The sequence below is a fragment of the Cupressus sempervirens genome, chromosome 9, assembly GCF_028749045.1.
Source record: "Cupressus sempervirens isolate cs-2001-9-10 chromosome 9, ASM2874904v1, whole genome shotgun sequence".
NCBI classification, from domain to species: Eukaryota; Viridiplantae; Streptophyta; class Pinopsida; order Cupressales; family Cupressaceae; genus Cupressus; species Cupressus sempervirens.
Window position 1 is genome coordinate 735130456 of NC_143126.1, and position 72089 is coordinate 735202544.

Consider the following 72089-nt stretch of genomic DNA (forward strand, 5'->3'; position numbering starts at 1 on the left):
AGAACCCATCATGTAATATCTTCTTCATCGTACTATTTAATACAAGTAAAGAAAATGTACAAGAAAATGTAAAGCATACATATGTTGAGGCTGCCCTCTTTTTCATTAGACATTTAACTTAAAATGAACAAAAAAGTCAAATTTTAGACAATAGTATATTTTATCATTTTCAAAATAAAAGAACACTCATATAATAAAAAGAATCAAAGAAATTATTTGTTTTTTGTAATTGAATTTAAAATTACAATAAATAATAAGTCATTGAATGGTAAAAAAGAAATCAAGTTCCTAACATATTTTATAATTGTAATTGCACAAATATTTTAATTTTATAAATTAGATTGTATTTATAAATTATAAGTACAATACAAAGATTAGATTTCCAAATTAAGAAGAAAACAAATTAAAAGTATAATTTAATTTAAAAAAATACAAAGATTAATTAAATAGTGGCTAGTAGCAATAGTGATTATGGAAATAAAAAATTAAATAAATAAAAATAATCAAAGGAAAATTTTATCTGATAATTTCATCACAAGTTTATAATTAAAGATTTGAGATCGAAAAATTCACATAAAAGGAAGCCTATCTTTGTAGAAAATTAATCAATTAATGCATCTACTGCATGCAACACACATGCATGCCACTTGTTGAGGGGTTTGTGCAACTCAGACATATTTTGGGGTTATGACACACATTACTCATTTTTAAAAACATGGTACAAAATGGTGCCAAGAGCAAAGATTTGTTGAAAAACCTAAGCGATAAATGATAAATTTGACATTTTCTACTGACAACTACCTCTATTTTAGGGTAGACGTATGCTTCAGCCTACACTTAGGAATTGAGAGAAACTCCAAAATGTTAATGTTTTAGCATTAGTAGAAGTAAATAATGTTTATCTGATATACTAATCTGTGTTTATGTTTAACAGATTTTTTTTTGGAAATAAAAGCAGCCAAAACAAGGGGGTTGGCCCATTACAAACAAGATGGGTGACTATAAGTAGATAACCATCAGAACATAACTAACCCCTAATTCTTTTAAAAAAAAAAAAATAAGTTTATACTATAATTATAAAATTAACTACATGCTTCAAACAAAATGCCTATTAACAAGCTAAAGTCACTTAACATAAACAAAGGTGTAACAACCATAAAACTGAAAAAGTTTGTAAACCAACAGATTAACAACATGCAAAAAATAAAAGAAGGGGGGAACCCTTATGATTTATTGACCTCCTTCTTCCCCAGAAAGACATTCACCAAGTCTTCTGCCAGGAAGTCAAAAAAGTAGCTCGGAGTCCTCCTTGGGTAGGTCCCCTTCGACATCCTTCAACAGGAATAGAGTGGTAGCCGCTGCATGAGTGACTTTAACCATAAACTTTGTTAACAATCCCATTCTTTCCTTTACTGTCTGAATTCTCTCCTGTAGCTCATTACCAGCCTTATCCAAATCACCCAGGTGTCTATCCCTACCAACCTGAGTATCCTACACAATAAGGGTGTTAGTGTCCTTTATGGAACCTGTCCTAGCAGGGGAGGAGATCATAACGGGTGAAGGCATCCTATCGATCATTTCAAGGAATTGATATTTTTTTAGGTCCACACACCTGAGCACAACCATTGCCAAGACATGTGACACCTCCTTATTCTCCTTGCCATTACCTAAGTTTGACTTGGAGGAATTAGAAATCTCCTCTTCAACCCCCTCCATACCTCCCACTCCAAAGTTAATAGTTTTCTCCTTTATTCTTCTTTTGTGGCAGCTCGAATCTTCAGAATCTGACTCCTCCTCTTGCAAGGCTCCCTCCTTTAACTTCCTATTAGCCTGAGACTTAGCTAACCTCCCCAACCTCCTCCTTCCCCCTCTCACCTCATCCTCCAACTCTATCTACATTTTCTCCTTACCTTTTTCTTTTTTCCCCCTAGGGGAGGGATTTACTGGGGATCCACTTGGAGAGGGCTGAGGGGTAGGGGCTCTACGACCTGTAATCTTAAGGGGGACCATTTGGGGCCTAGGGTTCAGGTGAATAGGAATATCAACTTCCACAATCCTAGAGGGGACCCAGGAAAGGTGAAATTGGTATAACCTAAAAATTAAACCCTGCTGTAAAATTGTAAAATTAACCCCCCTTCTCATTTTATCTTTCACATCAACAACAATATCCTCAAGATCATGTAGCAAGAAGAAGGGAAGTGAAAGAAAATCTCGGTGTTGGAAATGATTAAGAAGAGGAAAATGGTAGTAGTAGCAAACTCCATACCTTCCTTCTAGGGTAAGATATTTCATCAGAATCAGACAAACCTCGTTCCATAGGTCAAGCAATTTCTCCCTCATGAAACCTCCTCTATGCCAAATCCATTCCTCACCCACCACAAAGAAATGTTGTAGACTTATTTCATCAGTCACCCATGTCACTTTCTACCATTTTCTTCCCCTCATCGCTAAGCCCGTTTCCATAGCAATCACCTCCTTTGAAATGTGAAATGACATACCATTAATTCTCACTTTGTAGTTCTCCCATGAGTTAACAAACTACGTAGAATAATTCTCATCATGACCATTGAGAGCCTCCATGAATGAGACAAAATTTCCATCCTTTAGTAAGTACTAGACCAAGGGCTTCCTCACACTATCATTGATCATAGCCGGTTCAATGCCCATCAGGTCACCTCCCATCTTTGTAATTTTTTTATCCCCTCTCTTTCTATCCAAAGCCCAGTCCCTAAAAAACACTTCACTCTTAGAAAGATAAACCCATAAATAGAGATGATAATTGCAATTAATAGTAATAATTGATCCTACCAAATTGGTGAGAAAGATCACATGTCGGCCGCCATGATCTTTCTCCCAATCATTTCCATCATTCCCAACATGCCACAAATCTTTAAAAAATAATTCCTTTTTCTGCATGGCATACGATGATCCATAAAGGGAAATGGATAAAAAATCCCCCATTTCAAACTTCCAATTTTTGAGCCATGAGTTATTATTATTGCTTGTACCCAAGCCTTTTCTCCTTACCACATAAGCATCAAATACATTTTGTCTCCACCAGCTCAACAACACTATAAAAACTAACTAGCTAGGATTCATCATTTTTTATTTCTTTATTCACTAACTCCCTCACCAAATTTGTTAGAGCATTCAAATTCCTCCAACCTCTTAGCACTTCTAGCTTTAAGCCAATCATCGCCATAACATCACTCACACTATTTCCCTCCCAAAAAATGTGATTCAAATCAAATCTATCGAGGGTGGCTAATAGGTACTTGATATCATTAATAACACTTTTGATAGCCCATCCCTCCTGCATATTGCCTTTAACAATTTCAATAATGTCTTTAGAATCACCTTCAACTTGCACATCTCGCCATCCCACACTTAAGACTAACTTTATACCCTAGTACAGAGCCATCACTTCTGCTACATTATTTGAAACTTTCCCTAACGGACCAGCATAAGCCAACAACATCTTTCCCTTACAGTCCCTAACAATCCATCCCCCCACTGATCCCTACTTTCTGGCAACATCATCGAAATTAAGTTTGACCCAGTTAGTAGGTGGGGTTTTCCATCCAGTTCTCTTTCTAGCAATAAGATTAGAGTTGTCAATCTCCATAATCCCATCCATCAATGACCAACACTTCAAAATTCTAACCTTTAGGGTAGAAGGGGGGAATGCTAGTTTTCTCCAATTTCTGCATCTATTGTTTTCAACTATCAATTTGAAGACCATATAAACCATGATCTTCACCTCCCTCTCATCAATTCTGAACACCCTATTATTTCACTCCTTTCAAATACCCCAACACACCTAGGGTGGAATAATCTTCTAAAAATTGATAAGCAGGGGGTGGGTGAAGGGGCCCTTCCAGTTTACAAAATGCCCCATATCCTCATTGAACATCCAATTCACCTCCAACATTTGAGGAATTTTCCCCCACACCTTAAATGCAAAGTTGCAATGTAGGAATAGGTGGTTGATGCTCTCTTCCTCCCTCTTACACATAAAACATCGATTAGGTATTTCAAACGCCTTCTTCCTCAAGTTGTCAATAGTGAGAATTTTCCCATGGATAGTGGTCCACCAGAAAATGTTGATTTTTGGGATTAAATGGTTAAATGAAATATTTCCCTAGTCATTAGGTTCAAGAGATTTATTGAACATTATCTTGTAGGAAGATTTAACTAAAAATTCCCCAGCCAAGGTGGCCCTCCAAATGAACTCATTAGTCCTATCTCTTCCTGGGATCCTATACTCTTCCAGCAAAGAATTTAACTCATCAATTAGGTCCCTTCCTATCAAATTCTTATGTTGCAACCTCATCTTCTTCTATTTTCTTGCTGGGCCAATATAATCCGCTACCATACTACCCCCCATGTCTTGGAGATTATATTAGAGAGACCCAAACTTTATTTTTGACAAAGTTTTATCTATAAGCCATGGATCCTCCTATAAATTGATCTAGTTACCATTCACCACAAGCCACCTTAATCCCTCCTTTAGAAGGGTTCTATTTCTCATGATGTTACCCCAAATTTTAGAGTCCATAGGAAGATCATTTCTCTAGGTACAGTGAGAGAAATTAAGATTACCAAGGTACTTAGCTCTCATAATATTACACCAATTAGAATCTCCCTTCATCAGATTCCATCCCATCTTTGTGAGAAGCACATTATTCAGTTTAGTCATCTTTCTATCTCCCAATCCTTCCCTATACTTCAATTTATAGACTATATCCCAACTAACCAAGTTTAATCTTATCTTCTCACTTCCCCCAAACCAAAGGAAGTTACATTGAATTTTCTCCCATTTATTAGCCATACATTGAGTAAATTTGAATGTTGATAGGAAGTACATTGGTAATCCTTGGAGAGAGGAGATCAAAAGTTATAGTTTACTAGCACTACTCAGAGTTTTGCCTTTCCATCCAATCAACATTTTCTCCATTCTTTCCAAAATGCTATTCTAGAAGTTATTACTAACCTCTTTCATAGTTAAAGGAAGACCCAAATAAGTATTTGGTAACTCAGCAACATTACAAGCTAGAATGTTAACAATATTTTCTTGTAGGTCTAGAGGGGTATTAAAGAAGAACACTTTTCTTTTGTCAAAATTGATCTTCTGTCTCACATTCATAGCATATATTTCTAACACTGACTTCCAAGCTCTTGCTTCATCCACTGAGGACTCCCCACTAAGGAAGCTATCATCCACAAATTGCTGGATCACTTCAGGAGGTAAAGTGGATGTAGGTTTAATCCCTTTGATCATCCCCCCCTCCCATAATTTCATGAACACTCTCCCCATAACTTCAACCACCATAATAAACAAGTAGGGAGAGATAGGGTTGCCCTACCTAAGACCTCTCTCCCCCCAAAAGTTTCCCTAAGATGACCCATTAACCATCACAGAATAGTTAATAGTTTCCACCATTGATTTTACCATTCTAATAACCTTTTGTCTTAGGCCAATCCTTTCCATAACTTTATACATGAAGGTCCAATTGATTCTATCATAAGCTTTAGAGATATCTAGTTTCAAGGCCATACTAGGATTGTCATTTTTCTCCAAAGAGTGCAAAATTTCATGCATCGTTATTGCTACATCCAGGATTTCTTGTCTTGGGACAAACCCATTATGGGTTTTTCCAATGAGCTTATGTAGTAGTGGCCTCAACCTATTCACCAAAATTTTAAAGAAAATCTTATAGGCGGTGTTACAAAGGATGATCGGTCTGAAGTCAAAGAGAATTTATGGGTCTTTCACAATGGGAATTAGAGCAATGAAAGTTTTATTGAGCTGTTTGAGAAGCTTCCCAGCCTAAAGAAGTCATAGGCTTCCTAAAGGAGATCTAACTTGATAATCTCCCAAAACTGCTAAAAGAACACCAATAGGAAACCATCAGGACCCAAGGATTTATAAGCTTTCATGGAAAACACAACTCTATGGACTTCCTCCTCAATCACCATCTGTATAAGTTCTTCATTCTCTTTAGCCGAGATCACCGAGGGCATAGTCTCAATCAACCATTATTGATCCTCCTCTCTGAAGTCCCTTTGTTCTTCCTTGAAAGAATTACTAAAGTAAGCCATCGCCTAGTTCCCTATCTGTTTAAGTTTTTTCAGCTTCACATTATTGTCATCTTTAATGCTATCAATAGTGTTTCTCCATCTGTGGATTGAAGCAGATCTATGAAAAAATGTAGTGTTCCTATCCCCCACTTTAAGCCATAACTCCCTTGATCTCTATTTCCAATAAATCTCCTCTCTACTCAAAGTTTCTTTCCAAAATTTCCTGTATTTCCCCTCTTCCTAGATAATGTTATCCATTGTTATGCCTTCCCCCATAGCTTTGTGGAGTTCAACTAACTTCCCTTCCACCTCCACCTTGGCCTTAAAAATTTCCCCAAAATAACTTTTTTTCTAGGGCACCACATTTCTCCTTACCTTGTCTAGTTTAACAGAGAGTCTATACATCGTTGTCCCTTCTATTCTTAGCCCCCACCACTTAGCTTCTCTAGAGCTAAAATTAGGATGGGATTTCAACATAATTTCATATCTAAAAGGTCTTGGTCTCCCCAAGGAATTTTCTTTCCAATTAAAAAGGATTGGGGTGTGATCCGAAATTGTCTTTGGTAGTACCGTAAGAGAGGAGGAAGTTAATCCTTCCCACCCTGCCGAGACCAAAAGTCTATCCAGTCTTACTTGGATTAGGTCAACCCCTTTTTTATTATTTGACCATGTAAACTTCACACCACACATCTCCATATCCAAAAGATCATTATTATTTATAAAGTCAGCTAGATCCTTCATACTATCAGTAAAATCAATCATTCCTCCAATTTTCTCTAAAGGGTATAGGGGTGAGTTGAAATCTCCCATACAAAATGTATTCTTATTTTGAGATATAAAAATAGATAGCTCCTACCATAAGCTATGTCTACCATATCTCGTATTAGGGGCATAAACATTAATAATATTCCATTTCTTATAGCCTATCCTATGCTCAGTAATAAGATAGAACTTTGAGCTACAGATTAGACTACCATTACTAGCATTTGGGTTCTAGAAAGTTGTCACACATCTTGAAGCACCTTCTACTTCACTATAACAAAATTTTGCCCCGGGCCAAACAAAACTTCCCATATTCATCAAGTTAACCATACACATTTTTACCTCTTGGACGAGCAAGATATCAATTTTCTAGTTTTCCAGCTGCTATTTGAGGGTAAATTGGTTATGAGGGCTGTTCAACCCCCTCACATTCCAAGATAGAAAAATCATTTCCTACCTTTTGCTAAGGATTCCAAAGTGGCCTGCCTGCCACTTGCTACCTTCCTAGCCAACTACTTGGCTTCATTAGTTTGTTTACCTGACTTTCCTACATCCAGCTGCAAATCCATGATCACTTTAGGTTTCCTTGAAACTGTTGTCTATCTTCTCTGTGTTTGCCACTTCTCTTCTTTATCATCCAGTTGGGCTAGATCCACCATCTTATTTGGCAACTCCTCCTCATTCCAGTGAAGTACTCTAGCAACCTCTCCTTTGACCCCATCATTTACCTCTCCCTTCTCCACAACTAGGTGATCCCACAATAATGGGTTCCACTTTTTGACCAATTTTGACACTGAAATCAATATTTTTGTAACAAACGTCATGTTCAAGTGACTATATCTCCAAAACTATAAATAATTCCGAGATGACATAAACTAGTGATTTTGAGTACTTTGTTCCTAATTTGTAACCATATTTTTTAATCTTAAAAAAAAAACTTATTTATGTCAAATTTTTTTATCTCCTCCAAAAAGTGATACATAATAAAATTCAATATTTTAAAGAGTGACAGTCTGTTTGACACACATAAATTTTTTTGAGAAATGATAATGAAGTAATTCTTTTGGCGTTAGATTTGTAACATCAATATATAGAGGATGCATTTGGTTTGATTTATTTTGGTTGAATATTGTATAGTTTATGAAGTTTTGAAGTGACATGAACCATAATTTAGACATACGTTCCATTTGACAAAGATAATTTGAAGTCAATTTATCATAAACCTTTTTTTTTTGAATAGAAATGTATCTCAATAAGCTAGTTCCTACATATTTTTCAAAAAAAATTTGACCTAATTTACTAATTTTTGCAAGGTGTCAAAGTCAGTTGATGTTCAATCGGTAATGAACCTATAATGAGTTAAATTCATATTTGAAAGTCTTAATGATTAAAATATGTATTACAATTATAGTCATTGGAAAGCTTTCTCTGAGAAACACATTTTGGCATTTTTAATTTATAGTAGGAGATCATTCTCCTGCAATTATGGAAGTCAAAAGAGCAAAAAAAAAAAAAATGAAAAAAAGGTTAATTTTTTTTCTAATTTTGCATGTTTCTGCGAACATGATGTTCGCGCGAACATTGCTAGTATGTTCATACAAACATATGTTCATGCGAACATACCCTCCAAAACTTTGCGGTTGCCGAAAAAATTTAGGCGTATGTTCGGGTGAACATGTCTGTAGTCAATGTGTTTGTGCAAACAGTCTAAAAAACTCGAAAAAGTTGCCATTTGTAAAGCTATTTGCCATCAACTTGACCAGTAGTGCATTGTCTATCTTTTCCATGAATTTCATTCACAAAATGGAAGGCATCAATTCGGTAAAAAAATTGTACATCTAAATTATTTATTTATTTCTTTCATTAGTGAAGTTGTTTAACGGATGCATTGAAGTTAAATTAAAAATTAGTAACACATTAATGGTGTTAAGAAATGTATATTCTTATTGTGTTACTAATGGTCTCCTTGCAACATGTGGCAATTGTGGGATGAAGACATGATCATAACAAACTACTAATGCTTGCTTTGCAGGACGTTGTTGAAGACCATTGTGTGTTTGTCAAAACCATGTGTGTGGATTTATTAGATTAAATAACACTTCATTTGTGCTTAAAATGAACTTTTTATTTTCTATCTAGTGTGTCTATAGAGTTTAAATCCCTAAGAGTTGCATTGGACATATCCTCTCCCCTCGCCATTCGTGGATCTTGGGTGTAAGAGAAATCCATGTAACTTCTATAGGAGGCCTACCTTTCACCAAAATACTTGATATTGGGTATGCCAGTGGACAACCTCAGAGTAGTAATAGGCCAAAAGCTAGGTCAATGTTCCAGCCACTATATAAAACTCAATTACGATGAAAGTCATGTCGACGATATTGCTGAGTGATAGCTCTCCTCCAGTACCCTTATGGTGCGTCAAACCCCAATTCTCGTGGCTGGGAGACCTTCTGAGGAAGTTTATCACTCACTTGATGAACAAAATGCCTTTACTAAAAACAATGTTTTAGTGGCCAAAATTCTTTCTATCCACTGGCTCAAGGGGTCACCAATGCCCATGAAGACATCCTACATTCTCGCGGTCCTTAGTAGAGACAACAGTCCCTTGGGAATTCATGCCCCTTGAGACGTGGATCTTGGTAGCCCCGAGAAGTGAGTACACTGTAAGGAGGAGCCTGTGGTGCCAAGGTCCTAAGTTGTCTACTCTGGATAAGCACGATTGAACTTTGTGGTGTGATTGTTCACTTTTAACAATAGCTATTCTTGTCTTAATGTGTCTTGCATGTGTGTAAAAAATAATCAAGATAAAAGACAACATTCAAATTTACACCTTGGAAACTTGCAAAACCTTGTCAAAACATCAAACATTGTCAAAACCTTGTCAAGGTTTTACCTAAGTTCAAAAAAATTTACGTATACCTCTATCATTAACATAATCATATTCTTAAATGTCATTTTTGACTTACCCTAGTGGTATATCCCCCTCATATTGCACTTTTCAAGCCCTAGCATCATTTTCACTATCAAACCCTATCAAATTGTCCATCAACCAACTTGTCTTCTTGATCACCTATCCTCATTTTGCATAGCCTAAACATCATTATCAACCCTAGGAAACCATCCCTTGCATAGTCCACTTTGCATAAACCTACCTTTACCATCCTTACCAAGTCCAAAACATAACCCTAACTTTCATTTTGCATATCATAATCTTCATCTTGCATACCTTCAAAATGACACCTTGCATTTGCACTCACATAACATCCCTAGGACTTTTGCACTTTGCATATCAAAACCCTAGGTCATTTAGCATTTCCTCACATTGAATAAAATCCCTAAATAATTAAAAATCCCAAAAACACTCATATCTTGCATACCCACATCTTAATTATCAAGTTTTGACCTGTTTTACCAATTGCACACTTCATGGGCACAGTTTATAGTTTTAGAGCACACTTGGTAATTAGGTGTTTTATTCTAGGTTCCAAAACTCTAATCTACACTTCCAAACCTTGCATTGCATCCCAAGACCTTAGGAAACACTCTAAATCACTCAAAACACTCAAAATTTGCATTTTAGGCACCCTGCAACCCTATTTTACCAACTGCAACCCTTTTTTATCAACTGCACACTTCAAGTGCATAGTTGGTAGTCTAGGTGTGCACTTGGGAGGCATAAATTTCATTTAGGTTTCCCTCCACTACATCTGCATTCTGAGGTATGCCAGCACTCACTAGGACACAACCTTTGGAGTTGTCAAATGCAATAATGGCACCTATAAGGTCTCATCAAGAACCAACCATCGAAATCCTCCAAGGTACATTTGAACACATCAATGTTAATCCCTTGTTTCATGAGATATCACCAATTCCTAAATATCTGAAAAGGACATTAAGACTTGATTTTAGGACTCACATCATTTGGAGCTACATCATTTGGAGAAGAAAGAAGGACATGAGAGCTACAAATGAAAGAGGGGATTTCTAACATTATGTTTGCTTCTTTTGATAGCCGATGCCATTTTCTTTTATGCAGCAATTTATTCTTGAAAAAATAGACTGATATTTTTCCATAAAATGAAAAGCAATTTATTTTTTAGGAGAAACATTCTAGTATTCATACCATGTTATTTGTTTGTGATTCAATGATGGGTTAAGAAGGATTTGGTGCTTTTCCACTTGTAAAGAATGCGACTCATAGATTTTAGTCATAAAATGAAGAATATTTATGCTTTGTTGTAGATGACTGCATTCTATTGATTTTTGTCAAATAGTTTAAAAGTACCAACAATGACAGACAAATCTGTACGATCATTTTTTTATCTAGTTATTGCGCGAAATTTATCTTGAGGCAAGGGATAAATTATTGTTATTATTTATTTTATAATGGGAAACAAGAAAGGAAGGAAAAACAAATATACAAGGAAAAGATATGATGAAGCAGAACAAATCAATATTCAGAAGACTGCGGCACGTTATCATCAAATTAAACAAGGTGAAGGAAATGTTGAAGAAGGCTCAATAAAAGTAGAAGTAGTGCATATGGGAAAGAGGTCAGGAACACTCCCTACAGAATCTCAAATAATGAATGTTGAAGAAGGTTCAAGATCAGTCCCTACAGAGGTTCAAATAATAGAAGTCGGAGAAGGGTCATAATCTTTCCCTATTGAATCTCAAACAATGGATGTTGGAAACAATAAATATGGTGATTTTGTATCATTGTAAAACAAAACGCATACTTTCTAAGCCCATGGAGGTCCTCCAAAAGTTATAATTAAAAACCATCCGTTAAAGAAGATCATAAACATTATTATTACGATAAGCTTTCACGAAAAACCACTTTAGAGTTAGTTCAAAAAAATTCGTTGGACAACTGAAAATTGAACTCTCGTTAAAAAAAATTATTTTCTAATTGTAGACCTTTATAAAATTAGTTTGAAAATGAAAAAAAAATACTATTCTTAGTTAGGGTATGTAATCCTTTGATTTAACAATTTAAAATTAGTAGAGAACATTCTGTTCTGGTTAAAATCCTTTTCCATTTTTCAAGTAGTTTATTAATGTTGACTTATTTACAAAAAAATTGAGCCTACACATTGATTCAGAAAAATTATTAGCTCCCTCACTTCCATCACAATGGGAGGAAACTCATAAAAAATAGATACAACACAACTTAAATGTATCCCAAGTTGATGAAGAGCAACTTCTGCTCCACCAATACTAGAAAATAGAGAAAGTACTCTGACGCCATCAGGATATAATGCTTTCAAGACTGATAAATGATATGCAACTATATCTGTTTGGAATGAATTACCCAAACAATGCAAGCGATCAGTCAGACAAGAAGTTCCATGAGTGTGATCTCTATCAAATCCTAATATAAGCTCTATCTCATGAAGCTCTAGAGGGACGAGGTCACCTGGCCCCACCCATACCAAATTCCACTCTTCACCCTTTTGAAGTATATATTTCTATGTACTATCTTGCACTTGCCCTCGTGTTTTCTGAATCATAACTCTCAGTTGATCAATAAGGATAGTGCCACATCGTCTTGAGTCTATGAAATTCAATTTTGTCCTATGATCCTGTGAAGGCCAATACTTTTTATTTGCAGAAGTGCTTCTTGAATAGTCATGGGGGGGAGAGGTTCTGCTTGAAATCGCTCTTCTATTGGAAGGTTATGCACATACCCTCTTGCTCTTCTGGAAGCTGAAAAGAACATTGAGTCCACCAACTTTGGTTCAACACTATTAAATTGTTCGGATATTGTCTTCCAAATATCCTTCGATGCAAAAGCATCATTCTCATAGTAGAAAAAAGGTGGCCCTTGCATGAACGCATTGATATCCTTTGAACTTTGGCCAATAGGTTTCCCAGGAACTCCAAAACCAATTAGTTCCTTGGGACACAAATTAAGGAATGCATCACATACTTCAAACATTGCTTGCTTGTCTTGCATACCCTTTATGTATTTTTCATACTTCAACACTTTCATTATCTATGTTACAATTTCAAACTTACACAATTTCATTATCTATGTTACAATTCTTAAATATCAACTTCTTTTCAAACTATTGAATTTCATCTTGAATTAAATGTGTTTTTAAGTGTACAATCATAAGTTCTTAATTATCAAATTTAGTTTATTAAAAAACTATATAATTTAATAATTTAAATTAATTTTACCATGGATGAATTTAATAATTTAAATTCATTTATCAATTTTTTTTCAAACTAGATTGAATTTCATAAGTGAAAATTAAACATTTGTTTTTAAAATTGTAAGATTATAAGTTCATAGTTATCATTTAGGTTAGTTTATTAAAAAACTATATATTTTAATGTTACTTTATTACATCTACGATCATGTACTCTTAAAGTTTAAATTAGTTTAAATTAATATGGTTTTTTAATATTATATTTTGTAAAAGTTCTCTAAAATAATGTATTGGCTTACCTAATTAACATATTTTTTTCTACATAAAATTAATATTTATCTTTAGTGGGTTAGTAATTGATAATTTAAGAACTATGTATCTTTCTAACTTCCTACTAAATGATAATTGATATACATGTACACATGTCTCAAGATCATGTTCTATAGCTATAACACAAAAAAATACACATATGTACATATATACACGTCTCAAGAATAAACATCTACAGATCTAATATATCTCTATGCATCTGAAATGCAAACTGTAAATCTCGAATAAATACATGTATGTAGCAAAATATAAAAAGTCATATATATGTACATGTGATGGTATCTAACTACTGAAATACTCAATAATCAAATAAATAGTGAAAGTACATGCATGTCATCAAGGAACTGGAATACACGTGTACATGTAAACTAGATCTCCAATATATAAATGCATCAAAAAAATATAAATCTGATCTACTACTAGAGGGACCCCTCAAGACGCATACGAACATAACGACCCTCTGATTGAGTCTCTTGTACATCCTCTTGCCGAGGCACATCAACCAAACTCTAAAAATATACATACATATATACATACATGTGTTAGAGTTCTATCTTTAAAACATATATATACATATGTGCATCATGTACATGTACATTCAAATTAAATACGAACTTGCATATATATATATATATATATATATATATATATATATATATATATATATACCAGGTGCCTCAATAGAATCATCTCTCTCATGTACATGATGCCTTGAACCAACAGTATGTGTAACCATGTGCTCAGTGACCTGTGCCTACATGATTTATTACGAGTTAAAGATTAAATTAAATATCTACATATATATCTAAACTAAATTTTTCAATAAATGAACATATTTTTTAAATTCATATATATTTAAAATTAAAAATAAATTATATATGTACCTGAGTCTTTGAAGGTGGAGGATGATCAGCAGACTCAATCGTATCATCTACTGATGCACCTGAGCCTGAAACTCCATGCACAACTGCTAGTAAATCTGAGTGAAGTGGACTGTGTAACTGGATGGGTACAGTTGGTGTAGAATCAGTGCTGCCAAGTTTGAATAATAGGTCCATGTACGATGAAATACCTAGGCTTGAACTAGTATCAATCTTAGACAGGCCTCGCAACTGCTCACCAACATCATCAAGACCCTCAGCTATGATATGGACATCTCTAACTTGTATGATCGAGTCATCTATAGAGTGTCGTGAGTCTGGTGCCGAATGGTGTGAGCTACGCATAGGTGTATCATCTATCATTGGTGTGGCGACCTTTGTCTGTGGAACTATGTCGGGGCTTTGATGCTGTCTAACAACATCCATCACTGAGTGTACTGGAATCCTCTATGTATTGGAAATATAGCTAATAAAGTGCAACATATCCTCCAAAAAATACAGTGCCATATCCATATGTGTCTGCTATCCTAAAAGACCACGAATATTTCCTGGCAGTGGTATCCCAGCAACTCTATATGCATCATCAGAGGAGGCACCTGAAGTGCTACTAGATGCCTATGAAGATGGTTGACCAAGTGGACGAGGATGTCAACTATGAAGATAACGACCAATAGAATCTAATGTGATACTAGCCGTCGTAGATGCAATGTGCCCAATAGTGTCAATTACTTCCCTCTGGGAAGCAATGACGAATCTATCTACAATAGGTGCATGTGCAAGAGTCACAGGTGGCATCCTTGGTCCAACAAACTATCTAAGATTTGCAAGTGGTAGACGATCTATACTATGATATTGGTCACAATCTGTGATCTGAGCACTCCCCTGTCTGCAATAATCAGGAATATCCAAGTAGTTGATGTTGAGCCCTATACGAAACCCATCATACAACTTCTATGCAAAATAAAGGGGTATCTGGTTGATATTAGGATAACGACCATATGCAGCTAAAAATCGTGTATAGATCATGCTAGTAATAATAGGGTCTCTGCATCGTGTGACTCTATAGCCTCTCACCCTACCCTGTGTTCCCTCATAAGCTAGAAAGAGCTCTCTCTGGATGATGTCTTTGAGGGCTACTCTCTTGACGTCATCGAATGATGCATTTCTTGAAACCTCAGCCCTAAGCTCCTTAGATATGGAAGCTAATATGGCAGGAGTAAATGAATAGTGAGCTCTAAACCTAGCTATCAAATCCTGTAAACTCTTACATATCATAGTACATATGTCTCTATAAAGACCATCATCAGAGGTCAATATAGAGTGTTGCAATCTAGCAACCTCCTACTCTAAAAATGCAAATAAAGCATTGATATCGATGCATGGAGGTCGTGCAGCAAGACCTCTAGCAGGAGCTGCAGGTGCAGCCTAACCTAGAACAAGAGTCGCACCAGGAGCCATGACGAGACCTACACCACCAAGAGCTGCACTAGGAGACAGAACATGAGCTTCACGACAAGCCCTACATTGAGTTACATGATGAGCCCCACTAGAAGCTGTAGCACGAGCCCCACCATGAGCTGCACGAGGAGCCAGATTAGGAAATGCATCAGGCGCTGCAATAGGAACCACATCAACCTGTGCCTGAGTAGGAGCCACAACATGAACTACATCAGGTGTCGTACCAGGAGCTACATCAAGCTAATCATGTGAAGCCATATTTATAGAAATGTATGAAGAGCTAAACTGCCTGCTGTACACACAATTTTTTTATTTTTAACATTAAAAATTATACACATGTAATTGAACATACATCACACATCATGGACCTAGATGATCTGTAACACATCCAGACCTAGATTAATTTGCATATAAGTATAAGTTAACTTTAAAGTTGAGAGTTTGGTTATGGTTAGAGTTAATTTATTGTTCTAGGATTTTATTATACTTTGGGGGGTATTATTAGAGAATTCAATTAAAGGGTAATTATAAATTATTTATATTACTCTTAAATGATAATGTTTCAAGGTTTAGGTTTCAAGTTGGGTTACATATATATCATTTAAAACAAGGGTGAATACTTCATGTATGTACATGTGTTTGAATGTATGTGCATGTATCTCAAATGTAATTTTTAACAATTTAGGATTAGGGTCAACTTGTTTTAATTTTATGTGAGTTAGGCCTCAATTAGGTTTTGAAATAGGGTTTTAGTGTAATTAGGCTCAATTTTAGGGTAAGATTTAAGACCTTATGACATTGTTAGGGTTTACACGAACTGACATTTCTAGCATTAAATTTAGGGGTTAATATTAAGGTCCATGGTTAAGAATTTAAGATAAGGGAACTTAGCATATGAAGTTTATGATTTGGTTCAAGATTATGATTTAGGGTATTTATTATCATTTATAATCTTGGGTTTAAAAATTAAATTTTAAGATCAAGGTTAGGGTTAGGGTTTGGATAATGGTTAGGGTTAGGGTTATTGTTTGGATGTACATGTATGCTATATTCATACCTAGATATGCAAATTAATCTACATTCTTATATATGTATAATTTAGGATCTCCTGTTTAGATGTCATTGAATTATATAGTTAATTATATACTTCTAATTATTAAGACATTAAAAATAATAACATATGTATATTTAAACATGAATATTGAAAACATATGTATGCACGTCTATATCTAACACATGAACATATTTACATGTACATTTATGAAATAAAATATACATTTTAATCTACATTCTTATGTATAATTTAGGATCTCCCCTTAAAACATGTGTTATTAAATATAATTAATTACACTTAGTTATAAGATAAATTAAGATCAATAGTTAACATATACACAAATTATATATATATAAATGTGAATTTATTAAAAATATGTACATACATCTACTTTTAATCATGAACAAATATACATGTACATCTATGTTCAAAATAAAAAATTATACTTTCTAATCTATATTTTTACATGTACAATTTAGGATCTAGACCCTTAAGATATGTCATCTAATTAAACTTCTAAGATTAAGACATTAAAGTGAATTTGACATATATACATAAACATTAATATCAAAAACATACATGTTTACATTTAACATATATATATGTATGTATGTATATATGTATGTACATGTATATACATATACATATACGTATATATAAGTACATATATATATATATATGTACATATATATATATATATGTACATATATATGTATATATGTATATATATATGTACATATATATATATATATGTACATATATATATGTACATATATATATATGTACATATATATATATATGTACATATATATATACATATATATATATATATATGTATATGTATGTATACATGTATATATATACATGTATACATATACATGCATACATACATACATACATACATACATATATATGTATATATGTATACATATAGATACATACATACATACATGTGTGTGTGTGTGTGTGTACATGTGTGTATGTATGTATGTATGTATGTGTATATATATATGTGTGTGTGTGTGTGTGTGTATACATACATACATACATACATACATACATACATACATACATACATATATATATATATATATAATTATAAATTCTCTAATATTTTTGTAATGTTTTTTCTAAATTTGTTTTCTAAATTTTCTAATGTTTTTGCAATTTTTTTTCTAAATTTTCTAATTTTTAAAAATGTTTTTTCTAAATTTTCTAATTTTTTTTAATATTTTTTTTTAAAATTTTCTAATTTTTATAAATTTTTTTTATAAATTTTTTTTCTAAATTTTATATTAAATTATAAATTTTCTAATGTTTTTTCTAAATTTTCTAATATTTTTGTTATGTTTTTTTTTCTAAATTTTATAATTTTTATTTGATGTTTTTTTACTTTTTTTTTCTAAATTTGTTTTCTAAATTTTATATTAAATTATAAATTCTCTAATGTTTTCGTAATATTTTTTTTAAAACTTTGTTTTCTAATGTTTTCCGTAAATTTTATATTATAATTTTTTTAACTATTTTTCCTAATGTTTTCGAATGTTTTCTATATAATATTTTTCTGTTTTCTAAATTAATATAAATAAACAATAAAAATATTAAATTAACATTTAGATATGTTTTCAAAACCATTAAAAATGTAAATAACATTCAAATATGTTTTAAAAACATTTAAAAAATGCATTAAAAACATTAAAATCTACTTTGATAACATAAAAAAATAGTTTAAAAACATTGAAAACATTAAATTAATAATATTTTGACATACCCAATGACGAGAATCAAAGTGAAAGCGACAGGATGATGCTGATGGAGGTAGCACAAATCACACGTTCACCCGAACACTCAAAATGAATAGTACTCGCCGTGAAAATGAATTGAGAAAAGTTGGAAAAGCATTTTTAACCGTCGAAAATCCATGCACTATATGTTCACGCGAACATGCCATAATATGTTTACACAAACATGTCTATTATATGTTCGCGCGAACATGGTAGTGGGGTTCACGCAAACATTCGATGTTTTGAATTTCAAAAATTTTGCAACTTTTCTAAGTTTGTTCGTCCCACTAAAGTGGAACCCATTATTGTGGGTTCACCCAACCTTGTCAGTGCCCCCTCAAAAGACCTCCTCAATCACTAAGTTCCCGAAGGGGTACTGAGAAGCTCCTCAATACCTTGTAAAATGGGGAAAGAATTAATTTCTCCTTCCTCCAAACCCTCCATCTCCCCTTCCTATGTGCAGAGTAACTCTAACCCCCAGATAAAACCAAACATCCCCTCTAGCTCCTTCGTTCTTACCCTCCCAATCCCAACTTGAGGGTTATCACTCTACACCCTCCTAGAGGAGGGAGTCAACTCCTTATCCTTATCCTTATCCTTCTAAGGATTCTTTTCTTCAAGTTCCCTCCTTGGAGAGAGAGTCACCTCCTTGTCACCCTTAAAAGGCTTTTCCACCACCCCAGAGTCCTTAGGAGGAGGAGGGGCACCTGTTACGACATCTCCCTCAATTTCCTCCTTAGCCATCCTATCTGACTTCTTACAATCGAAAAACAATGCCCAAAAGATGAGCATTTCTAACAAAACACACCCATGTTCTCATAAAAATGGGTTGAATCTTCTTACCCCACTTCGAGCTTAGAATGATAGACTTTGGTAACGAAGTACCCACTGCCACATTAACACTAAACCTTGCAAAGGCTAGTTGGGATCTCTAGAAAGTAACCAAATCCGCTACCACAAAGTGCCTAAAGGAATCCCCAATTGATTTCAAGATCCTTTCATCCCAGAACTCAAGAGGAAGGCCTAGTAACCTAACCCAGACCAGAGCCATCTTATTTAGTTCTTTTTCTAGATCCAATGCTAGATGCCATTTAGCTACCACTAGGCTATGCTTTCCATATGACTAGGATCCAACCATCACCATTGTCATATCCTTTACTACCTTGAATTTAAAATAGAATAGGCCTCCTAACATGGTTGAGACCATAACACTTCCCTTCAACTTCCATCTCTAACTCACCCACTTCTGAACCATCTCAATTGATGGGCAGAAGGAAACAAATCTACCAATGAGGCAAAGTTTTAGATTAGTAGACATGTTGTTGACCAAGCTATCCGAAACCACAATTTCTACTCTGTCATCACTGTTAATCACTTTGGGAGCTTCCAGTGGGATGAGAGCCTCCTTCTCACCAAGGGCCACTTCTTTCCAACCCAGAGCCTTGTTATGGCTCATTTGAATCTCTTGGACCACCAACTGATCCCTAGTAAGGCTCGTTTGAATCTCCTGGCCCACTGGTAAAGTCGTTGACTCCATCGGTACACCCCCAATAGGACAAACAACATTGACATTCCCCTGGGTAACCCTAGTCATAGTCAGGATGAGAAGTAGGTCTGAGCAGGGATTCGAGGCCAAGCCCAACCCCTCGGGAGCATCCACGCTCATCCAAAATTCAAAATATCTCTCGAGCAAGAAAAAAGTTGTAGAGCTAAGAAGTGATTCTTCAAAAATGTGCCATATGTGAAGAAGTAACAGATAAATTTTTACTACTGATTATTAAATCCATACATGTGTGTGTGTGTGTGTGTGTGTGTGTGTGTGTGTGTGTGTGTGTGTGTGTGTTTGATTAATATATACTTGCAAGATAATCATCGACAATCACAATTTATATTGACATGTTATCGGTCTCCTTATTGTGTTATGTACTGGCACACTTCTTATCTTTTGGTTTCCTTAATTAAATAGTCTATTAGTCATGCCACCGAAGAGGCATGACTCTATGGGGGTCATGACTCTCCACCTCATACATAAGGGAGAGTAGATCACTAAGGAATTATATCTATTCATCGACATCTCAGACCCAACGATCTGCTACTTTAGCAATATAAATATTGTTCAAAATTAATTCCATCAATTTTAATCTATAGGAGCATCAACATACTTGTCATAATCTCCAGATTATCAGTGATTTGCAAGGAAGGGAATACTAATCTCACGCAATATACAGGTCACCATTACAAAAGAAATAATCAGCACTACTACTATCCAAGTAAGAGTATCTATTGTTATTATATTTATTGTAATTTTTTATCTATTAGAGATCCATAAACTTAACATGGTATTAGAGCTATTCTGGTAAGAAAAATTATTACAAAAAAAAATCTAGAACCTTAGATTTTAAAGTAAATAGGCTAAAATTATATTATTAAAATGGTGAATCATGTGAGACTAGAAGATAGACTTGAGGGTGCATCTAATTTCTCTTCATGGAAAATTAGAGTATTAATAATATTAAGAGAAATGGAGTTAGATAAATATATTGGATCAAATATATCCATGCCTGAAAATGAACTAGAAAAAGTAACATGGAAAAGACTTAATAATAAGGCAATGAAAATCATAATAGATTTTGTAAAAGATCATATTCTTCCATCCATATCTAGTCTCAAGACTGCATTCAAAATGTTCTCCACTATTCAAGATACATTTGAAATCAACAATACTAGTAGATTATTAACTCTAAAGTAAGATCTACTATATATAAAAATGAAAATGGAGAATCTATAACTTCATATTTTCTAAGGATTTCTGAACTAAAGGATCAACTCACAACTATGGAAAATTGAGTTGATGACAAAGAACTTAGCATGATCGCTCTAAGCGGTCTTCCTCTTTCATGGGAAAAATTTATTTGAGGTTTAATCTCTCGACCCAAACTTCCTAAATTCAATTTATTAAAGAATGAATGCACACAGGAAGAATCTAGATTAGTTTCATGAGGACTAAGTACCAATCAAGAGGGAGAAATTCAAGCATTTCATGTGAAATCAAATAGGAAAAGAAAATTCAAATATAACAAAAGCCAATCTTTAAAAAAATCACAAATCAAACAATCAATGTGATTAGTCCAAAGTTAGATGTTTTAAATGTGATAAAATTGGCCACTCTCATATTTTCAGCCTCGAAAAGAAGAAAATACAAGTAGCCTTAGCAGAAATTAAAGGAGAAAGTGTAGAGAAAGAAGAAAGAGAAAACTATCCTTTTTACTTAGCCCTCTCAATTGAATAAAATTCTAACCATAACACTTGGATCATAGATAGTGGAGCATCTCGACACATCACCAGTTTTAAAGACAAATTTGAAACCTTCTCTAAACAAGCCTTAGAAGAAGTTACCATTGGAGATAACTCTACTCATCCTATTAAAGGAATTGGGTCCTGTTCAATTCAACTAAATTTAGGAATTACACTACAACTCAAAAAGGTTTTATATGTACCAAGAATAAAGAGAAACCTTGTCTCTATTTATGGTCTTGCTGATCAAGGCTTCAAAATCACATTTCAAGAGGATAGAGTTCTATCTTGGCCCAAGAACTCTAATATTAAGAAAACCACTTCCATCGGATTTAGAGATAGAAGTCTTTATAAAAAATTTAATAATCAAAACCTAAACCTAAATTTTTGTAATGAAACTTCAAATTCCACTAAAATTTGGCATAGGAGGCTAGGTTACCTTCACTATCAAGCATTCAAATCCATAGGAAAAATTGTAAAAGGTTTACCTAGTCTAAAATTTGATCATTTAAGTATTTGCAAAGGATGTAGTTTAGGTAAAAATACTAAGCAATCATTTCCTAAAAGTGGTCATAAATCTAAATCCATCCTTGAACTTATCCACACCGATCTTTGCTGCCCTATGTCTGTACCTTCACTTAATGGGTGCCACCTCTTCTATATAATTTTTATTGATGATTACTCTAGAAGAACTTGGATCTATTTTCTAAAACAAAAAGAATAAGTTGAAGTCTTATCTAAATTCAAAGAATTCAAAGCATTAGTTGAAAACCAATCAGGACAGAAAATTAAAACACTAAGGTTAGATAATGGAGGTGAATACATCTATGATATTTTTAAGAACTTTTGCATTACTATTGGGATTAAGAGGGAGTTTTATGTACCTTATAATCCTCAATAGAATGGAATTGTTGAATGAAAAAATAGGTCAATTGTTGAATCCGTCAGAGCAATGATGCACAATCAAAATTTTTATTATTCATTTTGGGCCGAAGCATCTAACACAACAATTTACATCCAAAATAGATGTCCACACTCAGTATTAGAGAACACCACTCCATAAGAGGTATTCAAAGGCATTAAACATGACCTAAGTCATCTAAAAATATTTGGATGTCCAGTTTATATTCACTTACCTAAAGAGAAAAGAACAAAACTAGAACCTTCTGGAAAGAAAGGAATATTTATTAGATATATTGAAACAATGAAAGGCTACATGATCTTCATTCCAGGTCAAAGAACAATTGAGATTAGCATAAATGTGAAATTTGAAGAAGATACTGCATTTAAAATTTCCAGAAACAGTGATGAATCTATTACTGAGTCTATTTCTAAAGAAGATCAACAAATAGAAATTGAGAGGGAGAATGATTCTGAACCTTCCTCTCCCACTATGTCTAGTCATGAAGATTCTGAAAATATCAATAATAATAAAAAGAGGCCACTTTGGGCTAGGAAATTGATAGAAGAAAATCAGATTGAACCAAATGAAGTGATTTGAGAGAGATAAAGAACAAGAAATCAATCATGTTATGTTCTATTGTTAATTGAATTTATAAAAACATAACCTTCTAATGTTAAAGAAGCACTTCCAAATCAGTCTTGGAAATAAACAATGATTAAAGAATATAACTCTATATTAAAAAATGATGTATGAGATGTTGTACCAAGACCAAAGCAAAAATTAGTTGGATCTTCCAAATGGTTGTTCAAAATTAAACATGCATCTGATGGCAGCATCAAAAAATACAAAGCCAGATTTGTAGCACAGGGTTTCTCTCAGAAAGAAGGCATTAATTATGAAGAAAATTTTGCTCCAGTTGCTAGATACACTTCAGTCAGAACCATCTTGGCTATCACAAAATCCAAGGGATGGAAGGTACATCAAATGGATATCAAAATAATGTTTCTTAATTGCAAGATTGAAGAAGTCTATATCGAGCAACCAGAAGGATTCAATACTCATGACAACAAAACTCATGTTTATAAATTAAAGAAATCACTTTATGGTCTAAAACAGACTCCCAGAGCTTGGTATGAAAGGATAGACAACTATCTACTGAAGTTAGGATATTCCAAAAATGAAGCTAATCCTAAATTATATTTCAAAACTGATGGTGATGATATGATTATCCTTATGTTATATGTTGATAACAAGTGAGGAACATCTTATAAAGAAATGTAAACAAGAGCTTACAATAGAGTTTGAAACGAAAGACTTAGGTCTACTTCACTACTTTCTTGGATTAGAAGTCTGGCAATAGTATAACTACATTATTTTGAATCAAGGAAAATATACAGTTGACATTTTAAGAAAATTTGGAATGATGGAAAGTAAACTAGTAGCTACTCCTATGGAATTAAATCTACACAAATTGAAATATGCAATCAAATTAGAACCTATAGATTCTATTACTACAAGCAGATTATTGGATCCTCAATATATTTGGTTAATACTCATCCTGACATATGCTATGCTACTCACACCTTGAGTCAGTTAATGTGTGTGCCAAAAAATTCACATCTACACATGGCTAAATATATTTTGAGATATCTAAAAGGTACTATTGGAATGGGAATCAAATATGATAAAGTCAACATCAAACTTCATGGATATTCAAATTCTGATTAGGTTAGCAGTTCTATTGAATGGAAGAGTACTTCTGGATATTGCTTCAGTCTAGGATCTAGTATTGTTTCTTGGTCTAGCATAAAACAAACTTTAGTTGCATTAAGTTCCACCGAAGGAGAATATATTGCATCTCCTTTGGGTGTTAGAGAAGTAGTATGGCTACAAAATTTATTAGCAGATTTGTTTAAAAGACCTTTAAAGCCCACTGTGATTCATTGTGATAATCAAAGTTGCATCAAGCTTTCAACCAATCTAGTATTCCACAATTACAGACAAACATATTGAAATTCCTTTCCACTACATTCGAGATATGGTGAATCGAGGAATCATTCAACTAGAGTACATCTGTACTAATGAGCAAACAACTAATATCTTTATCAAGCCTCTTGCTAAAGTGAAGTTGAAATACTTTAGAGAAAAACTTGGTATGATTAATTTGTAATATTGAATATTAAATTAAATTTTAATTCATGTGAGTTTATGCTTCTATTTTTGTTGGTTAACTTAGCATCATATATGTAATGAAAGGTGACAATCTTTTATGGACATATTTATTTAGAAGGTAATTATTTTCAAGGTGACGACCTTGTAAATAATAGGCCTGTTACCATGGACATCTCTAGACATTACTTCAAGCAATTAGGGATCATGAGTAACTAATGTTCATGGATATCTCTAGACATTGCTTTGAGCAATTAGAGATCATGAACATCAAATTTTCATGGACATCTCTAAACATTTCTTCGAGCAATTAGAGATCATGAAATCTTATGTGATTACTATGGACATCTCTAGACATTGCTTCGAGCAATTAGAGATCATAGATAACGAACTCATGTTACTATCATGGACATCTCTAGACATTGCTTCGAGAAATTAGAGATCATAGATAACGAACTCATGTTACTATCATGGACATCTCTAGACATTGCTTCGATCAATTAGAGATTATGAGTAGAAAATTTTCATGGACATCTCTAGACATTGCTTCAAGAAATTAGAGATCATGACATTTTATGTTATCACTATGGACATCTCTTGACATTGCTTCAGGCAATTAGAGATCACAGGTAACATTTCCATTGTGATTACTCTAGATATTGTTTCAGATAATTAGAGATTATAATATACATTATGATAGTGTTCATAATATGGTGATTTTTTGTTATTTGACTTATAACTATTTTATTGTGTGAATATTAGATAAAGTTATTAGTTATTCTATACTAAAATTCTAATGGTGTATTACTTCTCCCTTTCTAAAGAGGGAGTGTTAATGTTTTAGCATCAATAGAAGTACATAATGTTGATCTAATATACTAATTTATTTTTATGTTTAATAGATAAATTGTTACTATTGATTATTAAATCCATGTGTGTGTGTGTGTGTGTGTGTGTGTGTGTGTGTGTGTGTGTGTGTGTGTGTGTGTGTGTGTGTGTTTGATTAATATATACTTGCAAGATAATCATCGACAAATAACAATACATATCGACAATCATAATTTGTATTGACATATTATTAATATGTTATTGGGCTCCTTATTGTGTTATGTATGGATGCACTTCTTATGTTTTGGTTTCCTTAACTAGACAGGTTGTTAGTCATGCCACCGAAGAGGCATGACTCTATAGGTGACCTGACTCTCCGCCTCATACATAAGGGAGAGCAGATCGTTGAGGAATCATATCTATTCAACGACATCTAGAAAACCCAATGATATGCTACTTAAGCAATATAAATATTGTTCAAAATTAATTCCATCAAGTCTAATCTGCAAGAGCATCAACATACTTGTCATACTCTCTAGATTATCATTGATCTACAAGGAAGGGAATATTGATCTCAAGTAATATACAGGTCACTATTACAAAAGAAATAGTCGGCACTACTGCTATTCAAGTAAGAGTATCTACTACTATTATATTTATTGTAATTGTTTTATCTATCAGAGATCCATAAACTTAACATAAAACACTACATTCCTAAGCCTTTATCCTAGAGTACATTTACAAACTTCATCTTAATAGTCAAATTCATTGGCAAAATAAATAACTCTTCCAAGAATTTGGCAGGAGTGGTATGATTTAAGAAAACCTTTGCTTTTGAGGAGAGATAAATAATTAGCTTTACATGGATGCGTCTCCATTGATAGGAAGGAGAAGGAAATTGTGCTCAAGAGTTTGCAGAGGAGATGGGTGTTGTTCGTTTGAGTTTGGCAAGGTTTGGATGTGCAAATAAGCCCTTCTACCGTGTTGCGACAACTGATAGTAGGGTTAAACGCAATGGAAAACATCTTGAGATTTTGGATTACTACAATTCTCTCCCAAGTTTCTTCACCTTCCTTTCATTTTCTTATTTCTATATTCCTCATCTCATCATGATGATGACGATGATAAGGAACAGTGAAGGGCTGAGGGAAGTGCATGGGTGTTAATTTTGAAAGAACCAAGTAAGATTTATTCATCCATTTTCTTTAGATTCATGTTTTTTTCTTCTCTTTTCTATAATTTTTCTCAAATGTGTCGTGCTTACATCTCTAGATTAACTAACGAGGACATAGGCACATGAGATAGATGCCAAAAAAAGTGTAACAACTACCAATCTCAATGCTCCATAGCAAGACACAAACATATAGAGAAGGGAAATAAACAAAACCATCTATGTTTTAACAAAGTAATCAATTTGAAAAATTAGCAAAATAGAACACGCAATGATGAATAACATCACATCCTCAAAACACCACAAAGAAAAATTGCAAATATCACAACAAAACTTCTAGACGCACAATTTAATGAACCAGAAGACTAAAAGATGCTTACTTGATGAACAAAACACTCGTGAATTTTCACTCCCAAAATTCGATAGCCGTACACCATGGGTAATTTCTATATTTATAACTCGTCAAACTGACATTCACTTTGATGTGATCAGTACAGGTCGATTCAACGTTCAATAGGGGATTTCACAATGTACAACGATTGCTAAATTAATTGTGTGTGCTATTCCGTCTATGAAAATTGATGCTCTAGCAAAAAGTGGGAAAAACAAGAAGCAACTTTGTAGAAGAAAATAACAAATGTCACCTACCATATGGCACTTGAAAAAGAAAAAAATGAATTATCGAACAGCTTGAACCTATTGCCTATGGGAAAATAATGAATTCTACTTAATCACCTTACTGACAAAACAAACTTTTAAAACAAAAAAAGATTTCGTTGTCTTCAAAATCTGTACCACTGCTGACAACCAACATTAAATGTGAATAAATCGATCAAGACAACTCAAGCCAAAAAAAATGCTAACAAATTTGAAAGGAGTTGACCACATTCCTTTATGCCTATTTCTATATAATATATATTTGCACTTGGCACTATACAATTGCTCCCAACACAACCAATAGATCACACACAATTCAAAGGATTGCATTGTCTCATAGCTATCATTTTGAATCCACTATTTCTATTATTACAAAATGGAGCACCAATTGAAAAGATAAATAAAAGTCATTCCACAACATAGACTGTTCATTGTACGATTAAACAAATAGGGAATAAATATAGAATTTTGGCAATAAAAAAATGATAGTTCAATATACAAACATTATACTAAAATAGTACTAAAAGAGAATTCTCTTATTTGATTGGTTCATTGAATAAGAAAAATGTAACATCTAGTGGATGCTATATTTCGTGCCTACGACAAGAACTAGAAATTTAGAGTCAAATATAGATATATAGATTTATTCATAAAATATGTATTCTATCTTTGATATATCCATTGCACACCAAGGTGCGATTGGTTTGGTTGTACAAAGTTATTGTAGGTAGACGTAATATTTAGCTTTTACACACCCAACTATGTTATTATTATTTTTATTTATCTTTTATCGACTCTGGTGAAATGGAGATACCAAATCGGCTTCGATACTATTATAACATCCCATACCAAACTATGTACGTTCAAGTTAGTCTTACACACTACGATGCATTTTTCAAGAACATTCTACGCCTTTGAAACACAGAAATACCGCTCATTCATTTCATCCAATGGGGGAGATGAGAATATTTCCTCTTGCTCTTTCGCTTTCTTGGTGTTTGAATGCCTCCACAACATCTGCAAATGAGTATGGACTCCTTGGACCAATCATTGGCTTCACTTTTCTGCTTTCGATGAATTTCGCTAGCCTTTCTAGATCACTGCCTTCATGCTTCACAATCACATTCACTGCTCTCTGATGCGGAGGAAACGATGCAATGTTCACTATTCCCCCCCCCCCTCCTTCGCAACCACATGAGACTTGGAAGATTCGCCTGTAAATTACAAAAAATCAAACCCCTTTCTACAAAATCTCGTCCAAACAAAAAAAACTTTTAAAAAATCACTTGCACTCCCCTTCTGTTGGCACTTGTCATACCGCATTTACTGTGGGAGCTTTAGGTTAGGATATAATGGCTCCAATCAGTGGTGAACCAGTTCATGCTGCTACTTTGGACTGCTATGGCACTGCCATCGAACAAACGCCCGCGCAAGTTTGTCTCGAAGGTTTTCCATGAGGTAATCTTGATATTGTCCTTCCTTTGCAAGAATTTGATGCTGCATGTGACTGGTTAGAACAACATACCTTGATAGGGTATTTTGTTGGTAGGACCCCCCCTGAAGCTATGCTCAGAGAATGGGTTAACAAAAGCTGGACTCCTCATGGCGTCTGCCTTGACGTCGTGCAAAACCTTACAAAAGGTTTTTTTATTTCATTTCGCTAACCCGTTGCAAGATGACACGATTTTTACCAACGGCCCTTGGTCTGTGCATTCCTCTCTGCTTGTTTTTTAAAAATGGTCCCGAGACTTTTCTGTCTCAGACGATAAAAAGCTTAGGGTTCCTGTTTGGGTTGAATTCCTAGGTCTACCCTTGCCCTGCTAGCCTTTTATTGAGTCTATTTCCCAAGCCCTTGGCAAAGTTGTTACCAAGGAGCCAGAGAAATTTTTTAATGCTCGCCCTCAGCAGCGTGTTTGCATTGAAGTTGATCTTTCTAAAGATCTCAAGGATTCAGTGGAAATCCAGATTGGCACTCAAACCTTCGCAAAGAAGGTGCTTTACTTGAACCTACCTAACACCTATTATAGGTGCCAGCCTACGGAACACAAGATCAGGGACTGCCCTTTGGCCATGCCTAGGGTCAAACCCCAGCCTAAAGCGACGCCTGTCAAGCAGGTCGAAGGAAAAAAAGAAGAATGGGTTACTGTTGGGCGCAAAGGCAAGCCTGCCTTGAATCCTTTGGACCCCAAGCCATCCTATGCGGCTGTAACCGCGATTCCTCCTACTTCCATAGAAGTATCAGTGCCTACTAGCATGGAGACGCCAGCGGCTTCTGTTGCACCGATTTCGGTTTCGCAGGTTTCAAACCCTGCTGGCTCGCAGGGGATTAAGGCAACCACCAGGACCTCGTCCTTGGCTAGGGCTCATTCTCCTCTTGCAGTCTCTTCCATAGTACCACTAGGAACAAGGTGTTCTTGCAGTCCTCCTGGATGTGCGAAGATATCAGGGGTCAAATGGCAGGCTGTAAGTCCAGAGGATTTCCCGTCTGACTTTCACCCAGTTTCTACCTTTTTGCAGAATAGTTACTCCTCTCTCGAGGACGAGGATGATATGGAATATTTTTCATGAACTTCCTCTCTTGGAATGTTCGAGGTCTTACAGACCTCCCTAGAAAATTCTATGTCTGGGATACCCATTATAGACTTGGGAATTTAGATTTTCTTTGCCTGCAAGAAGTTAAGATTTATGGTTTCATTCTTTCTGCTGCATGCTGCGTCATTTGGCAGGATAGCGTCATGTTTCCTTCTCAGCATGAAGCTGGCCGAGGTGGTGTAGTTACTCTCCTGTCACCTCGCCTTCATTCTGCTATTATTTCACACGGTTTTGACCCCACACACTATATTATTCGGCTTTTTCTTTCCATCAACAATCATTCTTTTGGAGTCATTAATGTTTATGCCTCCAATGATGCTGTGGAAAGGGCACAAATGTGGGTTTGGCTTGCTGACAACCTGCCGCCAGCTACTTGGGTCCTGTGTGGGGACTTCAATATAGTTGAAGTGGCTTCTGACAAAGATGGCATTCTACCTAAGTTCCGTTGGACAGCTGGGGAAAGAGAAGCCTAGTTTTACATGTGTCATAAATTGGGCCTCTTTGATCCCAATACTAGCTGTCATCATGATAATGGGGCTTGGCACACTTGGTCCAATTTTCAAGCTGGTCCTGACCGCATATTAAAACGTCTTGATCATGCTATGATCTCGATGCAATCTTTTTTTTATTTTTCTGAAGATCGTGATCTACCTATCACTCCCCTGACAGATGTGACGTTGTCAGACCACTATCCCATTTATTTTGGCATTTCTTGGCAAACAGTTGTCCCCAAAGTGGTTAAGTCTCAATTCTTCCTTAACACGTCTGTGCTATTGCATGCCTCCACTATCTCCCACATACAACGTGTCTAGAATTTGGAACCACGTCCACATTCCCATCGAGGTTGGATTCAATGGTGGAATGATGCCATTACCAGAACAAGTCATTTTTTGCGCATCTACAGGCGTCAGCTGGCAATTTTCAGAAAATGATCTTATGAAGCCAACACCCTTGCCCTCAAAAAAGCCTCTGAAGTGCTCAACTTCAACCCCTTTGATGTGGATCTGCAACTTCAGCTTGCCAAGCTTTGCCATGAAAAGAAAATTGTTGATAACTATGCTGCCTGAGGAGCTCAAATCAAAGCCCGTCTCCACTGGTTGGAGGTTGGCGACAAAGCCTCAAAGGAGTTCTTCCAAGCTCTCTGAGCCCATCATACCAATATTGGGAATAAAAAGATAAAACAGGGAACTGATGTTCTTTCTAGTCTGCCAGACATCCTGCAAGCTTTTGTTCTTCATCTATGAGAACATTTTTGCTTCGTAGGGCCATTCGGTTGCTCAGGAGGAGGCTCTCAGAAAGTGTATTACTGTTACTCCAAACCGCCTCGCGGTTGAGCAACGCGCTTTCTATGAGCAACTTCTTTCCCTCCAAGACCTTAAAGAGGCAGCTTACTCCATGGCAGATGAAAAATCCCTTGGGTTTGATGGATTTCCTTGTGAATTCTACAAACATCTTTGGGAGCAAATTGGTCCTGATTTGCACAAAGTCTATCTTGAAGCATACCATTCTAAAAGCTTAGGAGCGATCATAAATAAAGGCAATATTAAATTCATACCTAAAGCTGGTGATCCTGAGGACATCTGCAACTGGAGGCCCATCACCCTCCTGAATGTGTCTTATAAGATCATTGCTAAGGCGCTCTCTCTCAAAATCCACCATATGCTTCCTCTAATTGTGCGGCCTGAACAAACTAGCTTCATCAAATCTAGGTATATTCTTGACAACATCATTGCTGTCTAGGAAGGTATGGAATGGGCCCGTAAGTCCAAGCAGCAAGCTATCTTTTTAAAGATAGATTTTGCTAAAGCCTATGATCGCATTGAATGGCCTTTCATTTTGGCTATGCTTCAGGCTCTGAGTTTTGGTCCCAATTTCCTTCAGTCCGTGGAGATGCTCTTTGGTGACGCTAATGCTTGCATCACCATCAATAATTTGCAATATGAAGCTTTTGGACTTTTTCGTTCCATCAAACAAGGTTGTCCGTTAGCTCCAGCGCTTTATGTCCTTGCTGCCGAAGGTTTTGGTTATTTACTTGCTCACTGTGTGTCTTCTGGGCTGGTCCATGGCATTTCCTTGCCTGATTCTTCCTCCCAGTTAGTCAATGGTCATTTTGCTGATGATTCTTTTCTCACTCTTCTTGAAGATGAAGAAAACATCAAAAATGCTTTAAATTGTCTTGACACTTTTTTTCAAGCCTCTGGCTCTGCCATTCAATGGCATAAAACGCTCTATTACCGACAATCTTTTTTTCCAGCTCCACCTTGGCTCAGCCAATTCCAATGAAAATGGGTTACTCATGGAGAATTTTTCCACTTTCTTGTCATTCCCTTTGCTTTCCAGGCTTCCCCTGTGGAACTTTGGAATGCTGTGCTTACAAAGATTAACAAAAAGCTTGATTATTGGATCACTAAGCCGCTTTCTCTTGCTGGTAAATTCCAGATTTGTTCTAAGATTTTGGCTTCCACCCATGTGTTTTATTCTTCTTGTTGGGCTCCCTCCAAAGCTTCATATCTCAAATTAGAACGTTTGCTCAGAGATTTTCTTTGCGCCTCTGGTTCTAACCATCATGGTTTTCACAGAGCTTCTTGGGATTTCTGTTGTCTCCCAAGGGAATCTGGGGGTCTCGGCTTGCTTTCCACTCAGAAGTAGGGCCTTGCCCTCTGTGCTAAATGGATTATCAGAGCTATTTCTAGAGATGAAGCCTGGAAAATTCTTGTCAGGCATTGCATCTCTTCAGGCTTCCTTGCTAATAGACCAGCGTGGAAGTGAATTGGTTTTCAGACCCTTCTCACTATGCGAGAACCAGTGGTCATACAGGGCTCTTTCATTATAAAGAGCATCTGGAAAGCTAGGGAAGCTGTTAAACCTTGGCTTCGTTGGGCTGCTAATGAGTTCCACAATGGGTTGTCCTTAAAGCAGCAAAACATTTGGTGGTCTCCCATGTTTGCCTTCCAGGGTATTCCTCTTGCCAAGACTCAAGGTGCCAGTGCTCTGCGTTTCTATAAACATGGCATTCGCACTACTAAGGACATTTTTTCAAGAGTCACCATGAATTTCAGGTCTTGGGAGGATATGCAATTTCAATACCGCCTTGTACTTATGAGCTTCTGTTGTCTTCCATCCTTGTGCACTTACTTTATAAAGTGGGGATTCAGTCTGTTCGACCTTGGTGGTATGATTGGAAGTGGTTTCCTGCCACTCCATTTACCAATTATAAGCCCAATATGGGATACAGATGGCTTTCGCCCCACCTTCCGATGGTGGACACGCTTAATCAACGGTGACATTTGCATTCTTCACTTTCTCAATGGAGAAAATAGTTCGACACCATTTGGAGTGCCATTACAGAACTTAAGATTGCTCACTTTGCTTGGTACCTTGCTTTCCAAGGTCTTCCCTTGGGGCCTTGGCTCAAGCACATTGGGGTTCCTGATCCTAGATGCCCTTTCTGTGGCCAACTTGAGTCCTTTTTGCATATTTTTTGGTTTTGCAAATGTGCTCAGAATTATTGGCACTGGATCCATGATTTTTTCAAGCCTTTCAAGCCCGAACATTTTTCACGGCACATGATCCTGCTGGGTGATTCCCCCAGATTTCCTCAAAAGTTTTCCCAGATTTGGCATACTTTCAGGATGGAAATTTTGTTTTCTCTATGGAAAGATAGGAATGTAGTTTTATTCACTGGACCTGGAACGGGTCTTAAGCTGCCACCGTAGCCTTTAAGCTTAATAACTCTATTTGGATCTATCGTTGGAGGATTTGGAACAGGCTATACCTCTGCATCTTAAATGGGTTATTCTTTGACTCCGGCTACTGGTATCACTCACAGTTTTTTGGATGTTAACATTGCAATGTACACTAAGGCATGCATTTGTAACAATGTCATTATGAAGATACAGGTGCAAGCTAATAAAGTTGCCCTAGAGGTTGCCCACTTACAAGAATTGTTAAACCACTAGGGCAATGCTCCTTGTACCATTGCCAGAATGCCTCCGGATGCCTTGGCTGATGCCTCCTCATCTCGCGGTCGCCATTCCAGACGCTAGTCTTCTGGACGCCATTCGCACACGCCACACTCCCAGGGTCCCCGCCACCGCTCTCCTAGTAGTGGTCATGGCAGTTGGAGGCGTCGCTCCGCTTCCCCACCACGTGGTGGTTCTAGCTGGTCCCCGGCTCCCCCCCTGGGTGGGCTTCTGGCTAGTCTGCAGCTCCTCTCCCTAGACGAGCGCACTCTGGCAAGTTTCCCTGGCTAACCTTGGCAATTTCTCCTCCGCGGCCAGACAAGAAGGATGCGGAGACTGCAACTACCCCAGATCCTGCGGATGTTGTTGACGGTTAGATTGTTCCTAGTCCGCCTCACAATCCCACTGATGCGTGGGGATTTCCTGATAAAGATGATCCTCCTCCCTCTACTGGTACTGCCTTGGTAGCATGAGGTTGTTCTAAATGTTTTTTTTTTTATGAATAGTCTATAGGTTCTAGCTACGGCCATGTTGTTTGCTCCGGCTTCGACCGATTGAACTCATTCGCGAGGTGATCCTGTATCCTCCGACCCTTTTTAATGAATTGTAATCTTAGTAAATTTTATTAATTGAAAAGGACTATTCATCAAAAAAAAAAAAACAAATCTGAAACCCTAAACCCTATCCCTACCAATGGAGTCAAAAACTAAATCGAATTTCTCATCGACTTGCTTGTAGCTCTGCTTTGTATAATCCACTGCCAGATCCGCCCCTAGGCTCTTCAGAAACTCCACTTTCCCCATGCTGCAAGTCAAGACAATTCTACAAGCTATGATGACATCTAGAGATTTCTTCTCGCCATTGGAAAGAGTTCGTCAAATCGCACCTTGGGGGAAATGACTACCTGGATACCACGACAGTGGCTATCCAGCCACGAAATTCGTTCGGGTTGGATGTCGTATGCCCCATGCCATTCAAACGGTGTGACCAAATTGCTATCCTCTTCAATTGGATTGGTAGGTCAAACAAGAATATCTACTACGCTTAGAACTCGTTATGCACGATATTGTTTTGATGAACCGTATTAGAAAAACATATCGACGTGCAACATGACGCTCTTACTTTTTGAAATAAATATTAATTCCAATATTTTTATGTTCAATACTTTGCTGATCAAATACTAATTAGCTGATAAAATATTTGGATTGATATTTGATCTGAACAGGTTTCCCAATCAAAATGTTAACCTTAAAATAAAAAAATCCTAAGGATTTCCCAATCAACATTCAATTCTTTCCCGGTCTGATATTTTTTGTACATTCAATTTGATCGCCACATTCAATGACTGATTGAAATTTATGTTTTTCTTTTCTTCAATCTCTCCATTTTTGAAAAAAACACAGAGAAAATAACACAACAGTATATTCAGGAAATGAACACTCCAAAACTCCAGGCCCAGCCAGTCTATTTATAGCTGAATGTACAGAGTATTCTAGAGAAGAGTTTGGTAATGTTTTTAATGAGAGTAGTTGGTAGTTGGAAGGATGGTTGCCTCTAGAAACATCTTGGTCAGCGCCGACCATATTGTGCGGTGTAATTAATTTATGTTGACATCCCCCCTAAATTAATTACAATAGCTATACTAAATATCTACTATGTAAATATCCCCCCATAATCTACATATGATGGGTCCCGGCCTAAAGCCTTGTTAGGTACCCATTTACAATCTATTATCTCTTAAATATAATGGTTGGAATTCATAAGAATCCCCCCTGAATGACAACCATGAGACAATTATGTCACTACTCTTAAGCCCAAAAGATGTCGAAGAGATACAAACTTGGCTTCACTTAAAGCTTTGGTGAATAAATCAGCAATCTGGTCCTCTGTCTTGCAATATTGAAGATGAATCACCTGTTGTTGGAGGAGATGCCTGATATAATGATGATAAACTTCAATATGTTTGGTGCGAGCATGGAACACGGAATTCTTAGACAATGATATGGCACTTTGATTGTCATAAAGAAGTAGAGAAGGCCCTGCATGATGTTGCTTAAGAACTGATAGAATAGCTCATAGCCAAGTGATTCCTTTTGCTGCTTCGTTTGCCGTAGTATATTCAGCTTCTGTAGTGGATAGAGCTATGGTAGATTTCTTTTTACTGCACCAAGAAATGGGACCTGCACCAAGATAAACAACATAACCTGTAGTGGACTTACGATCATCCATGCACCCTACCCAATCAGAATCTGAATAGCCAATAAGGGAAATATCTCCATGAAATGAATAATAGATGCCCATCGTTAAAGTCCCTTTCACATATCTTAGTATTCTTTTAGCGGCTATCCAATGTGGGACTTTAGGTGAGCTCAAAAATCTGGAAACCACACTAACTGCAAAAGAAATATCAGGACGAGTGTGTGTTAAATATACAAGACTACCAACCAATTGCCTATATAAGGTAGGATCAACATCTTCACCTTCCATGTCCTTGCTTAATTTCAACCCCGGAGCAATTGGAGTAGATACACTTTTACAATCTATCATTTGAAACCTCTTCAATATGTCTAGGGCATACTTAGTTTGAGAAAGATAAAATCCATCATCCTTTTGCCATACTTGTATACCAAGAAAATAGTGTAAAAAACCAAGATCTGTCATCTCAAATGTATTTTGCAAGCTTAACTTTATGTTACTAATTTTATCCATGCTATGTCCTGTGATAATAAGATCATCAACATAAAGCACAATGATTATGATATCACCACTAGCAAATTCCTTCACATACAAATTTGGATCATGTTGACTATTATGGAAGCCTTGAATTTGAAAATATTTATCAATTTTAGCATACCAAGCCCTTGGAGCCTGTTTGAGACCATATAAAGAATTCTTTAATTTGCAAACCAAATGTTCTTTCCCTTGTATTTGAAATCCTTGTGGCTGAGTCATATAAATCTCTTCATCAATTTCACCATTCAAAAATGCATTTTTAACATCCATTTGGTGTAAAGGCCACTTAAAATGAGCTGCTAATGCTATAGTAACTCTAACAGTACTAATCTTTGCTACTGGGGCAAAAGTTTCTGTGTAATCAATCCCTTCTTTTTGTGAATACCCTTTGGCTACAAGTCTTGCCTTATGTTTTTCAATACTCCCATCTAACTTGAACTTGGTCTTATAAACCCACTTATTCTTAACCACATTCTTACCTTTTGGAAACTCTACCAATTCCCAAGTGTTGTTCTTTATCAAAGAATCATACTCATTTTTCATAGCTTCTTCCCATTCATGTTTTCCTTTGGCCTCTTCATATTTTTGAGGATCATTAGTTTTCATTATGGTGGTCATTAAAGCATAATTAATTTGATGAGTCCTTTGATAAATTTCTTGAATACTCTTGGTCTTTGGGGAAGGACTAGATTCTTCATCCATGTCAAAGGGTTCCTTGGAACTTTCACCAGTTTCAAAATCATTAGGATCTTCATGATTCTTAATGGTCACGTGTGGAATAGGAGTGGATATTTTCATATCATCAAACCCCTCATTAAACTTGACATCCCTACTTGTAAACACATCTTCTACACTAGGATCATACAACCTATATCCTTTCCTTTGGTCATCATACCCCACAAAGGTGCACTTAATGCTTTTCTTATCAAATTTCTTTTGTCTAATCTCATCTGGTACATGGGCATAGGCTTCACATCCAAACACTCTAAAATACTTAACATTAGGTTTTCTTCCACTCCAAGCTTCTTCAGGAGTAATGTTTTGCAAAACATTTGTGGGAGATCTATTCAAAACATGAGATGCAGTATTAATAGCTTCAGCCCATAAAAACAAAGGAAGATTCTTAGATTGTAGCATACAACGTGCCATTTCCACTAAAGTCCTATTCTTCCTTTCAGCAATACCATTTTGTTGAGGAGTATATCTAATAGTCATCTCTCTTTTGATCCCATGATGCTCACAAAATGATTTGAACCTATTGTTTACATATTCTCCACCATTATCAGTTCTAATTCTCTTGATCTTATTTCCACTTTCATTTTCCACAAGAGCTTTAAATATTTCAAATTTGTTAAACACTTCATCCTTTTGTTTCAAGAAATAAACCCAAATTTTTCTTGAAAAATCATCAATAAATGTCAAGATATACCTAGCTCCCCCCCTTTGATGTTGGATTCATAGGACCACACAAATCACTATGGATAAGTTCTAGACTTTTCTTTGCTCTCCATCTAGACCTCTGAAAAGTGTCTCTATGTTGTTTACCAACCATGCATCCTTCACACACATTTGTATTTAATTTTATCCAAGGTAATCCATTAACCATATTCATCTTTGAAAGCATAGCCAAACTTTGATAATTTAAATGACCATACCTTTGATGCCATAACTCACTTAAGGATGATCTTGTAGTGATATAAGCCTTCTTAGCAACACTAGCTTGAAATTTATATAATCCATCATTCTCAACTCCTCTAGCAACTATTTTGTATCCATCATTAATATTCTTGATTAAACACTTATCTGAATAAAACTCCACCTTATATCCATGTTGAGTTATTTGACTCACTGATAGAAGATTTTTAGCCAACCTAGGTACAAAATTCACATTAGTTATCTCTAAATTTTTACCATCATTACCTTTCATTTAAATTGTACCTATTTCTTCTATGTCATGTGAACTATCATCACCAAGAAATATTTTTGCACCTCTTGTCGCTTCTAAAGAGCTAAAAATATTTTTGTTGTGGGTTGGATGTTGGCTAGCTCCTGAATCAATATACCATGCATTACTTGAATCACCTTGAGCAGCCAAAGAAGCTATCATTATATGATGATCACCCTCTTCTTGAACAAAATTTGATTGCCTTCTTTGATTAAACCTTTTTTGCCATTTCTTAAAATATTGATCACTTTTATGCCCTTCTTTTCCACACTTAAAACATTTGACAGTATTTGCTCCTTTGAGATTATTATTGTAATTTCTCCCTTCATTTTGTGGCCTTTGATAATTTTGCCTATTTTGATTATCTCTTTGTTGAGACCATTGTCTTTGATAATTTCTATATTGATTCCCTTGATTAGGTCTTTGATTTTGATATGTTCTTTCTTGATTATAATTCTTGTATTTCCCTCTAGCTACAAATGCTTGACTCTTACTAGACTCACTTGTAAACTTGTGAAGCCTTTCTTCTTCGTTTAACAAAGCACCATAAACTTCTTGCAATTTTATATTTTCAAATTTGTCAGTTAATTCTAAAGTGCGAATGAAATTATTATACTCCTCTGGAAGACTTTCAATTAAAAATTCTATGATTTCATCATCTTCATACTCAACCTTCATCATTGCAAGTTGATTTCTTAGGTTTTTCAATCTAGCAATATGATCATTCATGCTATCTCCTTCTTTCATTTTCAAATGAGTTAATTGCCTCTTAATATCCATTGCTTTTAACTTACTTGTTCTTTCATACATTGTTTGTAGAGTTTCCTATATTGCCTTTGTTGTTTTTAGACCTTGAACATGAGGCCTAATCCCTAGACTAATTTGCCACAAAAGTGTAGCACGTGCATTCATATCTTTTTTATTCCATTTATCAAGTTTATCTTGATCCTTAGGTTCTTCTTCTTTGACTAGTTCCCATAAATCTTTCATTTGTAAAATTAACTCCATCTCACGTTTTCAATTAGCATAATTTGATCCATCCAATTTTTCACTAACCACAAGACTAGACATCTCATTGGCAGTCATAGTTGAATTCCAATCAATTACCGACACACATGCACTCAATCACATAAGCATCAAGTATCTAGCAAAGACCATGCCTTGATATTGGCCTTCTTAAGAACCTATTAAACAAGGACTTTTAAATAAAAATCTTTATCAAATTCATCTTTTCCACACAAAGTTACCCACTTTCTATTCTTATCAATCTCTTCACAATAAATCTTTAATAACATTTCTTAATGATATACATCCACACACTTTGAAGCATACAGAATTTGTATCTTCCAAAAGATACGCTCACTTCTCAATCATACAAACATATCTAAACAAACAAAGGATTAGTGCATCTTCTAAATCACAAGAGCATTCAACACTTCAACTGCACTTGAAAAATCACAGTAAGATAGATAACCATAACAATATAAATGGCACCCAATTCTGTCCCACACAACAACTTAATCCTTCAATATTTCAAATAACTCTTCATCAACACCACTACCATGAACAAACTTACTCAATCTCTTCACAAATTTGAAATAACCAAACGATCATTAACAACTTCAGATTTAAAGAGACATTCGATAGTTCATTGCTTATTTCGGCGGCACAATAGAATAGAGAAAGCTCTATATTAAAACAATAAGCATTACAGCCCCACACAACACTATACTCTTTTATCTTTCAATACGTACCTCTTAGAAATTCAAATGTACTCTTTGACCAACAATAATTTCTGCTCCTCCAGGAATGGTTGCAACAGATCTACTTTCTTCAGCACGTTATCTTTCTTCTCTCAGACAATGCCAATGCCAACAGTTCAAAGAAACACTTCAACTCCAACAGCAGCTTGTAGATTGTAACAACAATCTCCTTCAGTTCAAATAGAAAAACAAAACATTCACCAATCATTAATCATGGCTCTGATACCATGAAAAACACACAGAGAAAATAACACAGCAGTATATTCAGGAAATGAGCGCTGCAAAACTCCAGGCCCAGCCAGTCTATTTATAGCTGAATGTACAGAGTATTCTAGAGAAGAGTTTGGTAATGTTTTTAATAAGAGTAGTTGGCAGTTGGAAGGATGGCCGCCTCTAGAAACATCTTGGTCGGTGCCGACCATACTTTGTGGTGTAATTAATTTATGTTGACAATTTTTCCATTGCGGTGTCATCACTGCTTACGTAGAGCTCGGTATAGAGGATGAATGCGATTATTATATAAGATCCGCCTTGTTCCTTTACTACATCCGAGTCTGAAAAGTGTGTTAATTAGGCAAAGAGATCATCTGATTGTGAGTAAAAATGGTGAAGGCGTGGTTTTACAACGAGTACGGCTCCGTAGATGTCCTTCAATTTGGGGAAATCTCACTTCCCAGCTTAGGTCCAGGCCAGGTTTTGATTAAAGTTCGCGCAGCTGGTCTGAATCCGAAGGATTACAAGATACACTAAGATGGCATGAGGCGCAGCGCGGATGCCCCTTTTCCTGTATATCAACCAGAACCTCTTTTATTTAGGGTTTAAAGTTTTTGTATAAGATTTCATTCATTAAAAAGTTCTTTAAAATCTCCTCTTCGTTTGGTGTCGATTTGGCAGGTGGTGCCGGGGTGTGACGTGGCCGGGGTCATCGCTGACGTGGGCGAGGACGTGTCCAAGTTCAAGAAGGGCGACGATGTTTACGGCGACATTCATGATGGGACTAGGGAAAACAGTAAGCAGTTGGGCACTCTGGCTGAGTACACGATGGCAGAAGAACATCTGTTGGCGTTGAAACCCAAAAATCGGTCTTTTGAAGAAGCCGCCAATTTGTCGCTTGCGCTCTTAACCGCGTCGCAGGCGTTTGATACCGTTGGATTTCAAAAGGGGCAGAGCGTGTTTATTGTGAGAGGCGCAGGCGGCGTGGGCAGCCTGGCAATCTAGTTGGCAAAGAACATTTTCAAAGCTTCCAGAATCGTATCGACTTGTAGTACGGGGAAAGTGGAGTTTGTGAAGAGCCTAGGGGCGGATCTGGTTGTGGATTATACGAGGCAGAGCTACGATCAAGTGGATGAGAAGTTCAATTTTGTTTTCGACACAATTGGTAGGGTTAGGGTTTAGGGTTTCAGATTTGTTATTTTCGTTCCGGATAATATTTTTTTAGCTTGGACGGGATCACACCAAGCAGAGCTACGAGCAAGTAGATGAAAAGTTTGATTTTGTTTTCGACACCATAGGTAGGGTTAGGGTTTCAATTTGTTATTTGTGTTTCTGAGAATCGTAGAAGGGTTTGACGAACAAAATTCGAAATCTTTTTTATTTACAGGTGAATCGTTCAAATCTCACGTGGTTGTAAAGGAGGAAGGTAAAATTGTGGACATTGCAACATTTCCGCCGCATCAGAGAGCAGTGAATGTGATTGTGAAACCCATTGGTGGCGATCTGGAAAGGCTGGGGAAATTCATTGAGAGCGGGAAAGTGAAGGCTGTGATCGATCCGAAGAGCCCGTATTCGTTTTCTGATGTTGTGGAGGCGTTCAAATACCTGGAGAGCGGAAGAGCGAGAGGGAAGATTGTGATATCCTCCACTGAATGAGCGGCGTTTGTTTCAACGCATAGAAAAATTAGCAGACTGTCGCTGAGAAGCAAACGACTATGTATCGCAGCTTAGTGTGCAATGGGCACACTATAGTGTGAAGTAAAAAATAATTTTAATAATTTTAATTAAAGTAAAAAATAATGTTGGGGATATTATAATATAGATTTAATGGTACCACTATAAAATCTTTTTTACATATTTAAACAATATTAAGGGTCACTAACAATATTAAAAAAATTTAGGATGGGTAGAAAGAATAAGGGGAAATCACTTATCAAGTTAGATGTGCAAGACATCCCAAATGAAAGAAGTCATTTCTCAAGTTGTGAACTTGAATGGACACCTATTGGAGATGATAGTAAACAGCAAATAGATTGGTGTGCTGCTATCCCTTTTGAGAGGCTCCCTCACTTTGTCAAAGGGGAAGGTTTCTTGGATAGTATTGAAACAACATTTATACGTAAAAGGATTTTGGAGAGTAATTTGATAGAACCTACTAACCATGCCACAAAGATGTATTCAAGGTTTGTCTAGCTTTAATAAATTGATTAAGCATGTGACTTTTTTTTATATCCATTGATTTATATATTTTCACATGTTTAAACAATTATCATTGTGCTTTTGGGCCACTAGAAAAAAGAAATGCACCAAAAAGCAAGGAAAGAAGTCACACTTTTACTCAAAAAAGGGGTTGTCAAACTCATTTTAATGTTAGGGTTATGTATGGTAGACTAGATGTTGCAATAATTACATATAATGAATTTAGTCATCAAGATGCCAATGGTGAATTTTGTCATGGAAAAAATGACCCTTTTGGTGATCCAAGGAGTAGTTTTGCACCAAGGTTATCAACTGAATGTAAATCATATATTGAATCCTTACTATTGATGGGCATGGGGATTGACATAATATGTGAATAACATTACCTAAATTCTGATTTGACAAAGTTGATGAATAAGAGGGATACTTGTTTGCTAAGAAAGGATGTGTTAAATGCATGGAAAAGAGTACGTTTCCTACGTTCACAAAAAAATGAAGATGATGCAAAAAGTGAATGTTTGTGGCATATAGAGGAGAAAGATAACTTCTTTTTTTATAAAACACCAAAAAATAAAAAAAATATTCTATTTATCATAGGCATCCAAACACCATGGATGCAAGAGATGATGGTGAAATATTCACATGATTCAATTATTGTGATGGACTCTACATTCTCAACAAACAATACTGTGTGAGTAGAACACTTTTAATTTTATTTATGGATGTTAATTTAGCCATTAGTTTTATTTGTCTAAAAAATTAATATATCGTTGCTTTTTTCATGTGTAGTATCAACTTTATACTTTGCTTGTATTTGATGAACAAGAAGCCGGTGTACCAGTTGCATGGGTCATATCCTCAAGAAGTAAAGTTGAGGATATAAATGAATGGCTAATAGAAATTTATAAAAGAGGGAAACAATATAGAGAAGATTGGCATGTCAATGCATTCATGACAGATGATGCTAGCACCAAAATTGAAGCAATAAGGTTTTCTCCAACCTTAGTTTATAGTTAGAAGAATGCAAATTTTTAATGTTTAGTTTATACAGATATATGTTTTCAAATTTTTAGCATAAACAAGTTCCAATTTAAGAATTTTTTTTTTAGAATACTACTTATGAACTTTGATAATTAATTGTCTTGTAGATTATCCTTTAAGTGTCTTATGCATTTGACATGTGCATAGGGCGTGGTTGAAGAATGTGTACAAGTAAGTTAATATTTTATTAGAATATATGAAAAATCACATACATAACATCATAACTCTGTATTGTTGTATATAATCCAGATTTGTTAAAAATAAAGATGCTGGAACAAGAATATTTGATAGACTGGGTGAGATAATGTATGCAATGGATGAAAATGAAGATGCCATTACTGATTTGATAATGAAGTTCATAGAAGAATTCAAAGAAGAGACAAAATTCATTAATTACTTTTAGAATTATTGGTCCCATGATGAGAGTCGCATTGGTAGGACCATCAAGATTATCTTTTATATTTTATTATGAATTTATATAATTTAAATTTATTATTCTATATGCTAAGATGTCATGTTTGTTTTTCTAGCGATGTGGGCAAAAAGTTTTGAAGCTTCCCTCATGCAAATCAAGAAACTAATGCTTTGATAGAGTCATATCACTCCCACATCAAGATTCAACATCTAAGTGATCGTTCTAGGAAATGCACAAGAAGAATGGATTGGCTCATCTATGCACTTCTTCATAGGGTAGAGCCATTCTAGAAAAATAAAAGATATTTGGAACAATTTGGATTTTTAACCAACTTCAAAAAGGAAAGATATTACATAATTGCATTAGAAAGATCAAAATTAATACTAGATACTGATTGCTATCAAGATGACCAACTACCAAACACATATAAAGTTAGAAGTCAAACTATTCCAGCAAAATGGTATTTCGTAAGGAATTTTGGACCAAATTTGCATGTGTGTGATTGTGAATGGGCAAAAAGAGGAAACACATGCAAGCATGTGTTGAAGATCTTATATATTCTAAAGAGAAACACACACGATAAAGTTGTTGGTAAGTATCATTTAAAATTTAGCATTAATTTATTTACATTTTATTAAAAAAAATCTACATTAACTATATTAGTCTCATTTAAAATTACAGAAGCTTCTACTCCATTGGTCGTTAATGATGAGGAAGTCATAGGAAGATCGAGTCATGACATTAATGTCATTGGTAATGATCAATATAATCTCTATAGTTAAATATTAAATGATTTTATGATTCTCAACATTAATTACGTAATATTTCAATTGTAGATGGTTGTATACTTTCTGGAAATCAAGATGTGCTTGAGATTAACGTTGGTGAAGGTGACAAAACTGGTAAATTTCAAAACTATCATTTTTAATGAAATTTCAATATTTATCAGTAATTTTGACTTTTTCATTACATTTGTATTGTAGATAGTTGGAATTTATCTACTACTATCAATGATAAGTTTCAAAAATTTGCTGATTATTTAAATTCATTGCTCAAAAATTTACCAACTAGTGATTATGACAAAGACAACTTTAGTCAATCTGTTGACAAATTTAGAGAAATTCATGCATCTCTTGCTTCAACTTCCAAATTTAAACCAATCCTTGGCTCAGATAACATATCTATGAGACGAATAGCACCATGGTTTAGTCCAAGTAAAATGAAAAAAGTCATTCCATTCACAAAAAGCATAAATCCCTGTCTAGAAACATAAATAGTAGAGTTGAGGAGAATGAAAATTTCAAGTTCCCCTCTATAGGATGCAAAAAGAAAAAGAAAAAGAAAAAGAGTACAAATCACTCAAATATAGCTATTCAAGAAGAAAGAGATATTATCAGGGAACAAGGTGAGTGTATTTTTAAGAAAAAATATTTTTGTAATTACATAGCAATAATTCTTATTTTTATTTCATGTATTAATCATATGTCATTGTAGGTTTGGGTGATCGAGAAAGTATTCCACGACGTCAATTACCTTTCTCCATTGATTTAAACCATACAACAATTGGTGAAGTGAAGTTTCCAAATGGTAAGCTTTTAGCTATTAAGTGTCTTTGTTACTTTTATAATAAAATACTTGGTTCATAGTTCTAACCACTTCTATATGTACAAGATACAATTATTAGAGATCAACCATCAATGATCAATACTATCCCTGTCCATATCTTTGAACAAGTTATTGTAGGTAGGTAGTAATTTTAATATTGTTTAGATTATTTACATAAATTAATTTTATACTTGGACATTTTATATAAGTTAAAATGTTAAATATAGGTTTTTATTATGTAGATTTGGATGATCAACAAGATTCTCAACAACTTACGTTGCCCTTCTCTATTGATCTTAACCAAACATTAATAACAATGGATGTGATAAATACTAGACATGTTAATGACATTATATAAATCAATGAATTATGAGTCTTTAGTTTGTAAATTTATTTTTCCAAAGTTTACATACTAAATGTTCATATTATTGCAAGATTAGATGATGAACAGAAAAATCAAGAATACATGCGACCAGATTCTATTGAATCTAATCAAGCATCAACAAAAAATGATGCAATAGAAGCTAGATATGGTAATGAAGTTATGAAATAAACATAATTATGAGTATTAAATTGACAACTATATTTTAAATTTATTGATGATATATATTAAATGTTAATGCTTTATTTGAATTAGATGATCAACAAAAAATTCAAAAAAGCATGCAACCATATTTTATTGATCTTAATCAAACAATAGTAAGAATGAACATAATGCAAAGTAGAGATGGTAAGGAAAATACGAAATGAACTTAATCGATTGTGTCTTTAGTTTGAAAATGAATTTTATTATTAACACAATATATTTGCAGGTGTTGATAATGTTTATATGGAGGATGGTGATCAACACTTTTTGTAAATTTATCGAAGTGATAAAATTGGTTCCAATTAGAAGAGAGGTCAATATAAGTCGAGACTAAGAGCTTCACTATGAAGAATTTTTAAAACATATTGTATTATTTTATCATCCAAATATTACATCCTTGATTTTGTGCTTTTACAAGGGATTTGATTTTGTCTCATAGTGAAAGCATTATGATGTTTTGAGTTATATTTTGGTAAAATAGTTGTTCATCATCTTCATATATTTATGTTGTCTTGAACTTTCCATGTGTTATTTGATTAAAGTTAGCATGTAACGTTTGATCCAACTTTAGTATTGGAATAACACAAATGTTGAAGTAACATATATGTGTATGGTTATGAATAACATGGTCAAATTAAGCAATTTTTTTGTAACATTTTATATGGTTAAGAATCACGTAATTTTTCTCATTCTTAATTAGAAGAAAATAAGATGACAAGATATAGAATATATAAAATGAAATGATTAAGTAGGTTAATTGTCTAAGAAATTATATTCAACATGGTTGTCTTATGAATTATTTTGTACAAAAAATTGATACTTGATAAGTAAGAGATCATTTCCATGGAGGAAACTTCGTAATTAAGCGCACTCAGGTTGGAGTAGTACTAGGATGGGTGACCTCTCAGAAAGTCTTGGTGCTTCACGCCTATGAGCATCACGTAGATCCAATGAGTGCTAACTGTTACATTTATACTCATGAGAGATGGATTCATGTTGAATCACTACTCATGAAACATGGGTCAATGAGTTTGACTCAAAATCACACACTTAAATCTTGAGAGGAATATAAAAAATTGATACTTTCTTAGTTTGTTGTCATTAAATAAGTTTAATAAATAAATGTGGAACTCTATGTATGCTTCTAGGTGCGATTGTGTGTTATTTTAACAGTATCAACATTTTGGATCATACTCAATGATCCATCATTAGGATGAGAGAGCTAAGAGAACATTTAATGTTACATGACAATGGAGACAACACATAAACATCTATGTTAAAAAATAAACAAGTTTGAAAACATATGTATTTTTATGTTGTATTTATAAAAGAAATAAAATATTTTAAATTTTGTTTATTTATTTATTATAATTATTAATTTTAAACTATTTCATTTCAAATTTTAAAATTATTTTCTTTTTCAAAATCAGCTAGAAATCTTAAATATGTTAAATATAATTATGCTATTTTTATTTATTTTTAATGTACTAAATTATTAATTGAATTTCATAATATAATAATCAATTGATTTAATCTTATCTCTCAAACAACTAATTTTTCTTTAAAACACTTATTACTTCTATAAAATAAACAACAATTATTTTATTTCTATATTACTATATATTTTTTTAAAAAAATTAACAATATAATTATTATAATAAAAATATATAAATTCTGATAGCAATATCAAAATTTGACTTGCTGTGAAAATTATCTCCCACTTATCAATTGATCAGCTTCACCCCTGTGAGCATCACCTAGATCCAATGAGTGCTAAGTCTTCCATTTATTCTCATGAGAGATGGATTCATGTTGAATCACTACTCATGAAACATGGGTCAATGAGTTTGACTCACAATCACACAGTTAAATCTTGATAGCAATATCACAACTATATAAATTCTATTTACTTGTCTAAAATAACTAATATTTATTATATTATTATGTACATAATTTTTTAAAATTATAGAACAATGTAAATATAATTTAAATATACACTGTAAATATAAACTTTAACAACAATGTAAATAATACACTTTAGTGGAGAATCTAAAAATGATAATTTTAAAAAAGTAAGGTGCGAAGAATAAGGGGCCAAAATAAAGGCAAGGGGATGGTGGAGGGCAGTGTCTGATAACATACAATAGAGTTAGAATACGGAAAAGTTGGAATTAACAGACGTTGTTACTTGCACCTATTGACTGCTCTGACCGAAGGATGGAGTGCCACGATGGAGGGGCCCGACCGGTGCAAATATGTTGCACTGTAGCCGGTGCCAAGTAGAATCACCTCCAACAGTATGCGACAGAAGACAAAAGTACCAAAAGTACGGTGACTTGTTAAAAAAATTCAAAATATAGTTAAAAATCAATTTAAGTGTATGTTGTTCTATATAGTAGAATCAATAATAAAAATTAAATATCTAAATAAAATAGATAAAGTTTAAATATACCTAATAAAACAACAAAATAAAATTCATTCTATTCTATATTGAAAAACGGTAAGGTAATATTCACAAGAAAGAAATTTTACTATTTTATTAGTTTTAATATTGTATTCTTAATATGCATAAGAAAGAAACTTCACTATTTTATTACAAAAATATTCGGTGTCAGCAAATCTGATAGTATGCTGCAGCGAGCAAAGTACGGCAACTTTTATGGCCATGCATGGGCATCCGGTCATGTATATTTAACTGGCTAGGTAGCCATTGCCTTTGGCACTGGCTATGGTGCAACATATTTGCACCTAGCCGCTGCCCTAGCCTGCTCGTCCCGGTTACCTCACTGTACTGTCCTTTTGTCCTTTGCTGACAGAAATATATTTATACAGTCGTGCAAGAAAATTGATTTTTGCAATGAATTAAAACTGTTAATGCTTTTAAATTAAAAAAACCAAACCTTTTACTATAATTACAGATGATAGTTTACATGGGATACTTAGATGATTTTAAACTAAACTTTGATTTTTTAATATATTATATGGTTTAGTAGGATGCATAGTGCATAGTGGAACTTAAATTATAAGTTAATAATTTTTATTTGAATATTTTAAATTATAGATAACAATACATTTCATTTACTTTTAATTTATATATGTAATAAGTCAATTTTAAGTATCGTCGATTGAACACATTTCTTAAACTTTTCATTTTCACTAACAAAATGTAACATATTGTAATGTCTACACACACACACACACACACACACACACACACACACACACATATATATATATGCAAACACAATACAATTTAAATCATTAGATTTCAATTGTAATATATTGATATTACAAGATTTAAAATCTAATCTTATGGTGTGCCAAACAATGTCAAAAAAATATTAAATAGGGAAACCTACAACACTTAATGAACGTGACCTAGTATATCACTTTTAATCAAAATGGTGTTGAAGATTATGTTAGCTTGTATGCATTTAATTTTCATAAATAGATGGGTAAGTTAAAATAATACATTCGAAATGGTAATTTTAGAAAGTATGTTTATTTATTTTAGATAAACTATTTGAAGTCAAATTTTTTATTTTATTGTTTAAATTAAAATATTTGTAAGTATTCTATTGTTAAACTTCATTTATTTAAGTTTTTTCAAAATAATATATATTTTTCTTTTAATAGCTTCTAAAGATCATATTATTTCTAAAGAAATCACACAAGAATGTAAGTTTTTACAATATCCTCTTTTGATAATTCTACGTCTCTTTCCCAATTTAAGGTAGAGAGTCGTTGTTTCTTTAATCAAACTTTTCATATAATTATAGATGATATTTGTATATATATTTAGAATGACAAGTAAAAAAAAATTGTTCTAATTTTAAATAATTTTAAAATTATGATTATCTCTTTAAAAACAATTAATTTTCTATTGATATAGAATCATAATTATTTAGTTAATTGAAATGGATAATTTATAATTAATATTTGAATAAGGATAATTCTAAATTTTCTATACTAGTATTTACATTACAAGCCATTGCATTTTTTTAGTGAGAAAGAAAAAATTAAGAAATGTGTTCATAGTTATAAAAACTGACTTATTACATATATAGATTTAACTTTTTCTAAAAAAATATTATTATTTTACTATTATATAATGATAAAAATAAGTAAGATCTTAAACTTATTATTAAATAAATTATTTAAAACTAAATAAAATGTATTCTTATCTATAATTTTAAATATTCAAATAAAAATTAAATCTATAATTTTTAGTTAAAATATTTTTAAAAACTATTTAAATTTATCATTCCATAAATTCAAATAAAAATTATTAATTTATAATTTAACTTCCACTATGCACCCTACTAAACCATATAATATATTAAAAATATTTAGTTTAAAACCAAATATCATCTATACTTTTAAAAGGTTAGATTTTTTAATTTAAAAGTATTGTGAGTTTTAATTCAATTTGAAAATTAATTTTTTTTGGAGGGCAACATAAATATATTTTTGTCAGCGAAGGACATAATGATAGTACACCGAGGTCGTCGGATGGGTAGGCAAGGGTAGCGGGTTAGGTGCAAATATGTTGCAGTGTAGCGGTGCCTAAATTATATTATTAGTAATATTTTTATTTTTAGTATAACTTTACTTAGTAATAATTTTTAAAATAATATGATTATAATTTTATTAATTCTAAACTCTTATTATATAATTAGAAAAAAAATCTTTTTAATTATATTAATAAATAAATATTATTTATTCTTTTCATTAATAATTTTTTTTAGAATAAATTCAAAATTTTAAAATATCAGAGAAAATGAGAAATAACATTAATTTTATTGAATGATTTCATTTATATCTATAAATCTAGTTAACCAAATTTTCACTTTATTTATTAAATTCATAATATAATATAATGCATTTTAAAACATTTAAGTTTTCTATAAGAGATTTTAAGGTAAAAAATAATAATTTAAAATAAAAAAGGATAAAAAATTAATAAATATAATTTAGCCTCTTTTATATAATATAATGAAAACTCGTATATCATTCCATTTTATTTTCTTATGTTGTGTATTTGAGTGTTGTAACACCTTTTATCTTGTTGATTTATTCATGTTATATATTCTACATAGCATACAATAAATTTCTATAATCAATGAGTTTGTATAATTAATTTCTCTATTTCATGGAGAGACCTGATAGAATGATCCAACCATAATATTTAGAAATTTGCATTTTATCTATCAATTCCACAATTTTTAAAAAAAAAAAAGATATTAAGATTTGAAGATATATATGTATTCTCATTCAGGTTATAAATGATTTTATTTGAAAGTTTATAAAATTCAGTTTTTTCATTTAAAATTAAAATTTCATTGTCATAGATTATTAAATAATATTTTTTTCATAATTATTAACTTTATAAATCTATTAACTTTATAAATCAATTGACTTTAATTAAACAAAATTTATTTTATTACTATACTAAAAAGAATTGTAGCGATGGTACTTAAAACAACATAAATATTTGAATACAGTCAAAAAGTTTACTTTGCGGACGGTGACTGGCATATTTACTGACATGGCAAATGTGTCAGAAATAAACATAGAATGTATTAATACTTTGTTACAGGATGGTACAGTGAGGTCACTGGGACGGGCAGGCCAGGGCAGCGGCTAGGTGCATATATGCTGCACCGTAGCCGGTGTCGTTGCCTTTTCCCCCCTCCTTCGCAACCACACGAGACTTGAAAGATTCGCCTGTAAATTACAAAAAATAAAAATAAAAAACAAAAATTCAAATCCCTTTCTTCAAAATCCCGTCTAAACAAAAAAAACTATTAGCGGAAACGAAAATAAAAAATCTAAAACCCTAAACCATAACCCTACCAATGGAGTCGAAAACGAAATCGAATTTCTCATCTACTTGCTCGTAGCTCTGCCTCGTCTAATCCACCACCAAATCCGCCCCCAGGCTCTTCACGAACTCCACTTTCTCCGTGCTGCAAGTGGAGACAACTCTAGAAGCTTCAAATACATTCTTCGCTAGCTAGATCGCCAGGCTGCCCACTCCGCCCGTGCCTCCCACACTAAACACGCTCTATCCTTTCTGAAAATTAACCGTGTCGAACGCTTCTAGTGCGGTAAACTGGCAGCTTCCTCGAAAGATAGATCTTTGGGCTTGAACGCCAACAGATGTTCTTCTGCCATAGTGTACTCGGCCAGAGTGCCCACCTGCTTCGGATTTCCTACCTTGAAATCTTGGATTTTGCCGTAAACCTCGTCGCCCTTCTTAAACTTCGACACGCCCTCGCTCGCGTTGAAAACTTCTCCTGCCATGTCACACCCTGGTACCATTTGCCAAACAGACCCCAAACAAAAGACATAAAATATATTTTATGTGCTTCTAAATTAATCAACTCCAAAAACAAAAATAAACCAGGTTTTGATTGAAGCATACACGAAAGGGGGCATCGGTGGTGTGTAGGACGCCATATTGGTGAATCTTGTAATCCGCAGGACTGAGAGCAGCTGCACGAACTTTAATCAAGACTGTTAGATGTTAAATTAATTATCTCAGGCTTGGTCGGCACAGACCAAAGAACTCTCCAGAAACACACATGCAACATGTGCAGCCGTCTTCTACCATCCATTCCAACTGCCTTTCATTTTCCAGCTAACTCCTCCTACAGTGTAAATGGCATTTAATATATATTTCTCTATAAATATAATGGACTGAGCCTGTGTTCAGCAGAGCCCATTTTATGGGTTTCTCCATAGCTTCTCCTCTCTATGACTTTCTCTCTTGTTTAGTTTCTTTTTTGTCTTGTGCTATAATTTTCATCATGGTATCAGAGCTTATGGTAAATGATCCAAAAGTCTTGAGAGAGCAATGAGTAAAATATTGTGATACAATTGCTAATGTCTTGTGAGAAGGCTGCCCATTATGGAGCTGGATTGAAGTTCTGTGAATGCTAATTTGTTAAGTGAGCTGAAAGTGGAAAAAAGTGTTGCAAAGGAGATCCAAAGAAATTTCCTCAAAAGAGATTGTTATCATGTGTGAGAGTGAATGTTCAAGCCATTGTGAAAGATGATTGATATTGTCTTTGAATGGAAGATGGTTGGTGGTGTATTTGGGCAAATAATGTGATTTGTGATGTAGACAGTTAACGAGGTAGCATATTGTGTTAAAGGATAACTCGTGCTAAAGAAAGATATTGCTAGAAGGAAGAGAAAATTGGAAGTATGATATTGTTGGAAATGTGTGAAATTGGAGTGGATAATAAAAAATAAAGAAGCATTGCTGCTTTGAAGCAACTCAAGAGTGTTGGATTGCTATTAATGCGGGAATGTCAAGTTCTTATTCATATGTTTGTGGGATGTGGAGCAACTTTGTGCAAGCGGGAGAGCCAAAGATTGCATACATATTTCTAATGTGACAAGAAAATATCAAGGGAGTGCCATGAGAAAGAGAGAAGCCATGAAAAAAAGGAAGCTAAAGTTGAAAGTGAAAGCTAATTTTGTTATTATTAAGAGTACTTTATTATGTGTTTTTATTTGAAATATGTGTAGAGTATTATAAGTCATTTGTAGGAGTTAGCATTCATTATGAAAAGAGATGGCATGCTAGAATTGTTGTCATGGTGCAAAGGTCTGTGTGTGTGCTGATTGGATAAAAGTATTGGGATTGGAAGTGAGAATTTGTTTGTCTAATTGTGAAGGATATGATGTTCTTGATAGTGGTCATGTAATAGAAGTTGATTGCATTGATATCCCCCAACCAAGTGATGAAAATTGAATTAGTAATGATTGTTAATGGGCTATATGAATGTATGGGGTGCATTATCAGTTGTACCCGACACCTTAGAGTTTGACTGAATGTATTGATGAACCATGTATCTGAAAAGGATTCCTATAGAATTGGCGAGTACAACGGCTGGGTACCCATGTATCTCGGTAGATGGATTTCTTTTTATATGGACTCAATATTTAGTTTGATGCAGGTACAAAAAAGAAAGGCCCAGAGTGGTGATAGTTTCCCCATAGTGATGATTCGTGGTCATTAGAACCAATGAGTGCTTGGTTTGTAAACCATTTGAGTACAAAGTTTATGGTGATCTTGAAACCATTTGTGTGATGTTTGAGAAGTTTGTGGTGAACTTAAAACCACTTTGAGATTGCATCGGTTATGGGTAATCCGTACAAAACCTAGAGTGATTATGATGAGGGAAACAAGATGAGTGAAAGCATTTGATAATTGATTGTAAATGGGTACCTAACAAGGCTTAAGGCCAGGACCCATCATCTCTAGATTATGGAGGGATTTCTAAGAAAGAAAAAATATGATAATTAATTTATGGAGGGATGTTAGATGTTAAATTAATTATCTCAGGCTTGGTCGGCACAGACCAAAGAACACTCCAGAAACACACATGCAACATGTGCAGCCGTCTTCCACCGTCCATTCCAACTGCCTTTCATTTTCCAGCTAACTCCTCCTACAGTGTAAATGGCATTTAATATATATTTATCTATAAATATAATGGACTGGGCCTGTGTTCAGCAGAGCCCATTTTCTGGGTTTCTCCATGGCTTCTCCTCTCTATGACTTTCTCTCCTGTTTAGTTTCTTTTTTGTCCTGTGCTGTAATTTTCATCAAAGACCTGGCCTGGCCAAAGCTTGGAGCTTCGATTTCCCCAAATTGAAGGACATCTACAGATCCGTACTCGTTGTAAAATCACGCCTTCACCATTTCTACTCGCAGAAGGTGGTTGATGTCTTTGCGTACTCGTAGCCAACACAATTTTATGTCTGGTATAAAATGAAGGTGCGAGGCGGGCCTTATATAGTTGTCCTCTTCCTTCTTTCTCTCCGGCCGTCAACGTAAGCTGTGATGATATCTGGAGAGTTCTTCTCGCCATTGGAAAGAGTTCGTTAAATCGCAAAATGAGACGTATACGCCTGTGAGTGGGAGAAATGACTACCCGGATAGCACGGCAGCGGCTATCCAGCCACGAAATTGGTTCGGGCTGGATGCCGCATGCCCCATGCCATTCAAACGATGTGACCAAATTGCTATCCTCTTCAATTGGATTGGCAGGTCAAACAAGAATATCTACTGCGCTTAGAACTCGTTATGCACGATATTGTTTAGATAAACCGTATTAGAAAAACATATCGACGTGCGACATGACGCTCTTACTTTTCAGATTAAATATTAATCCCAATATTTTTATGTTCAATACTTTGCTGATCAAATATTAATTAGCTGATAAAATATTTGGATTGATATTTGATCTGAACAGGTTTCCCAATCAAATATCAACCGTAAAATAAAAAAATCCTAAAGGTTTCCCAATCAAAATTCAATTCTTTCCCGATCCGATATTTTTTGTACGTTCAATTTGTTCGCCACATTCACCGAATCTGATTGAAATTTATGTTTTTTTTTACTTCAATCTCTCCATTTTTCAATTGCGGTGTCATCACTGCTTACGTCGAGCTCGGTATAGAGGATGAATGCGATTATTGTATAAGATCCGCCTCGTTCCTTTACTACATCCGAGTCTGAAAAGTTTGTGAATTAGGCAAAGAGATCATCTGTCTGTGAGTAAAAATGGTGAAGGCGTGGTTTTACAAGGAGTACGGCTCCGTAGATGTCCTTCAATTTGGGAAAATCTCACTTCCGAGCTTAGGTCCAGGGCAGGTGTTGATTGAAGTTCGCGCAGCTGGTCTGAATCCGAAGGATTACAAGATACGCCAATATGGCATGAGGCGCAGCGCCATTGCCCCTTTTCCTGTATATCAACCAGAACCTCTTTTATTTAGGGTTTAAAGTTTTTGTATTCGATTTCATTCATTAAAAACTTCTTTAAAATCTCCTCTCTTCGTTTGTTGTCGATTTGGCAGGTGGTGCCGGGGTGTGACGTGGCCGGTGTCGTTGCTGACGTGGGCGAGGACGTGTCCAAGTTCAAGAAGGGCGACGAGGTTTACGGCGACATTCATGATGGGACTGGGGAAAACCGTAAGCAGCTGGGTACTCTGGCTGAGTACACGGTGGCAGAAGAACATCTGTTGGCTTTCAAGCCCAAAAATCTGTCTTTCGAAGAAGCCGCCAGTTTGCCGCTTGCTCTCCTAACCGCGCTGCAGGCATTTGATATCGTTGGATTTCAAAAGGGGCAGAGCGTGTTCATTGTGGGAGGCGCAGGCGGCGTTGGCAGCCTGGCGATACAGCTGGCAAAGAATGTATTCCAAGCTTCTAGAATCGTCTCGACTTGCAGCACGGGGAAAGTGGAGTTTGTAAAGAGCCTGGGGACAGATCTGGTGGTGGATTACACGAAGCAGAGCTACGAGCAAGTAGATGAAAAGTTTGATTTTGTTTTCGACACAATTGGTAGGGTTAGGGTTTCAGATTTGTTATTTGTGTTTCTGAGAATCGTATAAGGGTTTTGACGGAAAAATTCGGAATCTTTGTTAATTACAGGCGAATCGATCAAATCTCACGTGGTTGCAAAGGAGGAAGGTAAAATTGTGGACATTGCAACATTTCCGCCCCATCAGAGAGCAGTGAATGTGGTTGTGAAACCCATTGGTAGCGATCTGGAAAGGCTGGGGAAATTCATTGAGACCGGGAAAGTGAAGCCTGTGATCGACCCAAAGAGCCCGTATTCGTTTTCTGATGTTGTGGAGGCGTTCAAATACCTGGAAAGCGGAAGAGCGAGAGGAAAGATTGTGATATCCTCCACTGAATGAGCGGCGTTTGTTTCAACGCATAGAAAAATTAGCAGACTGCCGCTGAGAAGCAAACGACTCTGTATCGCAGCTTAGCGTGCAATGGGCACGCCATAGCGTGATGCAAATTATATTGTATTTTAAACTTTATTGTCATTAATGTACAATCTCATTTCATATAAATTAAACAATATAATTGGATGTTAAATCAATGAATATAATTCAATGAGGAGAGCAATTTGAATGTTGTCAGCATATAAGATATATGACGTGCTTTTAGGTTTTTTTTATCAAAGATATTGACAAAGATTGATTTGTGAATGTAGAAGTTTATTTAAATAAGTGTGATATGAAGTGTGATATGTGATTATACAATGTGCATATTGGTGATATTGTTTGGAGTTTTATTATTCAAAATATGTTCATTTCTTTTTCTTTTTTTTTGTGTAAAAAGCTTGTAGAATAGGTAGATGCATTTCATCCATTTTTTTGGTCTATTTGTTAGATTTCATATAGCATTTTTAGTATTATATAATTTTAAAATAGTTATCTATGGAGAATGGTTGAATCCTTCAGCCATCATTATCAGACACTAGAAATATATGAGCATTCTTTTCTTGTGTGTATATGGATATCTCAATAGCAACAATGTACAATAGTTATATCTTAACAATAAGTAGACATGGGAAGTACATCCATTGATGTTTTAAAAACATGTCAATAGATCATACATGACAACATTGAAAGAAAATAAAAAATCCCTGATTCTTATAAACCAATTTTGACCCCCTTCAAAAAAAAATGCACCTTCCAGGTATTATGTGAAATGTGTTCTCACGTAACATATAAGATATGAACCAATTAACTCCAAGTCATTTCACTCACTTCAATATGGACTAACACTATTGGAAATTTAGAGGAACCTACACCTTGTCAAATGCTTATGACATTTATGTACTCCATTGCATATTTTCAATACCGCGAGAGTTCAATCTGTTGGAAGTGACATTTCTCCTCAGGTGACTATCTCTCTCTCACCATGATGGCAGTGCAAGGTGTATTCCCCTTGCATGGGATGAAGTAGCAGGGGTCTATAAATGGGTCAGGAAGAGCTAGGGAACGTGAGATGACCTTCTTGGGCTAAATCACAGAGCAACACCTCAATGTTTCTTTTCTTTCTCCAAAGACTCGAAGCAATTAGTGTGACTGGCAACACAAACTAAATTAGAAAGGAAAGGAGACCGCGTGCTTGGATTGGCTACAGAGCCGTTGGCAGATGACTGTAGGAGCTGCATTGGCTGCGAGCGATTGCAGCTACAGAGCCTTCTCACTCATCTATGTGCGTTGAACTGGAGGTTCCAGGGCAGAGGGCAGAAGGAGAAACAATTTGGGCATAGCTGAAGGAAGAGTACAGATGTTCGAAAATATATAGATGAACGTTTCCTCTTTTTTATGGTATGGTTCCGGTGAGAGAGTTGTATTGCAATTCGAGTATATTCAGCCTGGGCGAACAGAGCAGTCCTGCAGGAATCGACCCATTCGAGTAATTTTGCCCCATTCGAACTGTCCACTGATTCTGAGAGTCTCTGGAATGAGATCGAAGAAAAAATTATTGAAAATGATCAAAATTCGCAAGTTTGCACCATTGCAGATATTGGGAAGAAATGAAACAATCTGTTGGAGGAAACATCCACCTCCACAAGCTGGCCATTTTCCCAAAGCTGCTAAGGCATATCCAGAGGTTTGCTTAAATTCCTAAATTGGGAATAAATTCCTCTGTCAAATTTGATGCGTTATTCCAAAAAGATGAATAAGTTCAAATTCATCAGAATAAATGATTTTTCGCAACAGTCCTACTTGGTCCCAACACGTTTATGATCGACATACGCGAACATGAGGGAATGTCTCCATCATACCATGTAGCCGTCTGCGCCAAAATCAAAGCTTTGCATAAGGATGGCTACTTGCACTTCGGATTTTCTGTCACTTCCACGCTTCCGTAAAAAAACTATCGTCATTCAACGGGCAGGATGATTTTAATGGTCGTCCACCCCTGTGGTGCAATTTCAACCGTTCGTCCTCCAAACCAGGTTGGACATTTCACATAAGGAAATGCCTACCGTGTTAACAAGAGCTTTTGGAAAGCTTTGAGTTGAGTTTCTCCCTTGTACAATGATTAGAAGGTGAAGATAATAGGTAAAATAAAAGACATTTTAAAAGGAATAATATTAAATTATGTTCAAAGTATATTTATTAAGAGTATATAAAGGTTATATCTTGTAATTATGTGGGATAAAAATTAGTTGTATTATAAAGTTTGTTTTTAATAAATCTTAATATTTAATATTATAGTTATTTTTTTATAAAAATAAATTTATAATTTATTTTTAATATTGTGTTCAAAATTTGAAATTTATTTTATTTAATATATAAAGATTTTATTTTATTTTATACAATTGAAATACCAAAAATTCTTATTAATTGAATTATATTTTGAGACACTTGTGATAGATTTGCAATCTAATTATAATATAGTAGTATTATATATATTGTAAGATATTAAAATAAATGGATTAATAGGGTTTTATAATAATGCACATGAAAAGACCCTAAACCCATATTTTTACACATACATATGAAATGTAAGGCAAGGTATTTTTTAGTAGCTAATATTCGTAAATTGGCTAATTTTAGAATTTTTTGGCTAGTGATTTGGCTAATAATTTAAGTTTTGATACAACCTAAATTGTCATAGTTTTATAAAATTTTGTTTTAGAGTATTTTAAATCGCTCAATAATTTATTTTATTAAAAAATTAAACTCAAATATTCGCCATAATATTTGTTACATGATTAGATTTGAGTCACCTAAATATAATATTATTGGAAAAATTAAATTGAACTGACCAATAATTATCATAATTATTAGTTACTTTAAGGATATATCACCAATATTTAGTCTTCACTATTGATTTAAAGTATATGTAATAATCTTCATAATATTCTATGAGGTCAAAAAAGGTTCTATTTTGATTTGTAATATTCCATGGTGATTAATGAACTTCCTATTATTATTGAGATTCGTCAATATTTTATACAAAAAAATTATGATTCAAAAATAATCGCCAATATTAACAATATTTAAAATAAAAAATTGAGAGATCTGCCAACTGAAATAATTTTATTTTTTCAAAAATATGAAAAATTCGCTAATATTTTATATCTTTTTTTGGAGATAGCTTTCTTAAAATTTACCCTAATGTAAGGGGATGAAATGTAAATCTGGAAATGCTAATATTAAAATGAAAATACTTAACTCCGAAAAAAAACCTGCTGAAAACCCTGTCAAACAGTCTCAAAAACTGTTGATTTCCACATAACTCAACCGAAACTGTGAGATCAACAAAACTCAGAAATCTTTTCCTTTTTCGAGCTAGGTCAACCTTGACCCAAATGCGGGGTAGATGTTACCCCAGGGCACAATCTTAGCCCTTTATTCTAACCTTGACCTGCACTGCTCTGACGAATTTTTTTTGTGAATCTCAAAATTTTGGTGAAAAGAATATCTAAATTTGCATTGATATTCACTGTCCCACACCTATTCCTGCAAGAAAAAGGGTTTTGTTTTTTGGATGAGGGGTTTTCCTTGGTCAAACCCCAATTTTGGAACTAACATTAATAATGGAATTGAAATAGAGAATGCTAACAAGTAGTAGAAGTAGATCTATTGAGGAAGCTATGATATTCAATAAATATGCCTTTGTATTTGAAATGTAAACAAGTATGTTGATATGGAAGCTTGGACTCAATAATGTAAATCAAAACCATAAATATAAATCAAAACCTCCATGATTGTATGCTTGAAATCCACCTCGAGGGATGAATGAATAGATCTTGAAGATGAATAAACGATCTTCAAGGAAGATCACACCATCATGATGGATAGATCTAGGGTTCGAATGATGAATCTTGAATGCTTGAACCAAATCCCTTCAAAGGCTTGAATTCTTGAATCCTTGATCTTCAATGGAGAACTTGAATGCTTGAATGGGTGATTTCTTGCTCACTTGATCATGAATAATGGATGTGAAAATGAGAGAGTAAGACTTCCTTTTATACTAGTCTAGGGCACAACATTCTAGAGAGGTTGACATAGGAGAATTAGATTCCAATTAAGCCTTAACCCCTAGAAAAGGACCTAGATTAAATACACTTTAAGAATTTACCATTTTGAAACCCAAAATAGTCGACTCAGAAGTGAGAAAACAAACTTTTGAACTTCCCCCCTGCATCCAACAAACTTTTTGATGAAAAGGGGGACCTGAGTCAATGTTGAGGTCATCCTTGAAGGTCGATATCGACCTTGACCTAGGGTTTTAGGATCCCTAAAAAATGAACTAGAAAGGAAAACAATGCCTAGGGAGGCCCAAATAGAGCCCTAAACATGAATAGAAGATGAGAAGTGGGCAAAAAATAGGGGACAACCTGATGAAGGCCCAAAACACCTCCTAAGGAGGGCTAAACATTCTTAACATGGAAGTGCTTCCATTTTAAGATGATACATACATACATATATTTGTGTGTGTGTGTGTGTGTGTGTGTGTGTGTGTGTGTGTGATTTCTCTACATCATTTTAAGAATATTTGTACATTGAAACAGAAAGTAAATTATAAAATAATGAAGAAAAAATATTGTTTTTCAATACCAATAAGTTTATACAAATAGTCTATTTTAAAATATTTGATCTTTATAACATTACTATAATTTAAATTTTAGTATTTAAAATTTTAGTAATTTATTGTGAACTAGCACTCCATCACATGAATTTGTAACTCATTAAACTAAAGCCACACCAAATATTTCTTAACTAAATATATAAACTTATTGTTGTTTCCATTACATTTGATTTTATCATTGTTTAAATCAAATTTTATAGTGCTTCAATTTTTTTTGGATAAAATCCCTTTCCAACAACAAATTCTAGATTATTTCAATGGTGTCTTAATGTTTTACCATCAATTGAACACATTAATTGTTAAAAAAAATTCATGATTTTTTGATGTTCAAGACTATTGTTTAATCAAGTAAATTAATATATATTTAATATTTTAAAAATTTCTAAATAATATTTTTTGTTGCAATGACTAATAAAAAATAAAACTAAATTACATAATCTTATCTAAAAAAATATTAAAATTATTTCAAGTGCAAATAATTTATTAAAGACTACTCCATATGGCCTCTTTACTCTTAGTTCCAAAAGGACCAATTTTAAAATTCAAATTGCATTAAATATCTTGTAATACCTAAATATTAGCATAATTATTTCTCAAGTTATGTGACAATCTATATTATTTCACTTAGGACATGACTGATGACAATGGATTCCAGAAACATCTAATTTGACAAATACTAGAGTCATAGTCTATCACCAAACATCTAAGTGTATGTGTAAATATCAAATGATTTGTTGATTCAAAGTCCACTTGCATAGTGCCTTCTTCCAGGATGCATATATATAGATTGACATACGGACTGACAGGTCTACATTAGTTCCCACCTTTCTCCTTTTGCCTATTTCCATGCCCATCTAACAAAGTAAAATTGCCCATAACAAAGAGGTTCTAATTGAGCTAGAACTTATAGGAACATTCTAGACTTTTTTTCTAATTTTTGGTCCCATAAAATCAATATTACCCCTAGCAAAATTGGCATTAGCCAATAGAAATTTAGAAATTACTGCACAAAATTTGCTTTTAAAAATAAATTAATTTTAACCTTAGAATGTCTCATTCAAATATTGAGAAAAAAACATAGTAGGTAGACTAATGAAAACATTAATTCCTTGCCTATAAATAGGCAGGGACTAATAACTAACAATAATGCCTATGTTTGCAATAGGTACATTGAAGAGGTCACTACACCATTTGGGGTCAAATTGCGATGACAATTTGCAATGATGGTGTAATTTGTGTTGATTTTCATATTTTTTGTAGTTGTCCCCAACACCATTGCAATACCACCTTAGGCATCATAATTGCGATGCTCGTGCGACTATAAACAAAAAAAGAAGAAAACACGAAATAAATCATTCCCATTTGTTTTGATTTTGTCAAGAGCTGTGTGCGAAAGAAGGTGGAGAGCTCCGAATGAGGGTGGAGAGCTCTAAACGTCATCATGCCCTTGTGCTTGGTCATTTCATTCCAGTGATATATCTTTGCATTTCATTGTCATGCCCTTGCTCTGCAATTTTGTTGTTGTGGGTATCTCTGCATTTTTTTTTCATGCCTTTTCTTTGTGATTTGGTTGTCGTGCCCTTTTCATCTCTACATTTCATTGTCATGCCCTTGCTCTGTGACTTTGGTGTTGTGCCCTTGCTTTATGATTTTGTTGCCATGTCATGCCCTTGATCTGCGATTTTGTTGTCATGTTGTGCCCTTGCTCAGCAATTTTGTTGCCATGCTCTTGTTGGAATATTCAAATATGGAAAGAATACTGATGAGAGGGGGGGTGAATCAGAAGTATTATACTTTATCCAATAAAACTTTTATCTGAAAGTAAATTGCATGCATGTAAATACATCATAAAAATATGAAACTAAAACATGCATCAACAACACATAACACTGGAATTTGGTAACCCAGAAACCCTCCAGAAATAAGAAGGTAAAACTAGGGTGGGGATGATACCCACAAAAATTCATTGCAGTAATATGGTTCAACAACTTCTGATGGTCTGCCCTGTTAAAGGCCTACCCTATTAAAGGCTTTACACTATGCCAATAGTGACCTGGTTAAAGGATTTACAAACACTTAACATGAAGTGTCACCCTGTTAAAGGATTTAATCACCTTTTGATAAGGATCTACAAATAGCTGTTAAGCCAACCTATCTACATAGGATTTCCTTTCTAATACAATGGTAAGAGAGTATTAGGTATTATAAACTTGATAGTTTGCAATCCTTGATTGTTGAATGCAGGCACTTGTTCTGCTTTCTCTGATCTTGATCCTTTGTGATCTGATAATCCTTGTTCTGAAGTAGATTTCCTTATACACCCTTGTATATCCGCTCGCATATTTTACAATGAAATTTCATCTTCCTTATAAAGACATTTGAGGATTTAGGGTTAGATATGGATCTACGATCCACATTGAATCTCAATTTTTCGCTCAATACTTCCCTTTTTGCTGATTGGTTGCATGCCTTTCCAAATTTCCAATTGGCTGCATGCAGATTGCATAGGAAATGTAAAAGATTCATTCTTATCTCTAGATCATTCAAGATTTACCTTATGTCGGCTCCAAAAATAGTTTACATCATTGTTTGTGCAATTACAAACTCTTATGCTGATATCTTGAGTTACTCGGCTCCTGAAGCATTACTGATGCTCAACACATGCTATTTCCTGGATAGCTTAGCACCTAAACAAAACTGTATCACTCGACACCTTATGTTACTCGAAACTTTGAATAACTTGGCACTTGATATTACTCGGCACTTGATATTACTCGGCACTTGATATCACTCGACACTTGAATAACTCGGCACTTGATATTACTCGGCACTTGATATCACTTGGCTCTTGATATCACTCGGCATGTATAGTGAAAAATGGTTAAGTGTATTGACACTTAGCTGTCAAAATTATTCTTTAAACCAACAATCTCCCCCTTTGACATGAGTGGCAAAAACACTTAACTAAGATCCTGTGATCTTTGCATTATTTCATGCATCCTCTTATTCGCTTCAAAAAAAAAAAAAAAATTTAGAAAAAAATAACAATATACCTTATGGCTCGCTATGAGTTGATTATGCCTTGTACACTCTGTGACTTCTATCCTATTTCTGCATTCTGACTAATATGTTATACAAGATTTGTCAAAAATTCTCTATCTCCCCCTTTCATCATACTTACCATTGCATTCTTTACTTAACTCCCCCATACTTAATTTCTACTTAACACTCACTTCATACTTATTCTCCCCCTTTTGACACTTATGTAAAAGGTCTTATAAGGAAATTCCATACTTGGCCAAAAATGTACTATTTACTTCAAAGAGTACCTTCAAAGCTGCATCCAAATTTGCTATGCAACATCCAATGACTTATGTTGGATGGTAATCTCTGCTGCTAGGTGTACAAGTCCATCAGTTGTAGAAAGATTGGGGTCTTTCTTGAGGACTGTCTCTGCATTCATCTTCTCCTTGTGAAGTAATTCCAAATGAGGAGTGATAGAGGATTGAATTTGCATCAATTTAGCTTTTGTGGTTGCCTCCTCTGCTACTAAGATAGCTAACTCCCTTTGTGTGTGAAGCAATTGGGCAAAATGTTTCTCACTCTGAGCTAGATTTGTGGGGAGTTGCATGCTAGAAATCTTTAGATTTTTCTCCAAGCTCAATATCTTCTGGGTAGTATCCTGTGTGAATGTGGAAAAGTCACACAACTTGTTGTACAGGGAAAATATGTTTCCAAGTACAGTTTTGACTGTTTCTATTTTCTTAGCCAGCTCTACTTGTGATAGTGCTATATCACCAAATATTTTCTTGTTTACCTTGCCTTGGAATTTTCTTTCTAACCATTCTAGTAGTTTGACGTTTGTTTCCTGGTCTTCACTAGTCACCTGGTCAACTATATCAGATAGTTGTTCTACAATTGGTTTTGACTCATCTAGAGACTGTAAGCAGAAAGCATTAGTGAATATGTCTTTGATTTCATTCAAGGTAAGCTTGTGCTTGTGTTCTCTTCTTAGTGCTTCTTGTCTCCTTCTTCTGTCCAATGCACTCTGAATTTCATTGATCTTCTCTTCAGTGAGAGTGTTGGATTCATAATATGGAATTTTTATTTCTTCATCAAGCTCAGGAATTCCATAGTGAAGTTTCTTGGCTACCTTTGATGAGCTCAAGCTTGGTGTTCTGATTTGTAATTGTAACCTATCAGTGCTCGGATGATGAAGATTTTGTGTTGGAGTACCAGATTTGGGCAATGCAACAAATGTTTGTATTGTAGACTCCTCTTTCTTGCTTGTCTCATCTTTTTCTTTAGCTTGTATATCCTTTTGATGAACACTAGGTGGGGTTGAACTTGCTGGCTATTCAATTGTTTCTTTAGTTTCCCTTGCTGCTGTACTCGGCATTTGAAGTGTGTCACTAACTACACTTGGTGGAGGTGGTGGAGGAAGGAATAGAATACCAATAGGTTGTATGATCGAAGGTGGTTCTTGTGTTTTCACCTTGACTGCCTTTGTTTTGGCTACTGGATTCTGCAATTCATCAACATTAATCAATACAGGATTTGAACATAATTTTGCTACTAGTGTTGATTGGTCAAGGATTTCTAAATCCTCTGCAGTTAATGGATTGATGTTTGGACTTGAAGTGTTTGTAACATCCTTGATTTTGATAATCTTTGCAGGTGTGACAGTGGCATGAGGAGGACTAGGAGGGTATACTTGTGTGTTTTGCACACTTTGATCTTGTTGCACTATTGTATCTTTCTCTTCCTCTTTTTCCTCTATATGTGCCTTTTCATCTTCCTTTTCTTTTTCAACCTTCTTCTCCACTTGTTCCTTTTCTTTTTCTTTGATTCTTGATGCCTTCTTCTCCTTTATCTTGACACTTGCCTCTGCCTTATATTCTTCATTATACACATCTTCTATTTTCTTATAAACTATCTTCCACAATCTTGTGGATTTTGTAACTACCTCCTCAATTTTGTTCTGTAAAATGCTAAAATCTCTATGTTTGGGAGTGAATCTATTGTTATGCCTCTTGACTGCATTTTTTACTTGATCCTTAGTCAAATCAGGCAACAATCTAGCTAATGTTGATTCTCTTATCTCCCTTTCCATTTGTAAACAAAAATGCCATTTATCCTCTACAATTTTGCACAAATCTTTAGGCATTGATTCATCTAATTCTACAGGTGTGTGCTTCTACTCAGCCATCATAGCATACACTGATTCCTCAAATTATTTTGTTCTTCTTTGGTGAGCTTAGAAAAATTTAGGTTCTTTAAACCTTTCAAATCATCATTCTTTATCTTTGAACATAATTTATCAATAGTAGTCTGAGGTTTGTGCCTTACCACTTGAAATTGGCTATTGTCCTCTGACTCAGTCTTTTCCTCATCTATTTCAGGCTGTGCAACAAATTTTCTTTTCTTCTTTGGCTCAATAGTAGTCTTCTTTGAAGTTTTCTTCTTCTCTCTTGCCTCTTCTTGGGCTTTTTGTGCTACAGCCCTTGTAGTAGGTCTCTTTGGTGCTAGAGTAGCTACTTTCTTTCCCTTGGGTTGAGGAGTAGGAGGAGCTATGGCCTTTCTTTTTGTGACCTTGGTTTCAACTTGTGCTTCCTCGGCTTCTTCTTCCTCAGCACTTTCCTCTTCATCTTCTCCTAACCCTTGAGTCAGACCTTGTGGTTCATCTCCCTCATCTTCAATGTCTTCTTCTTTCTCTTCTGATGTTCCTTCTTCTCCAACACCAAATTTTCATTTAATTTTTATTACCAATTTTTCTTTCTTCTTTACTACTGAGGTAGTTTTCAAATCTGTTATCACCTTTGATTTTACAACATCATAGGTTCCAAAGGCTTTTGCATTCTTATCAACTTCTTCTGCAAGGAGGGCTGTTATTGCTGTAGAGGCTTGATCAATGTCAAGTTCATAGCCTAGTGGCCTAAGCCATCTTACTCTAGGTATGACTGCTTGTATATAGGTATAATCAATATCTACAAGAAAACAAATGTCATTTTCATATTTGTCAGTCAATGAAACTAGAATTCTCATTCTTTGTTTCATGGATTGTTTGAAGTCCTCAAAATAACTAGTCATTTGGGCATCAAAATTATCACCCATCTGTTCAATATATCCATTGATTTTTTCAACAATTGTTTTGTCTGAACTCCATCTCACCTTGCCTATAGAAGGGAATTCTTTCATCAGATAGAAAAACATGCACACCAAAACGGATCCAAATTTGCACTGGGCTCCCTTGCTCTTCCTTATAGGTCCTAGATTCTCATTAATCTGTTGAAAGATGAGCTTTGATAGATCATAAGTATGATCCTTTTTAATCAATTTGTATGCAACATCAACTACTATACAAGGCACATTGTTTAACCTTCTTGACTGATAGAATTTGTGTGAGATGATTCTCACAGCAAAATCCAGTAGGGGTTCTATGATTGTATCAATAGTCATTCCCCTATTATTCCATTTAGCACCCATGTTTCTCTCTATTATTTCTCTTTTATCACTACGCAGGGTCTTTGGCCGATCTAGGGTTGGAATACCAGTAACCCTATGAATAGTTCTCTTGGTGAATTTCACTGGCCCTGTTTCTAACCAAAAGGCTCCATCATGTATTTTGCTCAAAACTATACGTACCCATTCAACTTTGAAAATAGTCAGAAATTCTAGGGTTTTGGTTAATCCTTTTCTCTCGACTATTGAGAACTCATCTTTCAGTATGTTGTTCTCACATAACTTGTCATATGCATTGTGAATTTCTGAATCTCCTAGGGCTCCAATTTTGCAGTTATAGCATCTACGGACATCTTGGACCATAACAACTTTATCAAGAATAACTGATAATGCACCTGCGAGATCCTTCTTATATGCGACTTCTAGGATGGGCTTGAATTCTGGTTGCTTAACTTCATTACTAACCAACTATATCTTATGACTCTCTTTGCTCTTAGTGGTTCCAGACCCAGATGCCATTGTTTGCCAAACTAGGGTTTATAGTTTAAGCAAGTTTATAAACACTACATAGCTCGACACTTAAGTAAAAATACCTCAAATCGATGAGACTTGTGCTAAATTGCTATGGAAATCTTCACAAATGGCTTCTAAGCTGGCCTTGATCTTCTGCGCTCTTCTCGTCTTCGCTTTGTGTTTGAATGGTAAGAAATGATCGAAAATTGAACTATGTACTCTTTTAAAATAGAGTAATTAATGCTTAGTGCACTGACAACTGTCTACTCGGCACCTGAAGGATTTTGACTTCGCTCGGCTCCTATTGATATTTCACAGCTCGACATCATCTATCAACTCGGTCGTTGTTAGCAACTCGGCACCCAAAGACAATTTTGGCAGATTTTGCAAGGCTCTTAATTTTGCATCTTTGCTTATGCTGATTTCTTCTTTGCAGTTCTTCTATGTTTTGGGACTGATGTATGATGTAACTTAGTTTATCAATCCCACACACCCATTCTTGCTTAATTTGATGAAGTGTGATCACTTGACCTATTAGGTGAAGTGATCTTTGCACTTGATGTGCTACACTCATCTTTCTTTTTCCATGTCTTATTCATCTCACTTTTGATGTGTTCAACATCTATCTTTGCCTTTCCATTGTTGAACTTAGAACTAGGTGCCTTTGACCTTGTTGGGCAATTCCTGCTGATATGACCAGTTTTTAAGCAACTAAAACATGTAGTTTGACTCAACCATCTTTTATAGTTTCCCCTAAAATGTGTTCTTATGAAATTTTGGGGTATATGTCCATATTCTTGACAATAGTGACAACTGTACCTGGTGTTGTAATCCCAAAAATCATGGTTTGATGCCTTTGTTGATTGATTTGATGTCCACATAGGCTTTGATCTGCATTCAAAAGCTCTATGTCCATATTTCTTGCAATTATGACAGTGACCCTCAAATCTTGATGTCTTAATAGTCTTGGTTCTACATTCATATGCTTGATGACCTTGCTTCTTGCACTTATGACAATAGTTTACATTCTTAGGCTTATTATGCTGATGGGCATTCTTGCTTCTACATACATTAGATGTATGTCCTTTCTTTCCATAGAAATGACATGTAAGTTTGACATTTTTACCTTTGTCGCTTCTTTGTTCAGCACTCTTTGATGATTCTCCAACTTCAGTGATGTTGTATCCACGTCCTGATGTATCATGGATTGATCTTGGGGATTTTAGTAATTGCTCAAAATACTTGATGGCTTCATTGGGTTTGTTGAAGCTTTCTGAAATTTCCTTTTCTCTTCTTAAGTCATTTTGCAATTTTTCATTCTACATCTTTAGTGTAGAGATCTCAATGTCTTTCACATTAAGTTCATGATGAAGGTTCATCATTTGGGCAAGCGTATCCATCTACATGTTTGAGATCCTTGTTAATTCAGTACATTTTTCTTCAAGTCTATTTTCAAGATTCCTTTTGTCATTTTTCATCATAGCTTTATATTCAACTGCTCTTTTCTTTTGTTCAGTGATTTCACATAACATTATGGCCTGTGATTCATGTTCCATCTTGAGAGATTTTATCTCATCTGTTTGGACTTTATTTTTCTCCATCAGTTCTGCAATTGCTGCATCAAACTCTTTAGTATCTCCATTGGAAAATATATTTGTAGTATCAATCTCCTTATAGTTTATCTCATTTTCGGCTATGGCCAAATCCTTCCTTCTTTTCAATGAGTTTCTGAACTCATCTCTAGATTCCTCCAAGCTATGCAGAGCAAGTTGCACATCTATCACTTGATTTTCAATGATCTTTCCAAGTTTGAAAACTTCCATCTTTAGATCTTTTCCTCCAAGCTGTTAGGCTTTTTCTTGTGAGAACCTAATCCGCTCTAATACCAATTGTTGGAATATTCAAATATGGAAAGAATACTGATGAGAGGGGGGGTGAATCAGAAGTATTATACTTTATCCAATAAAATTATTATCTGAAAGTAAATTGCATGCATGTAAATACATCATGAAAATATGAAACTAAAACATGCATCAACAACACATAACACTGGAATTTGGTAACCCAGAAACCCTCTAGAAATAAGAAGGTAAAACTGGGGTGGGGATGATACCCACAAAAATTCACTGCAGTAATATGATTCAACCACTTCTGATGGTCTGCCCTGTTAAAGGCTTGCACTATTAAAGGCTTTACACTGTGTCAATAGTGACCTGGTTAAAGGATTTACAAACACTTAACATGAAGTGTCACCCTGTTAAAGGATTTAATCACCTTTTGATAAGGATCTACAAATAGTTGTTAAGCCAACCTATCTACATAGGATTTCATTTCTAATACAATGGTAAGAGAGTATTAGGTATTATAAACCTGATAGTTTGCAATCCTTGATTGCTGAATGCAGGCACTTGTTCTGCTTTCTTTGATCTTGATCTTTTGTGATCCGATAACCCTTGTTCTAAAAGTAGATTTCCTTATACACCCTTGTATATCCACTCACATATTTTTCAATAAAATTTCATCTTCCTTATAAAGACATTTGAGGATTTAGGGTTAGATATGGATCTATGATCCACATTGAATCTCAATTTCCTGCTCAATACTTCCCTTTTTGCTGATTGGTTGCATGCCTTTCCAATTTTCCAATTGGTTGCATGCAGATTGCATAGGAAATGTAAAAGATTCATTCTTATCTCTAGATCATTTGAGATTTACCTTATGTCAGCTACAAAAATAGTTTACATCATTGTTTGTGCAATTACAAACTCTTATGCTGATATCTTGAGTTACTCGGCTCCTGAAGCATTACTGATGCTCAGCACATGCTATTTCCTAGATAGCTCGGCACCTAAACAAAATTGTATCACTCGACACCTTATGTTACTTGGCACTTTGAATAACTCGGCACTTGATATTACTTGGCATTGATATCACTCGACACTTGAATAACTTAGCACTTGATATTACTCGGCACTTGATATCACTCAACACTTGATATCACTCAACATGTATAGTGAAAAATGGTTAAGTGTATTGACTCTTAGCTGTCAAAATTATTCTTTAAACCAACAGCCCTAGCTCTGCAATTTTCTTGAA

The 72089-nt window shown here is 34.7% G+C and overlaps 1 protein-coding gene and 2 pseudogenes across 2 annotated transcripts; 2 read left to right on the plus strand and 1 right to left on the minus strand.

The window, feature by feature from the left end:
• Positions 1-28474: 28474 nt before the first annotated feature.
• LOC149540810 (2-methylene-furan-3-one reductase-like) lies at positions 28475-55304 on the minus strand (annotated as a pseudogene).
• LOC149540811 (2-methylene-furan-3-one reductase-like) lies at positions 41094-42539 on the plus strand (annotated as a pseudogene). Its single transcript, XR_016356444.1, has 3 exons — positions 41094-41312; positions 41421-41904; positions 42127-42539. The product of XR_016356444.1 is annotated as a 2-methylene-furan-3-one reductase-like (transcript).
• A 603-nt stretch (positions 55305-55907) lies between the features above and the next one.
• On the plus strand, positions 55908-57543 carry LOC149540812 (2-methylene-furan-3-one reductase-like). The gene is made up of 3 exons (XM_089801898.1): positions 55908-56351; positions 56462-56945; positions 57036-57543. The coding sequence occupies exons 1-3, from the start codon at positions 56169-56171 to the stop codon at positions 57302-57304; spliced, it is 936 nt and encodes a 311-aa protein (XP_089658024.1). The 5' UTR covers positions 55908-56168; the 3' UTR covers positions 57305-57543.
• The last annotated feature ends 14546 nt before the right edge of the window (positions 57544-72089 follow it).

Coding starts and splice junctions, on each gene's coding strand:
- LOC149540812 (XM_089801898.1), top strand. CDS start 56,169: ATGGTGAAGGCGTGGTTTTACAAGGAGTACGGCTCCGTAGATGTCCTT. Junction 56,352..56,461: donor GCGCCATTGCCCCTTTTCCT/GTATATCAACCA, acceptor TCGATTTGGCAG/GTGGTGCCGGGGTGTGACGT. Junction 56,946..57,035: donor TTTTGTTTTCGACACAATTG/GTAGGGTTAGGG, acceptor TGTTAATTACAG/GCGAATCGATCAAATCTCAC.